The sequence below is a fragment of the Mesoplodon bidens genome (assembly GCF_964165515.1).
Source record: "Mesoplodon bidens genome assembly, chromosome: 19".
Taxonomy (NCBI): Eukaryota; Metazoa; Chordata; class Mammalia; order Artiodactyla; family Ziphiidae; genus Mesoplodon; species Mesoplodon bidens.
The window spans coordinates 31908068-31968683 of record NC_138179.1 but is presented as its reverse complement, the minus strand read 5'-3'; the positions used below and the strand labels follow the sequence as shown (position 1 = coordinate 31968683).

General features: G+C 50.0%; 2 protein-coding genes and 3 pseudogenes across 6 annotated transcripts; 2 read left to right on the top strand and 3 right to left on the bottom strand.

Moving 5' to 3' along the window:
* Nucleotides 1–27474: 27474 nt before the first annotated feature.
* Nucleotides 27475–29982, bottom strand: LOC308607042 (uncharacterized protein; the record flags this gene model as incomplete). The annotated part of the gene is given in 5 exon segments (XM_081218633.1): nt 27475–27828; nt 27832–28734; nt 28738–29295; nt 29299–29778; nt 29830–29982. Coding segments are annotated over 5 exon segments (2448 nt in total).
* Nucleotides 29983–30021: 39 nt separating this feature from the next.
* LOC308607041 (uncharacterized protein SPEM2-like) lies at nt 30022–33286 on the bottom strand (annotated as a pseudogene). Its single transcript has 6 exons — nt 33149–33286; nt 32934–32991; nt 31534–32802; nt 31047–31233; nt 30460–30517; nt 30022–30341 (listed from the first exon to the last, which is right to left on the bottom strand). The product of its transcript is annotated as an uncharacterized protein SPEM2-like (transcript).
* Nucleotides 33287–34298: 1012 nt separating this feature from the next.
* On the bottom strand, nt 34299–42679 carry LOC308607215 (acetylcholine receptor subunit beta-like; the record flags this gene model as incomplete). 2 transcript variants are annotated; one of them, XM_081218928.1, is made up of 12 exons in its annotated part: nt 34299–34678; nt 34771–34800; nt 35105–35252; nt 35607–35788; nt 36283–36506; nt 39724–39933; nt 40392–40539; nt 40905–41013; nt 41118–41227; nt 41771–41815; nt 42401–42540; nt 42622–42679. In XM_081218928.1, the coding sequence occupies 12 exons, from the start codon at nt 42677–42679 to the stop codon at nt 34595–34597; spliced, it is 1488 nt and encodes a 495-aa protein (XP_081075054.1). In that variant the 3' UTR covers nt 34299–34594. The 2 variants fall into 2 exon arrangements, with proteins under 2 accessions (XP_081075054.1, XP_081075055.1); XM_081218929.1 differs by lacking the exon at nt 41771–41815.
* A 2064-nt stretch (nt 42680–44743) lies between these two features.
* Nucleotides 44744–47554, top strand: LOC308607040 (annotated as a pseudogene). Its single transcript has one exon. The product of its transcript is annotated as an uncharacterized misc_RNA (transcript).
* Nucleotides 47555–51068: 3514 nt separating this feature from the next.
* LOC308607039 lies at nt 51069–52945 on the top strand (annotated as a pseudogene). Its single transcript has 3 exons — nt 51069–51146; nt 51264–51407; nt 51546–52945. The product of its transcript is annotated as an uncharacterized misc_RNA (transcript).
* The last annotated feature ends 7671 nt before the right edge of the window (nt 52946–60616 follow it).

The following is a 60616-nucleotide window of genomic DNA, read 5'->3' as shown; positions in this document are numbered from 1 at the left end:
TTACTACCAAATACTCACATCTAGCAGTTTTTATATTGTCTAACAGAAGATAAACATATACCCAAAAAATAGACCTGAATTCACCTAGATTTGAGATATAAATTCATCTTCTCTTTGCTAATTAAAGGGAAAGAACAAGGTATTTCTTACCTGCACATGATTTCGTGTGTGAGCAAGGCTTGGCACATTTCTGGGTTCTTGTCTTGGCCTTCGATATACTATGGCCTGTAAACAAAGGCACGATATGAGCTAAGAATGGAACCAAGTAGCAGAGGACTAACTACCACAATCGAGTTCTTGACCATTCACCACTGCTGCAAGGCCAACTAGCTTTCAGAGCCAAAGGCCTCACTGGGCTGATTGTTTTAAGACAGTTGTTAAGGATCAACCCAAATTGAGCGGAAGGGGATATGTTCCTCTCTGTCCCATCAACCACCTTATTATAACACACATCTTTGGATCCTTGTATGAGATGGGCTTCTGTCGTCAAGACAACCACAATTCTCTCTTCAATTCAGAATAAAAATAAATCTAACCAATGGGGAAGGAAAAACCCAGAAGGCTTAGCAGACTGAGATACTAGTGATTTAAAATATAGAAAAGCACATGGATTTTATTTTTAAATGATTCGTATTTGTTGCCTCATTTTACTACTTCCAACTCCAACATGTAATATTCTAGAGGTAAGTAGCAGAAAACAATTGAGGGTATGGTTATGAGTCCAATCACTGTCTTGCGATGATTCATCAATGGGGAAATCCTTCCTGCCTACAGGTTGAAAACATGTGCTCTCTGGGGTATATAACCACCCAAACAGTAATACTGGCCCGCATATGCTGGGGAAGGGCAGGGTTGGGCGGGGAGTTAAGCCATAGTTATCTCCCTCAACTAAGAAGAATCACATCTGACTCTCAAAATTTGGAGTCCCAAACCACCTCACCAGCCAAGATGTTTTTAGTAATATGTGTACAAACATGTTACATAAGGGGCTTCCCTGGTGGCGCAGTGGTTGAGAGTCTGCCTGCTAATGCAGGGGACACAGGTTCGTGCCCTGGTCTGGGAGGATCCTACATGCCGCAGAGCAACTGGGCCTGTGAGCCACAACTACTGAGCCTGCGCGTCTGGAGCCTGTGCTCTGCAACAAGAGAGGCCGCGATAGTGAGAGGCCTGCGCACCGCGATGAAGAGTGGCCCCCGCTTGCCACAACTAGAGAAAGCCCTCGCACAGAAACGAAGACCCAACACAGCAAAAATAAATTAATTAATTAAACTCCTACCCCCAACATTTAAAAAAAAAACATGTTACATAAGGTCACTGGAAGTTTCCTTGAGACCTCTGCTTACTGGAAGATCTACGTGTTAACACCTGGGCCAGAGAAAAGCTCACAGCTATGGGTAGAGCAGTGCTCTGCATGGGGATACATTTTAACTAACTTAACAATGTAGCACTGCATAATACTAATATAACACAGCTTCAAATTGTTAATAAAATTACTTTCACACATTCAGATAACTCTCAATTTCTTGGTGACGAAACTACTTAAATTAACCAGAGACTATCCTTTTTTTAGGACACACAAAAACTGCAGTAACTAACTTATAGTTGTCCAGAATGTGCTTGTTTATGAACCTGAGACTTTTAGAACTGTAAATGATGGAGGACAGCTTATGACACTCTGTGTGCAGACCCTCAGAGCAGGCTCTTGCTTTGTTACCTAACTCCATTACAAAACAAAAATTGCAACAAATTAAAAAATGAGAAAAAGTACCTGTATAAGGAGAAAACATTTCTCTACCACTGGCCCATCAAAAGCATTTTTTATGGTTAGCCTGTTATAACCCTATATTTTTTAATGTTTTATTTTGCCATAATTTTAGATGTATAGAAAAGTTGTAAGGATATATAAAGAATTCCAAGATACTCTTTACCCAGATGCCTCGTGTTTACATTTTAGTAAATTTGCTTTATTCTTCTTTCTTTCTCTATTTTCTTTTCCTGAGCCATTTATTAGTTAACTGCAGACATGCCCTAAATACTTCAGAATGTATTTCCTTTAAACAAGGAATTCTCTTACATAACCATAGCGCAATTATCTGAATCAGAAAATTAGCATTGATACAATACAATAATCAGCACCTGAGATTCACCAAATACCCAATAATGTCCTTTATAGCAAACAACAACAAAACCAATACCAATCACAGCATTCAGTTGTCATATCTCCTTAAAAAAGGAATATTCCTGGGGCTTCCCTGGTGGCGCAGTGGTTGGGAGTCCGCCTGCCGATGCAGGGGACGCGTGTTCGTGCCCCGGTCCGGGAGGATCCCACATGCCGCGGAGCGGCTGGGCCCGTGAGCCATGGCCGCTGGGACTGCGCGTCCGGAGCCTGTGCTCCGCGGCGGGAGAGGCCGCAGCAGTGAGAGGCCCGCGTACTGCAAAAAAAAAAAAAAAAAAAAAAAAAAGGAATATTCCTGAGTCTTTGTATTTCATGTTGACATTTTTGAAGAATACAGGCCATTTTGTAGAACATCCTCATTTTGGATTTGTCTAATGTTTCCTCAGGCTTAGACTAAAGTTACGTAATTCAGTGCCAGAATACCACAGACATGATGCTAAGTTCTTCTCCCTGTATGACATCACACTGTCAACTCGTTCCACGAATGCCAGTAAACTCTGACCATTTGGTTAAGGGGGTACCTGCCACCCATCAGCACAGCCAGATTTGTGTACTGTAAAGTTACTACTTGAAGTAATTCATAACTATCTTCTGGGGAAATCATCTAGATTATGTTAACATCATATTATGACTTAGATTTTCACCCATTAGTTTTAGCATGCACTGATGATACATTCCTGCAATCTTAAAAGACCTTTTAAATACCCAAGAGGTTGCTTTACTCAAGAAAATGCATTAAGTAAATTGAAAATGTTTTAAAAACCAAAACTTACATCTGCCTGCTTTATTTACTGCAATCACTGCTTTAAAAAATCAAAGAAACACTGTAAATAACTGATTAGATCTCATACATGGCGCTAAAAAATTCTATCATGCATTTCTGCAAAATCCTATTATCACTACATGTTTTGTATGTTCTCTTAATACCCCTGAAGACCTCTGGTTCAACTTTAGTTTTCTGTCATGCTAAACTAATACAAGTAACTTGGTAAATGAAATTCACAGGTATTAATGGGGTTTTCCTTCCTGTTTAAAAAAAATTGGTTTGGGGAGGAGAAAAGAGTATCAATTACATCAGACCTTCTCATTTTGAGTCTTTCTAGATAACACCAATATTATTTTTTACTGAGGCTGCTGGTTCCACTGAAATCAGTGGGCCCGTGATGATACTCAATTAAAGATATGCTGCAGGGGGCTTCCCTGGTGCCTCATTGGTTGAGAGTCCGCCTGACAATGCAGGGGACACGGGTTCGTGCCCCGGTCCAGGAAGATCCCACATGCCGTGGAGCGGCTAGGCCCGTGAGTCATGGCTGCTGAGCCTGCTCATCTGGAGCCTGTGCTCCGCAACGGAGAGGCCACAACAGTGAGAGGCCTGCGTATTCCCCCCCCCCACAAAAAAGATATGCTGCAGTGAAAATATGTTGACGACCCCCCCAAACAGTAGATGATCCATGGTCTCCCAGGTATTCCATGTTTTTGTCTTTGGTGACTGAACATCATTTGTTGAAGGCCCAGGGCCTCCATAATACATCTCTACCAAATGTCAACCTGCCACTTCGCTTCTGGCAGCAGAGTCAAAATGGAGAATCTTTCTCTACCTCAAGCATAGAAAAATGAAAGCATGAGTTTGGGTTTGCTCAGAAATAGTTAAACTCTGGGGACGGAAGGAAGCATGAAGTTTCTTCTGTTTTCTTGGGGCCTCAGCAGAACAATACTTTTCAGCACATAAACACAAAGAAGTGCTTGCTGCTTCTGTGACTTCTGAGATAAAAACAAGTGAAACAGAGAGTCTTTCCTCTCTCCTAAGGAGTAGAACTAAAATCCTGGAAACAGAGTAATAATCTAGAACCTCAGTGTGATAGAGTTAGCTATACAGTGAAACTCCGTCAAAGGCAGCTCCACCTCCAACCTCGCCTAAGGAGTTTTTGTTACAGAAAAAGCTTGTTAAAACACACAGACACACACACACACACCACACACACATACCACACTATCATATAAAAGTATGGTCCAAGAAATCGACATTCTGATGAGATCCAACATGGGACAACAGGATAAATCTATTTTGATGAATGTCTCCAATGTAGAGTGTCAACAATAAAACAGACTTTTAAAAAATGTCAACAAGTTCTCCCTCCAGCTTTCACACACATCAAATCTCTACCGTGTACATTTAGTACACACGTCGAGACTGGTTCACAGTTCAGCAGATGCAGACTCCGAGCCTAAAAGGAAAGGGGTCCTCTAACACCAGCTTAGGGAGAAGTTTCTGCTTGTTTTCCCAATTTAATATATGCCTCTGTGGGGTGTGAGTGAAGCTCGTTGAGGCCGGATCATTTGGGAGATCACAGAAGCATATAAACAGCATTGACTACTTTAAGTGAAACGATTTTAACAGACAGCTGGTTTAGGACCTAGACAATGGAACACCAAGAAGGCTTATCTTCATCCTCCATAGTAAGTCATACTTCTGCTCACTGGGAGGAAGGTAAGTCTGCCGTGAGAGCGACAAAAACAACAGTGGTTTAAAGAAATCAGCGTGTTCATCAGGAAGGAGTAAGGATGGGAGGCCTGTTACATAGATGGGCAGGAGGGGGAGAAGAAGCATATCAAATATATTATTTAAATAAATGAATTGATATTGAAGCAAGTTGAGGTTTTAACCTAAGAAACAACGACAACAACAACAAAATACAATATCAAATAGAAAACGATATTTACATTAATCCTGCCAATGCAAATAAATCCCTTAAGGTGGCAGGAATGCTTGTACAGGAAAAAAAGTAAAAAAATAAACAGCACGAACTTCATCTCAACTTTAAAAACCTAGTGAAATTGATAAACAAGTTGTCAAAACTTGACATATTTGGAGCAGATTTATTCTGATATACTAGCCTCAATGTTCTCCTCTAATGAGCATAATGAAAATATCACAATTATTTTTAATACTCTGTTGACTCTCTGATTGAGGGGTTTTTCAAGAATAATTTTTTATAATTAACAAAAATGAAGGAAAAAATAGGAATTGTTAAACTTTCACATTCTTACACAATAGTGCCAGAAGGTTTGCTGTGAGAGGATGAAATGCCATCAGTTTCAAATGCCCAATTACACACTAACCTATACCATCTTTGAAAAGAAATCAATCAATAGAAAAAATCTGCCTCTGTTGCCAGTGTTTTAGAAGGCATCTTGTGAAATGTGGTTCATCTCCACCTTTCTAAAATATCACTGGGTCTTAAAAGTTAATTGAAACTTACTATGGATAAAGGCCACATAGTAAAACAAAAAATACACGGTGAACTTACACAGGGATCACACTTCAATGGCACGCCGAAAGAAATACAGAGAATTGAACACAGTTTTCTTTGTTTACTTTTCAAATAATTTTAACTCTTTGTGTTCCATGCAAAAATAAAGTGGACAAAGAGAATACTTTTGACTTTGGTTCATTAAAATCTGAAAGGTTTTTAGGAACAAAATGTTTTCATTAGGAGTCTTCCTTGGTTTACAAACCAACAATCGGAGACTTGTCATCATTAATTTAGAAAGACAGAAAGAATGAAAGGAAAGAAAGGAAGAAAGGGAGGGAAGAAGGAAGGAAAGGAGGAAGGAAGACAGGTAGATATGTAACCTATAACTAACAAAAACTCCTAATTTTCCATTTAAATCAAAACAGTAACCTTGAAAATACATCACTCTTTTTTCCAAATACAGAATAAAATGCCAAACCTAAAAGAATACATTCATGAATGTACAAAGTATCTCCTTCAACCAGAAGTAAAGTGTCCTCTAAATACAGACTGTCAACGCGACTTTGGCAGCAAGTTACCAAGAATCAAAACTAATTAAAAAATATGAACACCTACATTATCAACATGCTGTAATATTAATCATTACTTTCAACCACCAAGTTCCACTGCTTGTCATTAAAAAAAAGTGTTAGCTAATGCAGTTCGAGAAATTTCCAATAGGTGAGGGAGCCTTAGTTAAAAATTAACCTGTGCCAAAGAAAACACTACAAATTTGACATTTCATAAACAACTGTGTGAAACAGCAATCCAAAATTAATAGTGAAATAAAAAATTATTTTGCTTCAATTAGCAGCTTGGCTACTAGTGAACAAATTACAAAGGTGTAATTTAAGCTCAGCAGCTAAGCAGGCCTGTTTGCAGAACTGAATTAGGAAAGTTGCATAGGAATATCATATTCAGTATGCTGTTCAGTTACTCACAGCCCTGAATAACAAGAGAATGTGTACCAAAAGCAGTTAGCTTCAGAACGCATCTTTTGTGTCTCAAATAAAATCTCTCATATTATTCAAACACCAAGATAAAAACCGAATCATTCTAACAATATCATACAATATTTCTTTCTATCAGTAATAAAAGATATTTCACTCATATGATAACTACATTTACATCTATATTAGTAGATACAACTGGCTTTGTCAACTCAATGGGGTAATAATAGTAATAATAAAAGCAGCTAATTTATTAAGCACTTAATGTATGCTAGTCACTGTTCTAAGCATTTTCCATGTATGAATTCATTTAATTTTCACAACTGAGCTTCCAGGTATGTGCTGCCATTACTTCAATTAGTTTCCAAATGCTTACATAGTTTAATAACTAAGACCAAATCATTCTTGCTCAACAACTATATAAACAATTCACCAACATCCAGACACTCCTTCATTCCTCTCAGCAATATAAGACACAAGAACAGATTATCTGTGTAGTCATACAAATTTGATAAATGCACCACTACTAATATGTTCGTTTTTAATGTTCAAACATTCACATGGAAACAGCTCTAGCGTAAATATCCCCAAACAAATGGCTATATATTATCCAGGAGGGAGCAGTTGGACCGCCAGACTGGGAAAGTACTAGGCCATCTGGCTCTGGCAATCTCTCCAAAACCATCAGCTTTGTTTTCACCCCCAGACTCCAAACAACACATTTTCCACTGTGATGAGTTTACATTTTCCCAAACACAGGTCCTGATCATGCAGAAAAATCCCAAACTTCTTCATTCTTCTATGTGCAAGGAAATTCAAATCACCTGCATATTTTTTTTTTTTTTTTGCGGTACGCGGGCCTCTCACTGTTGTGGCCTCTCCTGTTGCGGAGCACAGGCTCCAGATGCGCAGGCTCAGCGGCCATGGCTCACGGGCCCAGCCGCTCCAGGACATGTGGGATCTTCCCGGACCGGGGCACGAACCCGTGTCCCCTGCATCGGCAGGCAGACTCACAACCACTGCGCCACCAGGGAAGCCCTCACCTGCATTTTTGACATGTTACCAAAGAAGAGAGACAGATGCTAAAATATGGCTTCTAACTATAAACTTGCCATGTCATTTTTTGTTTGTTTGTTTCCCCAAATATACGAAAGAACCTCTCTGCTGGCCTAGGTGAATTCCTTAGGAACATACTGATACACTAAAAATGTGCTTATCTACCAATGAAGAACCATGAACAGAAAGGGCTGTTAATCAAATCTATGTAGCTGTGGCAGGATATGATGAAACAATCAATAGGAAAAAATGCACTTGCATCAATAACTTCAAGTACCAGGAACATCAAAACAAATATATAAAGATTAGCTGGAAAGAGAACTACAACAGCAGTTCTGATTATTGTACCTTAGACTTCCCACTGTGCTGGGACTCTTTAGGGGTCCCCTCACAATATCACCTACCTTCAAATCCATACACACAAGGATTATGTGACTTATTATTTTTCCCTTTCCAAAAAAGAGCTTTGGTTTGGGGGCAGGGAACGTTTTGTTTTTGATAACTTTATGGAATTTGGTACTCTCTCATTGAATTATAAAAATGTCCCTTTCTTCAAAGCAAGATGGTAAGAGGGCAGATAAGTTAAAGTTTTTTTTTAAAAAAAAAACTATTTAAAGATAACTCACTGAAGCAATCACAGAATGTAATTATATCTCAGATACTACAGGAAAATCTGAACTGAGGCACAGTAAAACTCAGACCTTTCCCACTAAGTTCATTTGAGCTTCTGCAGTAGATACTGTTTCCGGATGCAACAGCTATAAACTTCTGGATCCTACAGGCCTTTCTTCATGCTCACTAATGGAATACCAAAAACAGCAACGACAAAAAACAAAAAAACCCCTATTTTTAGTCCAGCTAAACTTGGTTTTAAACCCTTGGTTTTTTAAACCCTTCCCAAAAGCAAGCTTCTTATTTTCTAGTTGGTGGACAAATATTTTAAATATAATTATATCCTTAGTGTTTTATAAGAAAAGCATAGGGATAAGAGGGCTCAGATCCTTACACATTCACTTCTAATAAAGCTTTCCCTTTCCTGGTAGAGTCCAAAATTAAGAGTCATTACCCCAAATAGTGTAATGAGACACTTTGAAAAGGTGTGAAATACTGTGTCCTACCAATACATCTTGGTTGATTGAGTACATTTCTGTTTGATCTCAATGCTGCTAACTCCACACAAGATCACAAACATTCTATGAAACTATAAAGTGCACAGCTAGTTTTGAATTTTGCTTGCCAAAGATTCCCTTCAAGTTTTAACCCCAACTTGTGAGTCAAAGATATGACATCACATACATAAAGCTGCATCTCTGACATGAAAAATGTTATGATAAATAAGCAGCTAAGAGACACTTGAACTATGCTTAGCTATTCCCACTGAAATTTATGATGTTATTAGAACTCATCAATCACTGAAATTATTCCATTCTGCACTCTAAATATCAAAATCCTGAGTCAATCTACCTGGAAGAATTTCACAAGGGGAAAAAAAAGTAACTGTTTAATCAGTCACCTTCTGTCAAGACTTACTTTTGATTGAAGGGGTCACTGCACACTTAAATCAAAAATTTAAGAAATTTAAAAATCAGACTTGGCATTTAATTATCACAGAATAATTTCAAGCTAGATGAGAATCCACTGTTTTACTCATCAAAGCTAAAACGTAATAATTATGTCACAGCTAAGGAAAGTCATGCTCTTCACGCTGATCTGCTTTTTGAAGACTATTGTATTAGCTGTGTACACAAGAAGCTAACCTACTTCCCAAACTCTTACAGCACAGAATCAAGGAACAAGCAACTGGATAACAGGCAGGGATTGCCTTTCAAAGTAAAAGCTACAGAGAAGGCATTAGACAACTATTATGAAAGCAAACAGGTATGCCTGGAAAAATCTTTTTTCTTGATATGTTTAGACTAAATTCAGATAATTACTAAGCCTTTTTTTCAGGTCACTCCCCACCAAAATATATAATTGCCTACATTTATAATTTTAACTTTCAGTGAGATGTCACAGTATGGCAAGTAACTCTCTTATACCTGCTGCTACTACACTGTATCTTATTCTGGTCCCATCTCCACCACGATGGAATTTATGAAACCGTGCAGTCAAAGAATGCCTTAAGCTATAGTTTTCCTTAAGCTCTATGACCTTGTTAGTAAAATGATATTAGATGTATTGCTTTATAAGAATCAAGATTATTCTTCCTCCTTAGAAGAGTGTGTAAAGTCGGTTCATCTCATAATGGGAAGATCAATTCTTGTGGCACTTTTGGTTTACGGGGTCTAAAATAAAGTTTTGAGAGAAGGTATCACGTCAAACATGTCCTAATTTTGTGTTCCTTACAACTGTCCACTTGCATCAATAACTTAAAGTACCAGGAACATCAAAACAAATATATAAAGATTAGCTGGAAAGAGAACTACAACAGCAGTTCTGATTATCATACCTTAGACTTCCCATTGTGCTGGAAGTTTTTAGGGGTCCCCTCCTAAATAGGGGTCCCCTTCGTAGAGTTGCCGATAATTTAATATTTAAGTGGCCAATGTTTCACAAGCAGACAAGTCTTACATACTGGTTTGTGGGGACTTTTTATTCTTTAAAAAATAAACTCTAATCAGTACATAAGGAACATGTATTAGAAGCCATACCTTCCCTCTCCCCCTCCCAGCTTTTCTTTCCTCTGATGGGAATGGCAGGAAAAGGTATCCAGGGTATCAAAGACAATTTTTTAAAGACAAAACTCCACTTAAGACATTTTTGTTTTGATATCATTTGTTTTAAAAATTACTGAAATCAGGCTCTTGCATTTTTTTGCTTGGCAGGAAAAAAATTTAACAAAATACAGAGCGTCCAAATCAAAGGGAATTATCCTATGTAATGATCAAAACCAGTATAGTAATAATAATAAAAAACAATAATAATACCAAAAGTATAAATGTGCGTTTACTCTGAACAATCAACTAAGAAATAAAACAGATCTTCAAGAAAGTCAAATATTTTAGGCTAATAACTTGAAATAGATCTCAAGAGATATGTATTTATCATTTAAAAAAATACATGTCATACCCTCATGTTTTTCACTTGTTTCACAATGAAATATGAAGGTAATAATTACAATTAGCTGTTATTAAATTGGTTCCTGCTGAGTAGATTTAAAAACTCCCAACAGGTTATTAATGTGCATTTGGTACAACATATTTAAGCCATGGGTATCTAAAAATAATTTTTAAATATGCATGTATACTCTAATTTGAAACCTTCCAAGCCAGCATCTATGAAAACTACGCCCCTTATTTTAAAGGGAATCTTTTAAAACCTCCATCAAGCAAACCAGTCTTAACCCTCTCACTGAATTGGTGGTTAGTACACAATGGGTAACTTTTCTCTTTGTTCTGATTTCTATCCCCCACCCAATAAAACTGTCTTCTTTTTGTTTTTTGCGGTACGCGGGCCTCCCACTGCCGCGGCCTCTCCTGCCGCAGAGCACAGGCTCCGGACGCGCAGGCCCAGCGGCCATGGCTCACGGGCCCAGCCGCTCCACGGCACGTGGGATCCTCCCGGACCGGGGCACGAACCCGCGTCCCCCGCATCGGCAGGCGGACTCCGAACCACTGCGCCACTAGGGAAGCCCAAAACTGTCTTCTTTTTTGTCACGAAATCCTCCAACTACCTAACCAGATATTTAATTCCTAAACTTTTTCTTGAAAAGAAAAAATGTTCATGCGCCTCGTAAAAACGTCAGACCTCTTTTCTGACTCGGCTCATAACTGTGTCTTTTAAACCATATCTCACCTTTAATGTATACCGCTCGGCGCCCGCGTGTTGGAAGCGTAAGAAAATGCCGTCTATGTACCTTTAAGAGCACAAGCTCGCTCACGCTGCCTGGCTTCTTGCCAAACTTGGAGGCAAAAGCAGGGGGATATTTGCAAGATATCTTCTGACAATTGTCGCTCCGTCTTCCAGCACTACCACCACCACCATCTCTTCTTTAAAAAATGTGTAGAGTGGGTCAAGCACGCTCTCAGACCACCGCGCCGTTCCTGGGGAAGCTGCTTTTGTCCCTCACCCGCTTCCTCTACCTCTGCCCCTCGGGGGAGGCCCTGAGGGTTTGGGTTTCACAAGTTCAGCCCAGTCTGCACCAGGGTCTCTGGGCACCTTTGCGCCCCCTGGGGCCCCCCGGCCGGGTCAAAGGAAGTTCAGCCCGTACTCTCCCCGCGCAGCACCCCGTAGTCTCAAATCGCAAGGTCTGAAGTTCCCTTGAGAAGAAGGGGCCGCCCAGCCATCTCCCGCGCGGCGAGTCAACGTGCTTTGGGGCGCTTGCAAGGCTATGCTAAGAGCGCGGTCCGCCCTGGCATTGAGTGTTCGAGTCCCAGCCCTCCCGCTAAGGAGTAGCCGGCTTCTTGACTCTCCCAAATTTCGCGGCCGTAGTCACCCCCGCAGCGCGAATTTAAGAAACTCACTTGTTTTGTCACGGAGTCAATGAGGCGAACGTAGAAATCCCGTTTCGTCCTCATTCCTGGGGGAGGGGCGGGGGATAGGGGAACGAAGGAGAATTAAGTGAGAGAGGATCTGCAGGAAACAAAGAATGGGGCTCCGAGGCTGATGGAAGGCCGACTGTCCCAAAGAAGCACAGCCAGGACCCCCTTCCCCAGTTTCCGGACGAGGGCCTCTGGCCCAGCCCGAGCGCATTTGGAAGGCAGCTCCGCCCCCAAGCACAGCAGCTGGGAACCGGGCGGACCACCCCTCCGCCCGGGTTCTCTCCCTTCCCACGGCTGGAGTCCCTCTGCGTGCTCTCGGGAGCCACCAAGGCCCTGACCGCTCTCGCCCGCTGAACGCAAGGGACCTGGGCATGAAATCTATGCTAAGCCGAGGAACCCGGCCTTAGGACGGGGAAGAAGAAAGAAAGCGGCCCAGCGGGGCCGAGGCGCCACACCTGGGCCCAGGTACGCGCTCGCTAATGCGGCCGCCCTCGAGCCACTCAGGGCCTCCTCAGGTGAAGCCTCTTCGGGCGAAACTTAGGAGAGGCCGGTTTACCCCGAGGATGGCGGACAACTGGGCTTTGCTCCGGGTCCTCGTCCACCTGAAGCTTCCCGCGCCCCCCACCCTCACCCGGAGCCCCGGGGTGCCGGCGCAGCCCCGACGGGAGCCTCACCACTGCTGTGGGGGAGCTGGAGCCGGTGGTGAATCCCGTTATTGGTCTTTTAGCTGCTGGCGTCCTGGGTCGCAGCAGGAAGCAAAGACACTAGAGGCGCAGGAGGGAGGTCGGCGTGAGCTAGTGGACCGACTTCGAGGCAACTTTCCCCAAGCGGGGACCCCTGGCCTGGGAGCCAGACAGGCCCGGGAGCAGCAGAAATTGCGGCCAACTGGGATCCCTCTGCCGCCCTCCCGCCCCTTACTGCTCCAACTTTCCAAAAAATTCCGTGGGGCGCGCACGGGCGATCCCGTTCCTAGGGCCTGGGAGCTCGAGCCCGCGCCAGCAGAGGCAGGAGCTGCGCGTGGTCGCGCGGTCGAGGGCGGATTCGTCCCGGCGCCCTTGACTCTGGAGTGCGAAGCCGGCCTCGCCTCTCTCCATCTTTCGGGACTCAGCACGAACTTTTCTGGAGCAGAACCTCAGGAACGAGGAGCCCGCGTTCGCCCGGAACGGGAAGCGGCTTGGGGGACCGCGAGCGGGGCGTGTTACGGATGCTTCGCCTTCGCGGGGGAGCGCGCCTCCCGAGGCGCCTGGGCCTGCTCCCCGGCCGGGGGCGAGAGGCAGCGGCGCTGCGCCCACTTACTTTTTCCTTCTCCACGAACCCCGCAAAGGCTGCCCCCTCGATCTCCGCGGGCTGGCCCTGTCTGTCGTAGAGGGCCAGGACGAAGCGGAGGAAGTTGGATTTCTGCAGATTGGAAGGTGGCTGCTTCTGAAAGTGAGCCCGGGCCAGACCCACCCCGCTGCGGCCAAAGACGCAGTTAGACGGCTCAGCGGGACAACACCCGCGACCCCTTGTCACCCCTTACACACGCGCGAACCCTCAAATACCCGCCTCCTCTGCCCCCAAAACGCCCCGTGGGCCCCCTACACACCCCCTCAGGCGCCCCGGGCCCAGCCGGCGACGGGACATGCGTGCTGTCGCCTGGCCATTCCTCCCCGCCGAGGACGTGCGCGCCCCCCGAGCCCGACGAAGAGGTGTGAAAGTTTTGTTTGGGTTTTGAGCAAGAGACAAAACGCTGTACGCGTTTACTCCGACCTGACGCGCGCTGCGTGGGGAGGAAGAAAAGTAGCGGTGGATGAGGGGACGCGCGATCGTGGAACAAAGCCGGTCGTTTACAACTTAGGGGGAGGGTGGGCATGGGAGTTGGTTCTCGACACCCCCTTGAATCTCCCGTGCGCAGGTGCGAATGGATGGGGAACAAGCTCAGCTCCTCGCTGCAGCAGCCATCCTCCGGGAAACCTCATGCGCCCCCTGCCGCCCCTGCCCAGCCGCGGGTGCCCGGCCTCGGGGAGCCATCTGTCCCGCCCGCCACCCCCCCCGCCCAAATAAAGCATGTGGAGAAAAAGGATCTGCGGGTGGAACTCAGAGCAGTCAGGAGTGGTCGCTGTGGGAAAGGGAATTGGGGATTTTAAGAAAAGACCTGTCCTGACAAAGGTTCGCTGTTCCGCAGAAATCCTCACACCCTTTCCAGAAATCCTATGGATAAGGGCTGACGGTTGAGCGCGCCCTCCCGGGGGCTGGAGCCTGGGGCGCCGGGGGCGCAGGGCGGCCACTGACAGCCCACCCTGGCCAACACAAGGGCGCGCACACACACACACGCGCACACACCCTTTCGTTTCTAGCCCAGTTACCCAACTCACTCTCACTACCAACCACCCCCATCTTTATTATCATCGGGGATGGGAACAGTGTTGTGGACACTTGTCCCCAGCCCGGAGAAGATGAGGGTGATGTAATTAGTCATCTTCATTCTTCCCCTTCCGCCGTCTCTGGGCCGGAGAGAGCACGGAGCCACTAGATCTCCCATTCCCCCAAGCCCAGCAGGTGGCCTAAAAAAAGAGGGGGGGTGACCATATATCTCACTTGGGACCAGGAGTCCCCAGAAAGGGTACTGAGGGTGCCCAGGAAAGTTCCCCCAGGTCCATCTCCAAAAGCAGTGCCTCTAGGCCATACAGCCTAGCATCCAGGAGCTGAGAGTGGCAGAGGGGCTAGAAGGGGCCATGGTCCTAGACGGTGGGGAAGACTTTTAGGAGACATCAGAATTAAAGTTAGGAGTTGCTGTTCTTCGGGTGGACCAAGAAAAACTGAAAGCTAAAGGGAGAGGGAGGGAGAACCAGAGAGGAGAAATAAGAGATGATTCTAGGGGGACATGGAAAGAGAAAAGGGGAGAAAAAGGAGTTAAGAGAAGGAAAAAGAGGAAAGAGAAAGAGTGAAGAAAGAAGAGGAAGGAAAGAAGGGAGAGGGAAGGAGAAGAAAGGGGGAAAGAAAGGAAGTAAAGAAAGGAGGAAGAAAGGAAGGAAGGAAAAGGAGGAAGAAAAGAAGGGGGAATGAAAGGAAGTAAAGAAAGGAGGAAGAAAAGAAGGGGGAAGTAAGGGAGGAAAGGAAGGAGAAGGAAAGTTTTTAAAGAGGGGGAGAAGGAAAGAAAGAAAGGAGGAAGGAAAAGAAGAACGAAGAGAGAGGAAGGAGGAAGAAAGAAATAGAGAAGAAAAGGCAAGGAAAAGAAAGAAAGAAAGAAAAAAGAAAGAAAGAAAAAGAACAGAAAAAATAGGAAAGGAAAGGAAAAGGAAGGAAAGAAAGAAAAGACAGGGGCTTCCCTGGTGGCGCAGTGGTTGGGAGTCCGCCTGCCGCTTCAGGGGACGCGGGTTCGTGCCCCGGTCCGGGAAGATCCCACATGCCGCGGAGCGGCTGGGCCCGTGAGCCATGGCCGCTGAGCCTGCACGTCCGGAGACTGTGCTCCGCAACGGGAGAGGCCACCACAGTGAGAGGCCCGCGTACCGCAAAAAAAAAAAAAAAAAAAAAAAAAAAGAAAAGAAAAGACAGGTGGCCTGAAAAGAAACAGCAATCACACAAAAACACAGATATCCAACATCATAGTGGTGAGATGCCTCTTCAGGCTTAAAACAAAATGAAAACAGTCACAGACCAGGCAGGGAAAAGTGCCGGTAAAGCGCGGGCTCCTCGCAGGCAGTTCCTGGCTCTGCGGCCGCAGGCAACCAAGACAGAGCGGCCGGGGAGCGCGGAGCCCCGGAGACGAGCAGAGCCGATCGGCAGACTCACGAGCGCGGCCCGTCCCCGGGGCGGCGGCTTCCGCTACCACCTCCGGGCTCTGCTGCTCGCCGCTTGCCTCCCCGGCCGCGGTCCCCGAGCGGTACTCACCTTGCGCCGCTGTGTTGGCGTCCAGCACCCGGCGCCCTTCATCCACGTCCGCACCGCGTTCCTGTCGCTGCCCAGCAGCTCTTCCTTCATGCTGCTTCCACTCCGTTGGATGCTTTCCTGAATCCCAAACATGAAAACAACCTTTTCTTGTGGGAAATCTCCTCCCCCTTGAAAATTTGGGAAAAAAAAAAAGGAAAGAAAAACGCCAGCCAGAGATTTTTTTTTTTGAGTCGTTGAATTCGCGCTATAAGATCAAGGGGGGCTGGAAAGCAAATTTTAAAAAATGTAAACCTTCGGTCAAAACTGAGCGATAACCCGAAGGAGAAAAAAAAAAGGAGAGAAAAAAGGAAGGGAAAATCCAATAAAAAGACCAAAATTTAAAAAACAGAGATGTATGCTTGGCTGTTGGGGATTGTTTGGTTGGTTAATTTTTGGTTTGGGTGCTTTTCTTTTTCTTTTTCTTTTTGTAATGATCACAGGCCAGTGGAAGACAGGAGGGGCTGGAGTTTCCTCTTGTAGAGGTACCGTTCACTTGAAGAAGCAGGAAGAAAAAAAAAAAAAAAAAAACCCTGATGGCAATTTAAGAAACAATAGACTCAACTCGCGCTGCCGGCTTTGCTACTTCAAGTGTCATTTTCCACTACCAGGCAAGTTTTTCCTCTCTCTCCCTTTTTTTGTTTTTGTTTTTCCTCCTTCTCTCCCAACCAAAGATGTTTCTTTCCTTTCAGTGCGTATAGATGAGGAGGACGCTGGTTGCCCCAGACAGATAAACCAGAGAGGGAGAGTGGGGTGGGGAAAGGGGGGGTAGGGAAAGACAGAGAGGAAAGGAGAGGTGAGGGAGAGAGAGAGGTGGACCCTATTGAACGGAGATTCTGTTTTCTCTTTGCTAAAATAGAAGTGATTTGCAGGCTTTCCCTATGGAATCCAGTTTGACTCTCCGCGGAGCTAAACACAAGCACACTAACCCCAAGGGGAGGAGGCGGGGCCCGCGTGCAAGGGCCCGCCCCTTCATTTGCATTACGCCATCCTTCCGCCTCGCCTCAGCCAATCGCAGCGCAGGAGCCTGCCGGCTCTTAGCGCAGGGTCACGCTCCCTCGTTAACATCCCTCTATGGCTGGCGCAGGGAGCCGGCCAAAGTTCCTCTCAAAGTGGCGCGCGAAGGATCGCTTAGTACCCGTGTCCGAGCTGGAGAGGAGCGGGGCTGAGCTGGGCAGAGCCGGGCAGGAGAAGGGAGACAGAAGGAAGGGGAGGAGGATATTCTTCTCAGGGATTTGAGCTGGGGTCTGCATCCCGGCCACTACAGTCAGCTAAGCATCCTCGCCGAGCCCTGAGCACGCTCGAGGCGCACAGGCTGCGCCCTCCCAGGGTCGTGTCCTGCTCCACTGTCCTGGGACGTCGGGCGCAAAAGTGGAGGAGACGGGAGAGCCCGGGCGGAAGAAGCAGGACGCGCATGCCAGGCGTCCACCTCTTCACTTTGAGGAGGGGTGGTGGTTGGAAAAATGGGTGCGTGAGATCGGCGCTGGGAGCTCGCAGATGGCACTGCCGCCACGCTGGGAGGGTGGGGTGGACCCTGGGCCCCAGCAAGCAAGGTGCCGTGGATCCCCAGGGAGTGGGGGACCCGCGCTCTGCCCCTAGTCAAGCCACTGAAACACCTCGCGCTCCGCCGCTAGCCTGGAGACCGCCGGCATTAGGCGCTGTCCTCACGTGCTCACTTCTCTGGACCATTCCGCGGGATAGGTAAACCACCGTTTACCTAACGAATGCTCGCACTGCAGCTGTGCCAGGCTGCATTTTAAAATTTGCTCAGATTCAATCCCCACCCCCTCATCCCTGTCCCCCAAACAGTTTTTTCCTTAGAGTAACTACCAAAGCAAAAACAACGTCTCTGATTAGTTATCTGGTGTAGAGTTTCTCTCTTCCTCATTTTGTTAAAATGGGGGGCTTGAGCAAACCTTTCCCCCCAGCTTCGGCCTCTGACACCTGTCAAGAAAGAGAGAGATGGGGAAGGAGGGAATGAAGGGAGGGAGAGAGGGAAGAAGGGAGGGAGGAAGGGAAGACGAAATGATCTCCTCCCTCAGACCTTTCAACTTACATGCTTGTGGCTGGCAAAGGAAATAGCTAGATGTTTCTGGGTAACGTGCCCCATCATTGTTTAGCAGGCTGTAACCTCTAATAAGCACATGGTGAACTTCTGTTTCATTGCCCTCAAAGGAACTCCCTGAATGCAGCCAAGTCTGCTAAGGGCTCCTTTGGGGAAATTGTCTGCCAGAAATCCAGGTCCCCTTTCTGCCGGCCTTTCTTGGCCCTTTGATTTAGGGAGCTCATGGGATCAGTGACGGAAAAGTTCACATGCCGATGTTGAATGGAATGGAGACAGGCAGAAGTTAAACTTAGTACTCTTCACAGAGCAGGAAAGTGGGAGCCACTTCCAGATTCATAAACTAGTTGAAAGACTGTGTTTCAGGCCTGAGGATACATGGCTACTGTCTTCAACACTGCTTTATCTCTTGTGCACAAAGCCTGCCCAGTTTCATACCATTTAATTTGGACCACTTCATGTGCTGAGCTCTTCCTCCCTGGTACTGTAATTAATGCCATTTCCTCCAAGATGCTCTTGAAGAGATCTGTTGGTTCCATCAGGATCCCCACACCACCCACCAGAGTTCCTGGCACACAGTATGTGTTCATGAGAGGTATGTTGGTGGAAAAAGGATTATAGGTTTGTGAGGAGGGGAAAGGGGAAGCTGGACATGCTCCATCTCTACAGAATTTAAGTGCACAGTTGAATCTTGGCCTGCTGAAAATTTCCCAAAGCTCCAAGTTTAACCTCCAAGGCCCAAAGGGTCCCCAGAGCCCATCACTTCCCCTTCCTGGACCATCCCCTGCCTTCTCTGAGGGGATCCTTCAGAGAAGGGAGACCAGGAAGCAGAGGCCACTCTCCTATCAAAGAGTCCCAGGTAGCACTGGCATAAGACCGAGACCTCCCTCTCTTTAATTGCCTGAGCCTCCATTTCACTCTCCAGTAAACAGTGTTAAGACTCCCAAGTTGAGTCTGGTGAGGTACACATCCCAGTGATGGGGAACACACAATGGGGCATCAGATCACTGCCAAAGGTGACAGAGAAAGGAGAGACACAGCCACTCTGAGGACCAGGATCAGTGAGAGTAACACAACAGATGGATTTCTAGGGGGTCAAGCAAATCTAGAAGCACTCTGCAAATGATGTGTTTGTGGAGGGGCCTGAAGCTGCATGATCCAAAAGAGAAACTGACCCAGAGAAAGAAGCCTTCAGCAGCCCAATTCCTGCCCCAGAGCCAGTAATCTCCAGAAACTAAATAGGAGGAAGGTAACCTCCACATCCACCAGGCCATGGGAGGAAAAACAAACGGGGGCAGGTATCTTTTGCTACGGCCAAGTCCATTTGGCTAAGCAGAGGCAGCAGATACTTCACCTGGGATGCTGAGTGTACTTTATTTTAATCAAGCAGAGTGTATTTGTAGTTTTTCTTCTGGGCATCCTTGTGCTTTCAACCTTGCTCGCTTACCCAGTAAGAAATGTTTAAGTAGGAAGGAAGTTAAAGAGAAGGTGGAAAAGAGACGAAGAGGGTGACAGAAAACTGGGAACAACACCCAGGCCAGCAGAATGGTACCTTTTTGTGGATTTCCTCTGGTGAATAATGAACTAGTACTGGCAGTTTGAAACTTTGAAAAATCCCTTAAATGCTTTTCAGTCTTCCTTCATGTAAGGTTTGCACCACCTGCAGAAAGCAAAACGTGTGTGTACAGGGGTGACTATAAAGTATGTACTGAGACTGTCTTCATCCTTTTTACATTATAGTCACATCCTCTGTGGAGAGACAAACTTGTACATATAGCATTGCCCAGGCTTTATAGCATATCTGTGATATGACTTTAGGATAACTTATAACGGTAATCACTTATAAGGTAAACCCTGCTTATCAGCTTAATCAAATGGGGAAAGGAGGAATTTTGTTAGAAATGCAGATTTCCAGGCCTTGTCCAGACCTGCAGAATTAGGGAGGAAGAAAGTGAGGGGTAAAGAACATGTACATGAGGAAAATATACAGCAGAATGAGATTATATGTGGAAGGAGTAATTGGAAGGGCTTGATATTTCCCCTGGAGTGAAGACTCCCTCGGGGCTTCTCAGAGTTTCTTCCGCCTGGCGGTGGGCGCGGTTCAGCATCCACCCACTTCCTCTCCGTTGCTCCAGACAGCAGACAAGGCTGCCCAGCCCTCGGGGTCTCCCCGCGCTGGGAGCAACTCAGGCCCTGTGCGCAAGCCCTTCTCCCCACCCCGACCTTGGAAACCCTCTCACTCGTGGCTATCCCAACCCTCTTACGTCACAAAGAGATCAATTCCATTTCCTGAAGAGCATCAGTCGCCGCGGTAACTTCCGGGAAGTGCAAATGGAAACACACCCGCTCCCCAAAAGAGCGGAGCCAAGATAAACACCGCCCAGCTAAGACTAGGGGGACTTCCCAGGGAAAGAGGGAATCTTCTCCGCGAGTCCGCCCCCAGGAGGCCAGACTTGGGACCTGTCATTCAGAAAATTCCCTCGTTTCGGTCCCCCTTAGGGAGACACGCTCCCAGAAGGGCCGCCTGTCGGGGAAATGCCCCTTGCCTTTTGCCGCTAGCCAGAGACCAGAGTGAAACCGGAGGAAAGATGCCTCCTCCAAAGCTGGGAAGAAGGGAAAAGGGAAAGACGGGGCGATGAAGGCCAAAGGCGCGAAGTCCTGCCGCACGCGGCCGGCTCCGAAGGCGGCCCTCCGCGGCCTAGAGTCCCGGGCAGGGTTGGACAGAGGCCAAGGCACTGCCCCAGAGAGGAGAGAGATAGGTGGGTGGAGGGTGGTGGCCCGGGGCCCTGGGAAAGAGAGGACCTGAGCGGGACGCAGCTCCGCAGCGGCCCCTGAGCAGCACCCAGATGGCGGCGGGGGTGGTCAAACAACGGATCCCGGTCGCCCACGGCAAAAACCTGCCCCTGCCCTCCTAATGACTCTACCCGCTGCCCTGGCCACGGTTCCAGTGGAAATCGTCTGTCCTCCCTCCTTGCTCTCAGTCCTCTCCGGCAAGTGGCAAAGGGAAGGGGGCATTTCCCTGGACCATGAACCCTGATTCCGACCCCCAGCGCTGCAGAGAAGCCCCAGCTTGCTCGTCCAGTCTGGCTGATACTTCCAGACCCTGGGAGCGTGCCTCTTCCCACAGCACGGACAGGGAAACTGAGGCCTAGAGAGGGACAAAGTCACCCACAGAGAGCTAGGAGGTAGAAGTCAGGCAAATAACACCGCTGGGACTCTGGCTTGGGAGCGCTTAGTCTGCCTGGGACGAGGGCTTGAGGCCAGGGGTTCCAACGAACCTTTCCCGGATCGAGCCTGCAGACTCTCGGGTTTCCTCTGGGGTGGTCTCCAGATAAGAATAGATCCCATTTGTTGGAGGTTTTATGGGCATAAACTCACTGAATTCCCACAACAGACAAACAAGGTAGGTAAGATCACCCCTATTTTACAGGTGAGAAAATTGACGCTCTGTGATTAAAATGAAACTTGCCCACAGCTGCATTGCTAATAAACTCGCCGAGCCGAAATTTCTCCAGAGCCTATGTATGCTGTGAACCTTGGATCCAAACCACTCACCCAGCTTCGGTGCTCATCTCCAGCATTCGCCTTGGTGCTTGCCCCCCATGGCTCGAAGATCCCTTTAGCTCTCAGGCCTGTAGGTATCCTGGATGACAAAGGAGCGTGGGTGCAAGTAGTCCCCCCGAAGGCAGGCAGTAGAGAGTAGAGAGGAGGGTAAACGGTTCTGAAAAGCCATAATACGCGGACTGCATGCGCATTCCAGTGGTCGGATACAGATGCCCGCGTCTTTCGGGGCCGCCAGCGGCAGGGCGCGCTAGGGTCGTGCCAGCTCCAGCCCTGGCTCTGCCACATTTGTTATGTGACCTCCACTTAGCCGCTTCTCCCCAGCCCTAGCTGAAGTTTTAGAGCTCCAGGCGCACGCAAAGTCGCCTAATTGAAATAGACTAAATAAAAGACTGCGGGGAAGCCTGGGACGCCCATCAGAGGGCAAAAATCTGGACACCTGCGGATGTGCTTTAATGGAGGAAGGCCACATGGCCTTGGAATGACCATAGCTAAAAGCTGAAGTTACTCTGTGCAGAGACAACACAGTTAGGGGCACTGCCAGAAAGGTCCCAGTCCAAGGCTGCCCCAGGGCGCGACCTTACCCCTCCCCGGACCCTTCCACACAGTCCTCTAGCCGGTGGGATTGGAGTTGATCAGGCTGCTTGATTCTGGAGTCTGAATGGCCCTCTCTCCCCGCACGGAAGGAGACTCCAGGGTGGGAGAACAGGGTTGCCGGGCTGTTTGGAAATTAGCATCCCTTCAGTAGTGCAGATCCGAAAGAAGGAAATTGAGGCCTCCGAGGATTTGGAGCGGAAGGGAAGGAGGAGAAGGCCTGTTTGCTTAGAGGAAAGTAGAAGGGAGGAGGAGTTTAGCAGACAAGCCCGAGATGTCGCAGTCACAAAAAGTTCTCGAGTGTGTTTTCTTTAAGGTGCAATTCACTGGGTGTTTACGCACCGCTCCGCGCTTGGAGGTCTTTGCTGGATGTGTGTGATGTGAGTGTGCAAACATGTTTGTACAAACGAAGAGTGGTTGCATATTGTGGGTCTGTGGAATAAGAGTCTGTGGCAGTGAGTGACATCGCGCACTTGGGTGCATGTGTGCGCGTGTGCTTGAGGAGGATTGTTGCACACAAAAGTGAGTACACGAGTGCATGTGTATAGTGTGTGCATGTGTCACGTGTAGACATTCCTCCTTTATGTGAGCGGGTGTGCATGTAATGTGTGTGCAAAAGCATGGTACACGTGTCTGAGCCTGAGCTCATATGTGATTCGTGTGTCCATATGTGCATGTGAAATCCAGCGAAGTAGTTCCCCAAAGATCTCAGGTCCAGTCAGAGGAAAGGTGCAGACAGGCTGCGGACTGAGCGCCCCACGGCAGGCGTGGAAATTGTGGCTCCTTTGGCCTGCGGGTAGCAGGAGGTCGCCCACGGGGCGCAGGAGCCGCCCAGAGGCTACAGGTTAGCGCCCAGCTCGGCTCTAGGCGGGCGAGGCAGGTTCCACCGGGGTCCGCAAATTATGCGGAATGCGCGCGCACTGATCCCTGGTGGACAGTTCCGCGCTCTCAATTGTTCCTCGCGCACAGTTTCTGATTATTGATGCCGTGTGTCCTAGAAGAGACTGCTTCGGGTTATCTGCATATTTATTATCTTTATCACCGTCATATTTGGTGGCTGTATGAAGATGGTGCCAAGCCCACCAAGACCGCCGTACCCCGCCTCCCCGAGGCTGCCCTGGACGCGCAGTGACCCACGGGTGCCCGAATCTTCCCTTTACGTGGAGCCACAGCGCCACCTCGCGACCACCCTGCCTCCCTCCCGTCACTGCCGCCCAAGGCAGAGCCTTTCCTGGTCCAGACCACCCAAGTTCCCACTCCTGGCTTTCCATTCGCTTTTCATGGGAGAAGAGTAGATGTTAAGGAATTAAGTAATGGGGTAAAAAATGGAGAAGGAAAAAATAAGGGCAATTAAAAGTAAAAGACTGGAGGAGAGGAAAAATAGTAAGAAGGAGAATGAAGATAAGGAATCATTGACAAACAAAAGGTGGAAATAGAAAGTAAGTCAGTGTGGATCGGGGAGATAAGGAGGACCCAGGAAGACTTGAAGAAAGGCTGCCAGTTCAGGCAGGATGAAGAGAACAAATGAGGAAAGGCAATTCTTACATGACGTGAAGGTGCCGTTGTAGGCGTTAGGTTCTGGCTCAGGCACTCTGTGGAGCTTCTGCTTTGGGCTGAGACCAACACATGACAACGTCTCATTTTTGCAGGTACAGAGCTCACATATGCTGATGTTTGTGGTGGCATTCTGTTATGGCTGCTTCTTTTCTGGGGTATATTTTATACCAGGAAGACCTGTGGATAATGAATACTGAGTCGAAGGTAAAAGAACTGTCTCAGATGGCCTTGGTTGCTGAGATATGTTAACTCCAAGGTCCACAGGTGGAAGTGTGATTGTGTCAGGTTTGGTTGTGCAAGTGCCACCTCAGGGTGTTTTGGAGGGGGAGCTGTAGTCTGCTGTAGGGCTGTAGAATGTCCAGCCTCCACAGTGGGTTCTGGAGTTGTGGCTTGCTCTAGGTCCACATGATGAACTGTGACGCTGGATGATGTTGAATGCTGACCTTGATGCTTGCTTGGAGTTGGAACTGTCACCTCCTGCTGGAATGGAGATGGAACTACAACGTCCTGAGGTGCCTCTTGAGGCTGAGTTGGGGTCTTCTGCATGATTGGAGAAGGTAGAGTCTCCATATTGGATCCTGCAGTAACGGTAAGCTCCACATCCATAGGTTGAATTGTGACTTGAGTCAGGTTTGTCTGTGCAAGTGTCAACATTTCACCTGACTCAGCAGGTAGAAAGTAGCTGTTTGGCCCCTCCTAAGGAATGCAATAGCCTCCTTCGCTGCCCCTTGTCTACGTCCCCTTACCTCCTTTTCTGAAGAGGGTAGTGGTTTGCGGCTTCCCTCTTAAGGTTAGCTACAAAGGCTGGGAAGAGAATGAATAGGAAGATTCAACAGGTAACTTCTTCCTGCTGCCGGCAAGGCCACGCCCCTAAATTATAACCACGCCTCTTTTGGGAGACTGTCGGGGTGGTTCCGGACCAGCCCGGCCTCCAGTCAGAGTTCAGTCACTCCTTTCGCTCTGCGGAGATCTCGCGGCTATCCTGTGAGTTGTAGTTTGTCTTCAAAGCTACCAGGGCGTTGGGGCCACGCACCCACATCCTTTCCCGTTCCCTTGAAGTAGTGCCTGATGGAAGTTGTAGTTTCTATAGAGCTAAACTATTCTGTGTCTTTACAAGGTCAGGTCAACCGCACAGACACTCCTTGGGGTTAGAACAGAGGCCTAATAGGATGGATCTGAATAGCAAACAATAATGAGGGGCATACACTAGGGCATGCGGAGAAATAGGGGACTCTACATCTCACTTGGGAGTAGAGGCGCCCTGGTCATTTGAATCTAGAAGGGTTCTTGCGTGCAATTATAACTTCAGATAGAGATGAGACTGCAAGCCTAGAAAGGTTGCACATGACTTGCCCAAGGTCCGAGCTGAGCCAGAGAGGTGTTGGAAATGGGCTCTCCAGCTGGGACGTATCTCCTTGGAATCGGTGGTGGTAACGTTAGACAAGAACACGCCGATAGTGTGCATGTAGTGACCCAGGGATGGACATCTGACTCAGCGAAGGGACATATTAGTGTTGCCCACCTCAGACACACAAGTGGTGGCAGGGAAAACACTTTGGAATCTCGCAGCTTATGTGTGTATACAGAAGAGTTATCAGGACTGAAAATCAAGTCCAGAGGAAACCCCAGCTGGGCTAGGGCAAGGCGATGAAAAATTATCAGGGGAAGGAAATGGCTTTCAGCAAACAGTGCTATCATGGACACAGCTTAAGTCCAGGATGAAACTAGGAGCCAGAATAATAGGACAGAAAGATAGGACACCAGAGACACGCTCACAGATTAGACCAATGCACACTGGACCAGGAATTCTTACATTCCTTTTTCCCAGCGTTCTGTCTCCACAGTGAACTAGGCCTAAGTCCATGGGCAAGAAAATTAAGTGAAGACACCTCGAAAAATTAGAGGCCTATGAAGGAGGGGACCCTCAGAATCCAGGCCTCAATTTGGGGAGCCTAAAACACAAGGTTTCCTACTCACTGACAAAGAGAGGTCTTCTCCCTCAGTAACCAAGAGCCCCAAACAGCCCAGCATGTGGGGGCAAGTTTCCATACATGTGGTCATGACTCAAGAGACCAGATGAGGAAAACTGAAGCCTGGGCTCTTTCTCACAGTCTGGGGAAATCAGGCATTGGGCATCCATACCTACATGTTACCTCCTCCCCAGAGGGTGGCTTCTGAGCCACCCTAAAAAGAATTAAGTTCTCTGCCCTCTGGGGGAGCTTTAAGATGCTGGGGGTGGGTGACAAGGAAAGGAAAATTGCTCTAAACTCTAAAGCACTGCTCTCAATAGCATTTTCCATGATGATGGAAATGTTCTAAATCTGTGCCGTCCAATACAGTAGCCGCTAGCCCCATGTGGCTACTGAGCACTTAGAAGATCATGGCACTGAGGAACAGAATTTTTTTTTCTGGCCAATCCATGAAGCTTGCGGGGTCTGAGTTCCCTGACCAGGGATTGAAAACCAGCCACAGCAGTGAAAGCACCAAGTCCCAACAACTGGACTACCAGGGAACAGAATCGGATGTCAGGGAAATTCTGTTCCCTGAGGAAGAGAATTTTTAACTTTTTAACTTAATTTTTAATAGAATTAATTTTCCTTAATTTTAACTAATTTACATTCTAATAGGCATTTGGCTAGTGGCTACTGTAATTGACAGTGCAGCTCTAGGGCCTTGGGGATAACGGATTTAGCTAGAGAGCGATGGAGGGAAAGCAGGGATAGTTCAGGTCCTCATCAGGCCCTGTGGGATGGGGCTGGGTTGGATGTCCTCAAAAGTCCACAGAACACTTCTCTTGTCTCTTTATTCCTCATGCTTATCTGTCCCCTCTTTTTCTAAGTTTCTCATCACACACTGATATCCCCACTCCTTGATGGTCTCCGGTGAGTTGTTGGATGTTGGAAGCGATCCTGGAGCCATTGCACCATGACAAAGTCATGAAGCAACGGAAGGCGAAACTGCAAGGCAGCGCCGTGCCAGGAAGGTGGACTACAGCTCTGTTGTTATGTTTTATGATAATAAATTTAAATATAGGGGCAATTTTGGGGGGATGTTGCTCCACGTGAAAGAAAAATTCCTCTAGGACTCCCCCTCCTGAAACTACCACAGAATGGGAAGTACCCACTAAAGCCCCGGGGAAATGGGTAAAGAATTAAGAGCCTGGAACTAAGGGGATGTTTTCATGAAAAACACCCTCTAGTATGGAGTTATGGCCATGGGCCGAAGTTCCTGATGATATAGGAAATTTATGGTTCTATTATAAACGAAGATTAATTATAGAAAAGCAAATGCTTAGAGCAGAATTGGTTGCTAGGATAGGGAGAAAACACTGTCTCAGTTGAAGGAAACAACGAGAAAGGGCATGCAGGGTACATTGTAAATATTTTCGTGGAACCATTGTAAAAGGTTGAAATATTTTAATAGGACATCTAGAAACTAGGGGATATTTTAAAAAAAAATCTTTATAGAACATTTTGAGGTTTGATTGTGCTAAGATTGTTTGGTCACGTACCTGGTAAAGTAATCAACTACAATATATAAACCTGTGATTGTAAACAATAAAGAAGAGAGAGAAACATGCAATGCTGATACTTTAAGAAGTGTGATAAGATTTATTTCCTTCGCCGATGCTATCCATCCCTCGGTTATCCCTGGACTCGCTGGAGCTGGACTCCGGCAGTTGGATGTCTCTCGGTGAAGGCGCCTGGGAGACAGAGCTTTGCACTTGTCCCTGCCCGCTGTCTCCGGTGGGCGTCAAAGACCACATGCCCTAGCCGGGTGCCTGACAGTAGGGCTTCCAGCTGGTTTCTGGAGGCGTAGACATCTGGCGATAGTTCTGTCAGGCTGGAGGAACTGTATCAATGGGGTGGTACACCCAGTCTTGGCTGCCTGTCCGCTGCGAGGAGGTTAGCAGGTCATTGTAGGCCCCCTGAGCCTTGGCAGAGCAGGAGTTGTGACTGGGTGGGACAGAAGTCCATGGTATGTGCTGCCCTGCATCCTCCTTTTGAGGAACTGTCTCAGATATAAATGACTTTTGGGTCTGATGTGGGCCCCAAACTGGGACAGAGTCAGTTCCTAGAGGGTTCTTGTGGAGGCCAGGGTTTGGGATAAGGCATGAGTTGTTATGGAGGCTTGGTCTCTTGGATAAGCCAGAGTCTTGAGTAAGGGCTGGACCCTTATGGGGGCCAGGATCTCAATTAATTCCTGAGTACTTGTGGAACTTAGGGTCACGGGTATGATCTGAGCTACTGTAAATTCCAGCATCTTGGGTAAGGCCACATCTCCTTTTGACTTCAGTGGCTTGGGTAAGGCCTGGATTCTTATGGAGGTCAGAATCTTGAGTAAGGCCTTGGCTCCTGCAGACTCCAGAATCTTGGGTCAGACCTGGATTCTTGTAGTCTCCTGAGTCTTGGGTAAGGCTTGAGCCCTTATGGAGGCGAGGGGTTTGCACAAGGCCTGGGCTCTTATGGAGACCAGATTCCTGGCAAAGGACTGAGCTCTTGTTGACTGCAGAGTCTTGGGCAAGGTATGGACTCTTCTGTGGCCCAGAATCTTGGGTAAAGTCTGGACTCCCAGAGACTGCTGAATCTTGGGCATTACCTGTACTCTTGTCACATCCAGAATCTTGAAAAGGGTGTGGGCTATGATGGAAGAGAGTTTTTTCAGAAAGCCCTCGACTTTTATAGAGTACAGGCTCTTGGTTTTGTTCTAGATTCCTATAGACTCCAGAATCATGCATAAAGGCTGAGCTCCTCTGAATGTAAGAACTTTGGAGAAATGATGTGTTCTTGTGGAGGTCACAGGGTTGGGTGATGTATGGCCTTTTAAAGAAACGTCCATGTAGAGTAGAACCTAAGATCTTCTGGGAGCCAGAATCTTGCGTAATGACTGGATTCTTGTGAAGGTCAGAGTCTTGGGAAAGGCTTGGATTCTTGCAGAGGTAAAGATGTTCGGTAAGGCCTCGAAGATCCTGGAGGACTGGATCTTGAACAAGGCCTGGGTTCTTGGGGAGGCCTGTGTCTCCGGTAAGGCCTGGGGTCCTTTGGAGGACAGAGCCTTGGTTGAGACCTAGACTCTCATGAAGTTCAGGGGGTTGGGGCTAGTTTTGGGTTTGGGAAGTAGTGGATAACTGGGGAGGGATGGGGCCCTGGGGAGAGAGGACAGACTGAGGAGACTTGGAGGTTGGGGGAAAGGTGGGGGTTTGTATTAAGGCGGAGGGCTTCTGGTGGTTGCTGTGTTGATGAAGGACAAAGGATCTGGGAGAAACAAGAGGCAGAGAAAGAGTGCATGGGGGAGGCATGGTGCATGGTGAGCTCTGGGCACTGGTCACAGAATGGAAGCAAGGTTGAGAAGGTGCAGCATCCTTGGAGTACACCAGGAATTTGAGGTAGACTGGAGTCTGGGGATCCGTGTTTCTCTTCTCAGACCGGCAAGGGTGGAAGCTACAGTAAGCGAAGGTCTTGGATTGTACAAATTTGTCTTTGGCATCATTTGAGATCTTCCATTCCATATTCCCCAACTTCACGTAACCCAGTATGGATCCTGTGGAGGGCTTGGCACTGTCCCCAGTACATTGCTTCAGTGTTTGCTCAGCTGTACCAGAGCTCACCAGACCATGCCCCTCTTGGGGCCTGGAGAGGGTACCCAAGTCATTTCTGGACTACCCAGAGTTCTGAGTGGGACACACATGGAATAAGTTCTGCTTTACGCTGCGGGCATCGTAGACCACATGGCCAGAGGAGAGGCCTTGGCTGAAGGCAGACAAGGTAGAGGGAATAGAATCTAGAATGGGGGTAGGGGTGGTGGAAGGGACTGGAGTGGTCATCAGGGCCATGACCAGTGCTGGGACAGAGGTTGTGGCAGAGATCGGGACAGGTGCTGGTGTAGGGGCTAGGGCAGGAGTAGTAGCAGGGGCAGAAGTTGGGGGAGGGACCAGAATGTTGGCATGGGTATAGGTCAGATGAGCATGGGTCAGGGTGCAGAGAGAAGTATGGCCCAGGGACTGGGCTGAGGCATGTGAGGGGGCCTGGGCTTGGGCCTGGGCTGGGGTATGGGCTGAGGTGTGCTCAGGGCCATGGACCTGGGCTGGGCTGTGCTCAGGGGTGAGGGCTGGGGAGCGGGTCTTGGCTAGGGGGGTAGTGTGCTCAGGGGGGTGGAATGTGGATCAAGTCTGGGCCTGAGGTGGGGCATGCACAGAGGGGTGGTTGGAGGAGAAGGTCTGGGGCTTGGCAGGAGAATGTGCAAGGAGCTGAACTGGGGGGCAGTTCTGGGCCCTGGCTGGGGCCTGGGCTGGGTCATAGTCTGGGGTCTTAGTCTTGCTCTCTTGGGGCAGGCGGAGTGGAACCATGTCCACCTTGCTTCTCGTGCGGAGCTTGGAAGATGTCTCTTACCTGGAGTTAAAGGTGGCTTGGGACTTTAAGGCTGTGACCGGAGGGGCCTCCCCAGCTCCCACTACCCCCTCCTTCCACAGTCCCCGTGGAGCCTCCATGGAAGCCCGAGCCCGTCCACACTGAGATGACATCCAGCAGCACTTAGAAGCCGTCTCATCATCTGTTTCAGGTATCCAGGAGTCAAGGTGGTTTGGGCGCCTGAGCAGGAAGCTCGGGTGATGGCGGAAGCGGGGAGGAACTCTTGAGCGTATGTTCTTGGGACCCACGGAGCAGCGCATGCACATGCGATGGCTGCCTACACAGCTGGCTTGCTTGTCTGCAGGGAAAGGTGAGATAGGACAGGGCCTGGGTTCCTGAGGGGCTGAGAATCAATGCAGGGATAGAAGAAAGGGGACAGGCCCACATCCCCTGAGCCCACACTGGCGCCCACTTACCTTTGGGGAAAATACGGTTGAAACCTGCCCGCAAGAATCTCTTCAGATGCATCCAGAGCTGAGGGAAGCAAGGGAGGGGGGAGGCCAGGATCAGGGTGAGCCCTGAAATCCAACCCTTGTCCGGCCACACCACAGCAGCCCTCCCATTTCAGCCCCTTGAAGACCCCAGGGCTCCCCCAACCCCACTGCCCAGATCCTGCCCTCACCAGAGTCACCACGTTGATTCACACATTGAGCAAGATGAGGCTGACCAGGATCAGAAGAATTGAGTCTCGTAGGTCCTGCCATTTCCTGGGGGTGGTGCCAGAGCACGGCTGGGGTAGGTAATGGGTTTGCTCAGCCATGGCCTGGTGTCTCAGGACTGCCTGGGTCCCCTGGCCTCCATATATATACTGGGAGCCAGACTGGGTCATAATGGGGCAGGTGGTGGTGTCACAGTGAAGGAGGGGGACGAAAAGGAGGGCCAGGCGTGGCATTCCCTGGTTACCAGGGTCAGGTAAGGTGAGCCTGGACAGTCAAACAGGGCCCGGAGGCCGGCACACCTCCCCTCGAGCAGTCAGTCATTCGCTCACGGCCCGCTGACTCACTTGTTCAAATGACACATTCCATCTCTTGGCCCCTCCTGAGACTAGGAAGACCTTGGCCTCAGAGCCCTGCAGAAGGCCTGGCTGGAGTCCAGAGCCCCAGCCTTCTTCATGCCCTTCACTGGGTGTGGAGCTGGACCTGCCCAGATGTGGAACCTCCCAGTTTGGAAGCAGCTTCTTGTATGAGGCTCTTTGGGGACAGGGACAGCTGAGACACAGAGGAGGTGCCCAGAGACCAGTGGTTTGGAGTCTGCAGCTGCAGATCTACTTAGTACATGGTATTGGACCAGAAGGGGCCTGCTGGCAGGACTGTGGCCACTAAACCAAGGGGACCCTCAGGCCAAGAAGGGGACACTGGCTTCTTATTGCAGGAAGCCAAGGGCAGGGACCCAAGCTGGCAGAAGGAGTGGCGCTTCCAAGCCACAGACTGCCAATGTTTTCTGGACCATGGCGCTCTTTATTCTTCTCTCCATGCCCTGCCGCTCCCCACCCGCCCCCATTAGCTGCTGGCCAGTTCATTTTCCCAGTCTGGCTTCCGTGCAGGGAGGGCCTCGAGGCCGAGGTGGAAGGTAGCAGCGAGTTGGCCCGCGCTTGGCTTCCTGCACATGCCACTTCAGCTCCAGTCTGTCATACACCTGGTAGTTGGCATTTCCCCCTGGGTTCCGGCTGAGTGGCATGAAGGTGGGTGGGGGTGGAGGGTGTTCGGTAGCCTGGACGTCGGGCAGAGTCTGGGAGGGGCGGAGGAGCAGCGCTGAGCTGGGATCCGAGGCCCGCTGGTAGAGGCCTCGGCCAGCACCATGAGGGAGGCGGAGGCGGCCAGAGGGTGCCGCACAGGCAGCATCTCTGCCCATTCGGCTGGCGGCGCCGCATCTCGTTGGGATCCCGGGAGTAGTTCAAGTGTCCCGTGGAGGGACGCGGGCTGCGGTTGGGCTGGCTGTGAGCACAGCTGGGGAGGCTCCGTCCGTGGGCCGGGGGGGAGTTGCGCTGCCAGGCTTCGGGCTGGCAGCCCCGAGGCACCAGAGCGGATGGAGGCTCAGAGCCCTCCAGACCACGCCGCCGCTGATCCCAGGAGACATACGGGAGATGGCCCCTTGTGGGGTAAGTGCTGTGCCCCCCAGGGACCCATGAGGATTAGGGGGCAGCCATCAGGGAAGTGGTGGAGACGAGGTCCACTGGTCAGTGTCCACGTGGCCCTAGATGCGGGATGGTGAGCAGGGGGCCCCGAAGGACTGCAGCCTTAGCTCGGACTTGGCCTCCACATGCTTGGGCATGCGGTGCAGCTCGGGCAACAGGTAGAGACAGGGTGGTGGCAGGCTGGCCAGGATCCCACCCTGGCGGGCCCAGAGGCCCACGTTGGAGGGCAGGCCCATCTGCTGGTAGAGCCCTCCCCAGCACCCCCACGGGTACTTTGGCTGTGGGAAGGAAAGGTCGTCCTCCTCCTCCAGGTAGAAGTCCGGGTCCTCCCAATCAAAGGAGGGCATCGGCCGCAGCTGTGACATCCCGTGGCTGCGATGCGGCCTACGGAAACCTGAGCGGCTGTAGGGGAATTGTCTGCGGATCTTCGGCCTCCGCTGGTGGGTGCAGGGGCGGCGGCTGCAGCTGCAGCTACAGTTGAGGAGATGATGGTAGGAGGACGAGGAGTAGCAAGTGGGCCGGGCCATTCTCACTTCCACAGGGTCCAGGGTGCAGTGGACGTGGATGTCTTGGGGCTTGGCTGGAGGATGTTTGGGGGAACTTTCACAAGCCTGTGAGATTTCATCTGTGGGAAGCGAGTCCATGAGGGCAGGGCAACTGTCAGAAGAGTTCAGGGTTGGGAACCTGGGGACCTTGGTTTCTAGGGCCCTGGGAATGGCGGGGGTGGGGGGCCCCCTACCTGTCTTCTGTACTTACTTTTCTGATTAATCCAATACATGGCCTTGTCTAAGGCATTCTGGAGCCCATGCCATATCTGGGGTGGGGTGGGGTGGGTGAAAATGAAGGCCAGGCTCTCTACCCTCACCCCCATTCCCAGCCAAGACCGTTGCTGCAGACGGAGGTGCAGTCTGCAGCTGGTTCCCACCCTCTGCCCTCTTCACCCCTACTGGTGGTCCCCAACCATCGCTGACCATAGTTGCTATGCTGATCCCAATGCTGACAAGAATGACAAGGCCCAGCAGCAGGAGTAGTTAGTCCTCCGCATTCTGGGTACTTTCTTGGTATTGATGGCAGCACCCCAGGTTGTCATACCAGAGCCGGTTTTCCATGGTGGGGGGGCGTCCTAGGGCCACCTGGACCGTGGGATGCCCCCCGCCTACCAGCCCTGACCCACAGTGAACTCATGCCAGGACCTGGGGACACCCACCAACAGGTGAGGGAGCATGGTCATAATGAGGCAGGTTGCAGGGAGTCACAATGCAGAGGTGGCCAATCTTTCATCCACTCAGCTGGTCCTTTAGGTGGCCGTCTCTGCCCTCGGCTCCCACTACATGGAGCCTAGTCCCCAGAGTTCAGTCTCTCCTTCTGTCTCCATGGGGCCTTGCTTAACTTGATTTGCAAGCATGGTTGCTACAGATGAGAGACGGTCTTCATAGTGACTGGATCATGCATATAGGATTTCCTCCATTTCATTGTTCGAGACATTAGGGCAGCTTATGTAGCCTGTTGGGCTTCTTAGAACTAGCCTGTAGTTCTCTAAAAGTTTCAAGAGAAGCCAGAAATCCAAATTTCTCTGTGAAATATCCACATTTTAAAAGTAGCAAACCAATTCAAATTTTAAACTCTGCTGGCCAACAACATGGGCCAAACAAAACACACCAGTTTGTAACCTCTGATGTATACTGTATAATGCTTTTGTTCTCATCTTCTCATATGATCCTCAGACTGGGGAGCAGATACTATTATTCGCTTCATTTTACAGATGGAGAAACTGAGGCACAGAGCAGTTTAGTAGCTTGTCCAAAGTTTGAGCACCAAAGCTGGAACTTGAGGTTTTTACAGTGTGCTTTTTTATCCTCATTACAAATGCATCCTTTTAGAAAGAACCTTTTTTTATCCTAAAGATAATACATATTACAAAATACAATAAACTACAGAAAGGTCAAAACAAAGAAAAAACGACCACTAGTCCCAACATGCAAACATAAGCACTATTACTTAGTGTATTTCCTTACAGAAAAAAAAAATTTCCCTATTCATTCAATCAGAGGTACCGGCTGTATAGGTTAGGATCTGTGCTAGGTGCTGGGGGTATTACAGTGAACAGCCATAGTTCCTGCCCTCAGAAGGCTTACAATCTAGTTCTTGTTCTTTGTTCCATTCATTGCCAACCTAGATGTGAATATCCAATGGAGCTTCTTCAAGAAGCCAAAGAGTAAATAAGCAGATAGTGCATGTCAGGTGGGCCCAAGACCCCCAGCTGCCCAGTCCCACTTGGGCTTCCTCCCTAGAAACGAAATGAGGAGAGGATTGGACTCCTAGTGAAGCAGTTAAGATGCAGAAAGGGATAGGACTTGAGAGTACTATCAAACTCTCAATTCAGCTGGCCGAGGACCTCGGTCTCGGTCCTCTCGTCCTCAAGGAAAGGGGTCGGGAGGGGGCAAGTGGTACGTGGCATCCAGAAAGATGACGAGGGTCCACAGGAAGAGGCGGTCCACCACCATGGCCACAAACTGCCAGTCCTCCTTCAGCTGGGGGTAGGAACAGGAAACTGTTCCTGAGCTCCAGACCCCCAGGGAAGGCGGTCCACCACCATGGCCACAAACTGCCAGTCCTCCTTCAGCTGGGGGTAGGAACAGGAAACTGTTCCTGAGCTCCAGACCCCCAGGGAAGGCGGCCCAAAGGCCCTGTACCGCACCCAGGTCCTCCAACCACGGCTTTGAGACAAGGCCGGGCCCGTAGAATAGCAGAGAGCGAAACTGCGGGCGACGGATGTGAGTAACGAACAAGTCGGAAGCCAGGGGGCGGGACCAAGTGAGGCAAACTTCCAATCAGAAATAAAATCGAGTGCTGGGGGCGGAGCCTAAGTTTGCGGGTGGAGCCAAGGCCACCCAGGCCTTGCCTTAGCCCACCCTCTTTGGAGTCACCGCGTCGTGGTCCTCCTGTTCCCGCAGCTGTTGAGCGGTGTAGCTGATTGAGGAAACGACCTCCCGTAGCTCGGGAGGCAGGCACACAGCCCGGCTTGGACCATCGATAAATGGCCGCAGGTCCGGGGCAGACGGTTCAGGCTGGAACCTGGAAGAGGCGAGTCTGTTTGGCCACGACCGTGGCGCAAAGACGGCCTGTGCGGGTGCTCTAGGCCCCGCCCCAATTCCCTCCTCCAACGCCCATCCAGGTTTCAAAACGTGAGAGAGCCCTTTAGGTTCTCTCCGACAGCGGCGACCTCTCTAGCCTTCCGCAATTCCTCCTATTCCCTTACGCTTTAGTTCCCATCTCCCCGCAAAGTGGGCAACAGAAGGGGTACTACAACTCCCATGATGCTCAACCACGACATCCTCCGGGAGCTTAGGACGCCTGCCTCCGCACAGTCTTCTGGGAACTGTAGTTCTCCCTCTCCCTTCTACGTGGGGGATGGGGAGTAAATACTACCTGTTGGGTTTGGGGAAGAGAAAATCTTGTGATGGCTTGCGGATGAAATATTCATCTGTTCCCCGACCCCAGCCACTTCCTGGAGAATCCCTGAGAGGTATAGGAGGTGGCTCCGGTATCTGGTCTCCCTCAGGTTTGGGTCTCTTCAGACCCAGATACGGAGGGAGTTTGTGGATAAAGATCTGCAGAGTAGAAGAAGAGGCGTCTTGGAGGGGGCTCTTATGCTTTCAGACCAGAAGGGAAGCCGCCAACCACCCCCACGGCACGTGCCCATTCCTGCGCATGCGTGCATGCGTCCCACAGATGAAATGCAACTACACAGCCCAAGAGTTCTTAAGTGGGTTAGGAGGCATCCTGACTGGAAAGAAAAGTGCTGAGGGCTTCCACCCTGATAGTACCTAACCCTGAGAATGCTTCCTTGGGACCCACGATGGGCAGTATTGATGAAGAGAGTCTGGGATCTACGCAATGTTAATGATGGGAGGATAAATTTAATTGGGCAACATTTCAACACCCAAAGACCTTGGCACTTTGACACTCTACCAGGAGTTGTAGTTCTCCCTCAGGTCTGTGAAAGGGAAGGTTGAAAGTTGGTGGGAGGGAGGAGCGATACCTGGACAAAAAGCCAAATACTAGGATTGAGAGTTAACACAGGTTGGAGAGGAGATCTTCTTACCTGACGGACCCAAAGGGGCATTTGGTGGGTGTGGGGTGAGCGATGGTGCAGGTTGAGGACTACGATGCTAAGGATGACTGAGAAGGTGACGAGGACCATGGTAAACATGAGGTATTTGATAATGATGGGGACAGACAAGGAGGTCTCAGGCACTTTGTCTGCCAGCAGCAGCAGGAACACAGTAAGGGTCAGCAGGGCAAAGATCGAGAGCCCCATCTTCTCTCCTTGGGGGACAGAGGGGTAGGCAGAAGGATTAGGCTTTGCCAGAAAGCAATCTCCCTGGCATGATCAATGACGTGTTTCCAGCCCACTCAAGGACAGGCTTTTGGAAGGGCCAACTGCATGCAAATAACTCCTACATTTATACCTCCAACCTGGACTGATTCCCCTAAATTCCACACTTGTATCCACCTGCCTACTTAACCTCTCCATTTGGGTGTCCAATAGACATCTCGAACTTAACATGTCCAAAACTTAATTCCCTCACCACCGACTCCCCCCACAGTCTTCCTCAGTTCATAAATGACAACTCGATCTTTCCTGTGGCTCAGGCCAAATCCCTCGGAATCATTCTCAGCTCTCCTCTCTCTCATCCCATATGCAATCCATACCAAACCCTATTGGCTGTACCTTCAAAATATATCCTGAAACTGATGACTTATCCCATCTACCACTACCATCCTGGTACAAGCCACCATTACCTCAGATCTGAGTTATTATAAAGGCCTCCTCTTTGCTTCATCCTTTGCCCCCCTGCTGACTGTTCTCAACAGAGCAGCCGGATTGATCCCATTAAAATGTAAATCAGATCATATCACTCCAGTGGTTTCCCATAGCCTTTAGCATAAAAGTCCTTACTGAAGTCTACAAGGCCTTCCCATTTGCTCTCTGACTACATCTCATACTGTTTTCTCTCTTGCTTACTTCTTTCAGTTATTACTTCATTGGTTATTTCTTGAATATGCAAGGCACACGCCCACCTCAGAGCCTTTGCATTCACTGTTAACTCCTCCTGGTAATTTCTTCCCCCAGATATCTACCAGGGTCATTCTCTCACTTCCTTCAAGTCTTTGTTCAAATATTGATCAAACATTCCCTTTTTAGTGAGGTATTCACTGACCATCCTATTTTTTTTTTAACTTTTACTTATTTATTTATGGCTGTGTTGGGTCTTCGTTTCTGTGCGAGGGCTTTCTCTCGTTGCGGCAAGTGGGGTCCACTCCTCATCGCGGTGCGCGGGCCTCTCACTATCGCGGCCTCTCGTTGCGGAGCACAGGCTCCAGACGCGCAGGCTCAGTAATTGTGGCTCATGGGGCTAGTTGCTCCGCGGCATGTGGGATCTTCCCAGACCAGGGCTCGAACCCGTGTCCCCTGCATTGGCAGGCAGATTCTCAACCACTGCACCACCAGGGAAGCCCCTGACCATCCTATTTTTAAATTGCAACCCCTGTGATAAACCATAGCGGAAAAGAATATGAAAAAAATATATATATCTATAAATGAGTCACTTTGCTGTACAGCAGAAATGAAACACAACATTGTAAATCAACTATATTTCAATAAAATTGTTTAAGTAAATAAATGAATTGCAACCCCTACCCCCATTCTCATCCTCCCCAAACCCTTTTCCTGTTTTTCCTTCTTAGGAATTGACCTCTCCTAATATACTATCTAGGACTACCCTGGTGGCACAGTGGTTAGGAATCCGCCTGCCAATGCAGGAGACGCGGGTTTGAGTCCTGGTCCGGGAAGATCCCACATACTGCAGAGCAACTAAGCCCGTGCACCACAACTACTGAGCCTGTGCTCTAGAGCCCATGAGCTGCAACTACTGAGCCCAGGTGCCACAACTACTGAAGCCCGTGCACCTAGATTCCGTGTTCCACAACAAGAGGAGCCACCGCAATGAGAAGCCCATGCACTGCAACGAAAGTAGCCCCTGTTCACCACAACTAGAGAAAGCCCCCGCGCAGCAACAAAGACCCAATGCAGCCTAAATTAATTAATTAATTAATTAATTAATTAATTACAAAATAATAATATACTATCCAATGGGTTTATTTATTTTGTTTACTGACTGTCTCCCCCACTAGAATATAAACTCCACAAGAGCAGGGATTTTGTCTGTTTTATTCACTGATGCATTCCCAGTGCCTTGCACATTACAGATGTTTAACAAATATTGTTAAATGAATGAATGGACCAACCCCTGTAGCAGGAACTATATAGCAAATCGAAGGATCTGAAAATGAAACCTAGTATATAAGAATATACCAGGTGGCTGGTTATTACTGTGGCATACAACAGGCACTGAAAACTTCATGGAAGGTATTGAAATAAATAACTATTATGGTCTGTTCTACTTTAGTCCTGTAATATTGGGTCCCAAGATTCGCCTTGCTCCAGGAAGAAGGAGAAGTTACATGTGGAAGTGTGTTCTAGAGATGCATCACTCTCCTTCCCTAGACTGAGAGAGGGCTTGATTACACAGAGAAGGAAAGCGTGTGTTTTTTGTTTGTTTTGTTTTGTTTTTCAGGCCACAGCAGTAAAAGCCCAGAATCCTAACCACTAGGCTACCAGGGAACTCCCAGGAAAGCATGTTTTGAATATGAGTGTTTAGGATATCAGTCTCTGAATCAGACCAGTACTAAGCAGGGTTGGAATAGCAACACTGCCTCTCTCTGTGTAATGTCAGGTGAATGACTTCAACTCACTTAGCCTCTGTGAAACGGGAAGACAATTCAGTACTTACCTCACAGAGTTGTGAAGATTAGAACTGAGTTAATATATGTAACACATTGTTTGTATTATCTTATAGCAAGTACTCAAAATTAGAAAAGACTATACCTACACTTACACAAAGCTTAGAGTACCAGGCATAGTTCTATTAACTCAGTTAATCCTCAAAATAGTCCTATGGGGGAGGGACAACGACTGTCCTATTTCCAGATCAGGACACTAAGAGATTAAGGAATTTGCCCAAGGTTACTCTGTTAGCATATTGTGCTGTCTCCCAGAGAAATGTTGGCTATTATTTCCAAGGGAGATAGGAGGTAAAGGGACTAGTAAGCGGCATTTGACAAGTGGGGGAGGGAGGATGCCAGGAATGGGGAAAGGGAAAGGAAGCGTTAGCTAAGCCTGGGAGTTTGTTGGTCAGAGGAGTGGCAGTTCGAAGGATGAGATCCTAGGACTCTGAATGGAAGAGTTCAGAAGTTACTGGGTGCAGAGAAGTGAGCAGCAGAGGGGAGGTAGAGCTTGAGGTTGGCGGGGAAATCTGGATGCAGAGGCAAAGGCTCTTCCTGAAAGGAAAACCTGGGTCAGATTGCTGAAGCACAGTTCATGAAGGCTTCAGTTGGCACGAAAACCTTCCCTGTATTATAGGCGAAGAGGAAGAACCTGAGCAATTGGTAAGAAGGAGTGCTGGGCCCCTTCCCCTCTTACCTGCATCTGGTGGCAGGTAGAAGACGAAGATGGCCAGAAGAGTGATGAGGATGCGTGGGGCAATGACGTTGACCACGTAAAAGAGAGGCTTCTGGCGAATGATGAGGTAGAAGGTGACTTCTTCACGCCGTCTTTCCCCCCCTCCCCTAGGATCCACTGGAGGCTGGATTAGCTGAGAAGGCTTGTGAATAATCTCCCATTGACCATTCTCGTGGGGGGCGGGGGAGGGAGAAGAGAAGGTGACACAGATGTGGAACCTGTCTTTGTTGGTGCCAGATACGGCTTTCATTTTTTATTTTTTTTTGCCTCACTGCACCACTGCGCTGCTTGTGGGATCCTAGTTCCCCAACGAGGGATTAAACCCGGGCCCTCAGCAGTGAAAGTGTGGAGTCCTAACCACTGGACCGCCAGGCAATTCCCAGATATGGCTTTCTCTGCCACATCCTAGAGCAGGGGGCACTGATGTAATAAGGGGCTAGCTACGGTCCCTGGGCTGGGCAGCCCATCTCTAATAAATCTGAGCAAGTCTCAATTTCCATAACCATAAAATATAGACAGTTACACCTATCTTGCTGAACCCACAGGGACTCACTGATGGGGTATATTTATCAGCCTGTTAGAAACTGGAAATCATAAAGCCCATGGACATGGGAGCCATGCCCACTCACCAATAAAGGTGCCTTCATGAATGTGCACTTCCTGCCGCTCCTGCCCATCGGGACCCAAGCCGGTCTGCAGACTGACTTCTGAGCTGTCGTAGCTATAGGAACTGAACACCATGGTGCAGTTCTGCCAGTCAAAGGGGAAGTAGGTGACCGGGATGGAGTGGAGAGTCACTAGAGCTGCCAGAGAGCTGGTCAGGGCTGGGGGAGTTGGGGAGGTCACAGGGCAGACAGGGGTCAGAGGATATGGGGCACTAGGGAGATAGGGACCACCAGGGGAAGATCCCAGAGAAGTGGAGTCACAGAGGAATAAGAAGGTTATGCGGGGAGGTCATGGACAATGGAGGGGGGCGGTCACTGAGGAAGACTGGAAGTCAATGAAAGTGGACAGAGAAGATGAAACTCAACGGAAAATCAGAAGGGTAAGAGAGACGTGAGGGTCATGGGGATAATGGAGGAGGGATATCCGAGTGAGGCTTTCTAGGAGCGCCTTGAGCTTCCCAGGTGGGGCCCGGACACCTGGATGCTGCAGCTGCTGCGACAGGTGCCCGGGGGCTGCCAGCGCACGGAGCCGTCGGAGGACACCACGATGCTGATGTCCAGAGCAACGTCAACATTTCTGTCGTTGCTGCAGGGAAAGAATCTTCTCATCCGGGATCAGGCCCCTCCCTCCGGAGGCCGCGCCCCTCCAGAGGTCCTGCCCCACCTCCCAGACTTTGGGAACATCCTTACTTGTTTAGGAGCACCACGTCTGGTAGCCACACGGATTCGGCAGTGATGCGGAGTGAAGCGATGCCCTCGTGCTCCTCAGGGTCCCAGCTCAGCCTGTCGTCAGTCCACTCCTAGGGAAGCAGAGGCTGAGGGGCCGTCTGGGGCTGGGGGCTGGAAGAAGTCTTGGGATGTGCGAAGGAAGCCCAGGCAGGGAATGCAAGGGAGGAGAGCCGCGCAGGCATGGTCTGTGGTTCCGGAGGCCGGGGCTCTGTTTAAGACTCCAGCTACACTCTTTGGGACCCTATCAACTAATTTCCCCTTCTCTCTCATCGGGCCCCAATTTCTTTTTTCTGTAAAAACGAGGGGGTTGTACGCTAGCCTCTAAAACAGTGGTTTTCAAACTGCAGTTAACGACCCTTTTCATAGGTCCGGAATCAAATGAGTGGCCCCAAACCAGTGTTAAAATTTTTTTAGAATGAAAAATGCATGGAATACAGCTCCCATAGTAAAGACAGGTATTGTTTCCTGAAGCTTCTGTTTCAGTTATAAATGTGTTTTCTGAGGTCGTGATGCAAAAAAAAAAAAAAAAAAAAAATCTTACTGGGTGGGACATTCGAGGAAACTGTAAAGGCAGCGGGACGCCCGCCCTTTCCACCCTGCGGGGGTCCCCGTACCAGGTCTAAGGAGACCTTTGTGCTCATCTCCTCATCCTTCTCGTTCTAGAAGGGAAAAGTTTAAAGGGTAGATATGATGGCAGTGTAGAGAAATGAGGGGCTTGGTGGGTAAACTCTCCCTGGAAACTCCGCTCTTTTTCTGAGTCGCAGCCTCTTCGGTTCAAGCCCCACCTCCTATAAACTGCGTTGGCTTAAGCTCCGCCTCTATCTCGTAAACGTCCTGCTGGCCATACAGCCAGCCAGTTCATTTATCTGTCCCAGCCCCAGCCGGAGTGAATCTCTGCCCGCTGTTGTTTATTGACCCTGTCCGGCACCAAGGTCCGCCCCAGCCTGTGACCCCGCCTCAAGGTCCGCTCTCTGGCCTGTCCATCGGCCCCAGCTCCACTTTGAGATCCGCCCACAGGCCCGTTCATCATCCTGCCCGGCTCAATCCTGGCCCGTCCAGCAGCCACGCCCACAGCTTGTCCATTGGTCCGATTTCGACCCAATCTCTACTAACGGCCCGTCAGTCACCCAGCCTGGCCTCGCCCCGGACCCCGTCCCCAGTGGTCCCTTGGTACCGCCCTGCCTAAAGCCACGCACCCCAGCCGGCTCGTGGGCCAGACCTCAACTCCCCGCGTGCGCCCTCACCAGGCTGATTAATTGCGCTAGGCTGAGACCAATGCTGACCCCGATGTGGTCTCCCACCTCCCGCGCCGGCCTCACCGAGCTATCATAGCCCGAGAAAAGTTTCTCGCGGACTCGGCTGTCTGCCTCCGAGCCGCGGGCGCCTGGAGAGAGAACTGAGTGAAGCCCTGGTGCCCGGCCACGACCTCTGGCCCTGTCACTGTTCCTTTGAGGCCCAGACTTACCCGGGGCGAAAGGCGCCCCCAACGCCCCCAGCAGCAGCACCAGCGCCCCTGGGGTCATAGCCCGCAGCGTCGCTCAGTGAGTCCCCTTGGGTGAGCCGCCAGGACAGCAGCGCAGGGGATGTGACGAGGCGCCCAGGAATGTGCACCTGTTATTGGGGGGCAGCCGCTAGCCTACCCGCCCCGCCCCTGGGACTTCATCCCTCCCCGAGCAACTGCCAAAGCCTGCTACCCACAGATGGCAGACAACACTTCAATTGTATAAATCGTCTTTAACTGAGAAAGCATGGAATGGAGACTGGTCCCCCGGGAGCAGAGCCTTTTTGGGTACCTAAAGCCAGCTGAGGTAAAGCAAGTTCTATTCAGTGAGAAGCTGGAGGGGTGTATGTGGTCTAGAGACCAAGAGGCCCTCACCCTCCTTGGCCTGACCTGTAGGGGAGAAGGGTGGGACTTATTGCTGAATTGGTATCTCCTCATTTGAGGGGGCTCAAAGCTATGTCCCATTTGTCTTTTTTTATTCTAGACCCATTACCCTAAAGACCTCAGCTTTAAAGGGGACCTGGAAGGAATTCCTGCTGAGGTAGCTAAGTGTTCATGTCCCCCCCCACCCAGGCACAGGTCCAGCCATGCCATGGCTCTGGCCCCTTTCCCATCCTAGCTGCCCTTCTATGAGCCAGGGATTCCTTGCAAAACTCCTCTGCCCTTCCTCAGCCTCTGTTCCCTGGCAGGACCCCAGCTGAGTTGCAGGAGCTAGAAACTGCATGTAAAAAAATAAGGTTAGCATTCTATAGGAAGAATAAGATTTTTGGAAAATTGTCTAGAGAAAACAAGAAGTGGTTCTTGATCCATCCAGAACTTAGTTCTTTGTGAATCATAGCTGGCTCCTTTCCAGAGCTCCTGCTTAACAGGTATCAATAGAGAAGGTGGGAGCGTGGGTCTAGAACTCTTAATCTAGAGCAATAACATGCCTATATAGGCTCTAGTTCCATCCTAGAGGGAAGGGCTGAGAGTCGTGGTCTATGTCCTAGAGCTGAGATTCAGAAGGAAGTAATCCGCTCAACAGGAGGTGTGCCGGCCTTCGGGCCCTGTTTGACTGTCCAGGCTCAGCTTACCTGACCCTGGTAACCAGGGAATGCCACCCTGGGCCCTGCTTTTCGTCCCCCTACCTCACGGTGACCCCACCACCTGCCCTATTATGACCCAGTCTGGTTCCCAGTATACATATGGAGGCCAGGGGACCCAGGCAGTCCTGGGATGTCCGGCCAGGGGTGAGCAAACCCATTACTGAGCCCAGCCGTGCTCTGGCACCACCCCCAGGAAATGCCAAGACCTAGGAGACTCAATTCTTCTGATCCTGGTCAGCTTCATCTTGCTCAACATGGGGATCAACGTGGTGACTGGTCAGGGCAGGATCTGGGCAGCGGGGGTGGGGGAGCCCTGGGGTCTTGAAGGAGCTGAAATGGGAGGGCTGCTGGGGTGTAGCCGGACAAGGGTTGGATTTCAGGGCTCACCCTGATCCCGGCCTCCCCCCTCCCCTGCTGCCCTCAGCTCTGGATGCAACTGAAGTGATTCTTGCGGGCAGGTTTCAACCATATTTCCCCAAAGGTGAGTGGGCGCCAGCATGTGCACAGGGGATGTGGCCCTGTCCCCTTTCTTCTATCCCTGCCTTGATTCTCAGCCCCTCAGGAACCCAGGCCCTGTCCCATCTCGCCTTTCCCCACAGACAAGCAAGCCAGCTGTGTAGACAGCCATCGCATGCACTGCTCGGTGGATCCCAAGAACATGTGCTCAAGAGTTTCTCCCCACTTCCGCCGTTGCCCAAGCTTCCTGCTCGGGCACCCAAAACACCTTGACTCCTGGATACCAGAAACAGATGATGAGACGGCTTCTAAGTGCTGCTGGATGCCGCCTCAGTGTGGACGGGCTTGGGCTTCCACGGAGGCTCCACGGGGACTGTGGAAGGAAGGGGTAGTGGGAGCTGGGGACGCCCCTCCAGTCACAGCCTTAAAGTCCCAAGCCACCTTTAACTCCAGGTAAGAGACATCTTCCAAGCTCCGCAGAATGAGCAAGGTGGACGTGGTTCCACTCCGCCTGCCCCAAGAGAGCAAGACTAAGACCCCAGACTATGACCCAGTCCAGGCCCCAGCCTGGGCACAGACCTGCTCCCCAGTTCAGCTCCCTGCACATGCTCCTGCCGAGGCCCAGACCTTCTCCTCAGGCCATCCCACTGAGCACACGCCACCCCCAGGCCGAGACCTGCTCCCGAGGCCACGCCCATGAGCACACTTCCGCCAAGGCCCAGGCCTTCTCCCTAGTGCACCCCACTGGGAACACTCCTGCCAAAGCCCAGACCTTCTCCTCCGCCTACCCCTCTGAGCACGCCCAACCTCAGGCCCAGACTTGCTCCACATTCCAGCCCCCTGAGCACACCACCCCCCAGGCTCAGACCCCCTCCACAGCCCTCACCCCTGAGCACAGCCCTGCCCAGGTCCATGGCCCTGAGCATACCTTAGCCCATACCCCAGCCCAGGCCCAAGCCCAGGCCCCCTCACATGCCTCAGCCCAGTCCCTGGGCCACACTTCTCTCTGCACGCTGACCCATGCTCATCTGACCTATACCCATGCCAACACACTGGTCCATCCCCCAACCTGTGCCCCAATCCCTCCCCCAACTTCTGTCCCTGCTACTACTCCTGCCCTAGCCCCTACACCAGCACCTGTCCCGATCTCTGCCACAACCTCTGTCCCAGCACTGGTCATGGCCCTGACGACCACACTAGTCCCTTCGAACACCGCTACCCCCATCCTAGATTCTATTCCCTCTACCTTGTCTGCCTTCAGCCAAGGCCTCTCCTCTGGCCATGTGGTCTACTATGCCTGCAGCATAAAGCAGAACTTATTCCATGTGTGTCCCACTCAGAACTCTGGGTAGTCCAGAAATGACTTGGGTACCCTCTCCAGGCCCCAAGAGGGGCATGGTCTGGTGAGCTCTGGTACAGCTGAGCAAACACTGAAGCAATGTACTGGGGACAGTGCCAAGCCCTCCACAGGATCCATACTGGGTTACGTGGAGTTGGGGAATATGGAATGGAAGATCTCAAATGGTGCCAAAGACAAATTTGTACAGTCCAAGACCTTCCCTTACTGTAGCTTTCATCCTTGCCGGTCTGAGAAGAGAAACACGGATCCCCAGACTCCAGTCTACCTCAAATTCCTGGTGTACTCCAAGGATGCTGCACCTTCTCAACCTTGCTTCCATTCTCTGACCAGTGCCCAGAGCTCACCATGCACCATGCCTCCCCCATGCACTCTTTCTCTGCCTCTTGTTTCTCCCAGATCCTTTGTCCTTCATCAACACAGCAACCACCAGAAGCCCTCCGCCTTAATACAAACCTCCACCTTTCCCCCAACCTCCAAGTCTCCTCAGTCTGTCCTCAATCTGCAGGTTCCCATCCCTCCCCAGTTATCCACTACTTCCCAAACCCAAAACTAGCCCCAACCCCCTGAACTTCATGAGAGTCTAGGTCTCAACCAAGGCTCTGTCCTCCAAAGCACCCCAGGCCCTTCAAAAGGCTGTAGAGTTTCCAGAAACCCAAGCCTTACACCAAATCCAGTCCTCCACAAGAACCAAGGCCTTATCCAAAACCCAGGCCTCCACAAGAACCTAGGCCTTACCCGAGACCGAGGCAGCCCCAAGAACCCAGGCCTTGCTCAAGATCCAGGCCTCCACAAGCTTCGAGGCCTTACCCAAGACTCTTACCTCTGCAAGAATCCAAGCCTTTCCCAAGACTCTGACCTTCAGAAGAATCCAGTCATTACCCAAGATTCTGCCTCCCAGAAGATCTTAGGTTCTACTCTACATGGACGTTTGTTGAAAAGGCCGTATCACACCCAACCCTCTGGTCTCCACAAGAACACATCATTTTTCCAAATTCCTTATATTCAGAGGAGCTCAGGCTATATGCATGATTCTGGAGTCTATAGGAATCTAAAACAAAACCAAGAGACTGTACTCTATAAAAGTCAAGGCCTTTCCCAAAAAACTCGCTTCCATAATAGACCACACCCTTCTCAAGACTCTGGATGTGGCAAGAGTACAGGTAATGCCCAAGATTCAGGAGTCTCTATGAGTCCAGACTTTACCCAAGATTCTGGGCCATAGAGGAGTCCATACATTGCCCAAGACTCTGCAGTCAACAAGAGCTCAGGCCCATGCCAGGAGTCTGGTCTCCATAAGAACCCAGGCCTTGTGCAAACCCCTCGCATCTATAAGGGCTCAAGACTTACCCAAGACTCAGGAGACTACAAGAATCCAGGTCTGACCCAAGATTCTGGTGTCTGCAGAAGCCAAGGCCTTACTCAAGATTCTGACCTCCATAAGAATCCAGGCCTTACCTAAGCCACTGAAGTCAAAAGGAGATGTGGCCTTACCCAAGATGCTGGAATTTATAGGAGCTCAGAACATACACACGACCCTAAATTCCACAAGTACTCAGGAATTAATTGAGATCCTGGCCCCCATAAGGGTCCAGCCCTTACTCAAGACTCTGGCTTACCCAAGAGACCAGGCCTCCATAACAACTCATGCCTTATCCCAAACCCTGGCCTCCACAAGAACCCTCTAGGAACTGACTATGTCCAAGTTTTGGGCCCACATCAGACCCAAAAGTCATTCATATCTGAGGCAGTTCCTCGAAAGGAGGATGCAGGGCAGCACATACCATGGACTTCTGTCCCACCCAGTCACAACTCCTGCTCTCCCAAGGCTCAAGTGGCCTACAATGACCTGCTAACTCCTCGCAGCGGACAGGCAGCCAAGACTGGGTGTACCACCTCATGGATACAGTTTCTCCAGCCTGACAGAACTATCGCCAGATGTCTGCGCCTCCCAAAACCAGCTGGAAGCCTTACTGTCCTGGGTCAGGCAAGCGGCTAGGGCGTGTGGTCTTTGACGCCTGCCAGAGACAGTTCAGAGCAGGCAGGGACAAGTGCAAAGCTCTGTCTCCCAGGCGCCTTCACTGAGAGACATCCAACAACTCACCGGAGACTGTCAAGGAGTGGGGATATCAGTGTGTGATGAGAAACTTAGAAAAAGAGGGGACAGATAAGCATGAGGAATAAAGAGACAAGAGAATTGTTCTGTGGGTCTTTGAAGACATCCACCCCAGCCCCATTCCACAGGGCCTGATGAGGACCTAAACTATCCCTGCTTTCCCTCCATCGCTGTCTAGCTAAATCTGTTATACCCAAGGCCCTACAGCTGCTACTGTCAATTACAGTAGCCACTAGCCAAATGCCTATTAGAATGTAAATTAGTTAAAATTAAGGAAAATTAATTGTTAAAAATTAAGTTAAAAATTCTTTCTCAGGGAACAGAATTTCCCTGGCATCCAATTCTGTTCCCTGGTAGTCCAGTTGTTGGGACTTGGTGCTTTCACTGCTGTGGCTGGTTTTCAATCCCTGGTTGGGGAACTCAGACCCCGCAAGCTCCATGGATTGGCCAAAAAAAAAAAATTCTGTTCCTCAGTGCCATGATCTTCTATGTGCTCAGTAGCCACATGGAGCTAGTGGCTACTGTATTGGACGGCACAGATTTAGAACATTTCCATCATCATGGAAAATGCTATTGAGAGCAGTGCTTTAGAGTTTAGAGCAATTTTCCTTTCCCTGTCACCCACCCCCAGCATCTTAAAGCTCCCCCAGAGCGCAGAGAACTTAGTTCTTCTTAGGGTGGCTCAGAAGCCACCCTCTGGGGAGGAGGTAACATGTAGGGATGGATGTCCAATGCCTGATTTCCCCAGACTGTGAGAAAGAGCCCAGGCTTCAGTTTTCCTCATCTGGTCTCTTGAGTCACGACCACATGTATGGAAACTTGCCTCCACATGCTGGGCTGTGTTTGGGGCTCTTGGTTACTGAGGGAGAAGACCTCTCTTTGTCAGTGAGTAGGAAACCTTGTGTTTTAGGCTCCCCAAATTGAGGCCTGGATTCTGAGGGTCCCCTCCTTCATAGGCCTCTAATTTTTTCGAGGTGTCTGCACTTAATTTTCTTGCCCATGGACTTAGGCCTAGTTCACTGTGAAGACAGAACCCTGGGAAAAAGGAATGTAAGAATTCCTGGTCCAGTATGCATTGGTCTAATCTGTGAGCGTGTCTCTGGTGTCCTATCTTTCTGTCCTATTATTCTGGCTCCTAGTTTCATCCTGGACTTAAGCTGTGTCCATGATAGCACTGTTTGCTGAAAGCCATTTCCTTCCCCTGATAATTTTTCATCGCCCTGCCCTAGCCCAGCTGGGGTTTCCTCTGGACTTGATTTTCAGTCCTGATAACTCTTCTGTATACACACATAAGTTGCGAGATTCCAAAGTGTTTTCCCTGCCACCACTTGTGTGTCTGAGGTGGGCAACACTAATATGTCCCTTCGCTGAGTCAGATGTCCATCCCTGGGTCACTACATGCACACTATCGGCGTGTTCTTGTCTAACGTTACCACCACCGATTCCAAGGAGATACGTCCCAGCTGGAGAGCCCATTTCCAACACCTCTCTGGCTCAGCTCGGACCTTGGGCAAGTCATGTGCAACCTTTCTAGGCTTGCAGTCTCATCTCTATCTGAAGTTATAATTGCACGCAAGAACCCTTCTAGATTCAAATGACCAGGGCGCCTCTACTCCCAAGTGAGATGTAGAGTCCCCTATTTCTCCGCATGCCCTAGTGTATGCCCCTCATTATTGTTTGCTATTCAGATCCATCCTATTAGGCCTCTGTTCTAACCCCAAGGAGTGTCTGTGCGGTTGACCTGACCTTGTAAAGACACAGAATAGTTTAGCTCTATAGAAACTACCACTTCCATCAGGCACTACTTCAAGGGAACGGGAAAGGATGTGGGTGCGTGGCCCCAACGCCCTGGTAGCTTTGAAGACAAACTACAACTCACAGGATAGCCACGAGATCTCCGCAGAGCGAAAGGAGTGACTGAACTCTGACTGGAGGCCGGGCTGGTCCGGAACCACCCCGACAGTCTCCCAAAAGAGGCGTGGTTATAATTTAGGGGCGTGGCCTTGCCGGCAGCAGGAAGAAGTTACCTGTTGAATCTTCCTCTCCATTCACTTCCCAGCCTTTGTAGCTAACCCTAAGAGGGAAGCCGCAAACCACTACCCTCTTCAGAAAAGGAGGTAAGGGGACGTAGGCAAGGGGCAGTGAAGGAGGCTATTGCATTCCTTCAGAGGGGCCAAACAGCTACTTTCTACCTGCTGAGTCAGGTGAACCGTTCCATGGGGACGGGGACCAGCATATGAGGAAAGGGCAAGGACGGAGGAGGTATTTATTTGTTCGCTTTCAAGACTAAATATAGGGCCCTTCGTCTGCAGACCCATTGGTGCACTGTGTCTTGGGAACTCTCCTGGCCTCTGGAAGAGCAAAGAATGGGGGCCAGTTTTCCGCAGCAAAAGGAACGGCCCGTCTGGGCTTCCTCCCCTCTGTGTATTTCCTAGCTCCAAAACGACAGAGCCATATGGCTTCTGCGGTCTGGGGGAGTGCTCCCTGGTGGGGCCCACCGCGCCCAGCCCCTGCCCGGCCGCTCACGGACATCGACTTCTGCTCTGGGGCACAGCAGCAAGAACTAACCCAGCTGATCCAGGAGCTGGGTGTGCAGGCGAGCTGGAGTGAAGGTCCCAAGCCAGGACCAGATCTCCTCCAGGCCAAGGACTTTGCTTGGTAAGTAACCATCCCAGCCTTCGGGAACTTGCAGCTCTCAGCTCCGCCTCACCCTGCCCCAGCTCTGGATCACACCTTTTACGATCCCTTCTCTTTCCTTAGGTCAACGTGGTGACTCTGGTCAGGGCAGGATCTGGGCAGTGGGGTTGGGGGAGCCCCAGGGTCTTGAAGGGGCTGAGGTGGGAGGGCTGCTGGGGTGTGGCCGGGCAAGGGTTGGATTCCAGGGCTCACCCTGCTCCCGGCCTCCCCCGTCCCCTGCTTTCTTCAGCTATGGAGGCATCTGAAGGGACCCTTGCGGGCACTTTTCAATCATATTTTCCCCAAAGGTGAGTGGACACCAGCGTGTGCGAAGGGGATGTGGGCCTGTCTCGGTCCCATCTCGCCTTTCCCCGCAGACAAGCAAGCCAGCTGTGTAGGGAGCCATCGCATGTGCATGCGCTGCTCCGTGGATCCCAAGAACCTGTGCTCAAGAGTTCCTCCCCGCTTCCGCCATCACCCGAGCTTCCTGCTCGGGCACCCAAACCACCTTGAATCCTGGATACCAGAAACAGATGATGAGACGGCTTCTAAGTGCTGCTGGATGCCGCCTCAGTGTGGACGGGCTCGGGCTTCCACGGAGGCTCCACGGGGACTGTGGAAAGAGGGGGTAGTGGGAGCTGGGGAGGCCCCTCCGGTCACAGCCTTAAAGTCCCAAGCCACCTTTAACTCCAGGTGAGAGACATCTTCCAAGATCCGCAGGATGAGCAAGGTGGACGTGGTTCCACTCCGCCTGCCCCAAGAGAGCAAGACTAAGACCCCAGACTATGACCCAGCCCAGGCCCCAGCCCGGGCCAAGACCTGACCCCCATTTCAGCTCCCTGCGCATTCTCCTGCCAAGGCCCAAATTTTCTCCTCAGCCCATCCCCCTGAGCACAAGCCCCCCCACCCCCACCAGGCCGAGACTTGTTCCCGAGGCCACGCCCATGAGCACACTTCCTCCAAGGCCCAGGCCTTCTCCCTAGATCACCCCACTGGGAACACTCCTGCCAAAGCCCAGACCTTCTCCTCCACCCACCCCTCTGAGCACGCCCCACCTCAGGCCCAGACTTGATCCACATTCCAGCCCCTTGCGCACACCACCCACCAGGCTCAGACCCCCTCCCCAGCCCTCAGCCCTCAGCACAGCCCTGCCCATTTCCATGGCCCTGAGCATACCTCAGCCCATACCCCAACCCAGGCCCAAGCCCAGGCCCCCTCACATGCCTCAGCCGAGTCCCTGGGCCACACTTCTCTCTGCACCCTGACCTATGCTCGTCTGACCTATACCCATGCCAACACTCTGGTCCCTCCCCCAACTTCTGCCCCTGCTACTACTCCTGCCCTAGCCCCTACACCAGCACCTGTCCCGATCTCTGCCACAACCTCTGTCCCAGCGCGGGTCATGGCCCTGACGACCACTCCAGTCCCTTCCACCACCCCTACCCCCATCCTAGATTCTATTCCCTCTACCTTGCCTGCCTTCAGCCAAGGCCTCTCCTCCGGCCATGTGGTCTAAGACGCCCGCAGTGTAAAGCAGAACTTATTCCATGTGTGTCCCACTCAGAACTCTGGGTAGTCCAGAAATGACTTGGGTACCCTCTCCAGGCCCCAAGAGGGGCATGGTCTGGTGAGCTCTGGTACAGCTGAGCAAACACTGAAGCAATGTACTGGGGACAGTGCCAAGCCCTCCACAGGATCCATACTGGGTTACGTGGAGTTGGGGAATATGGAATGGAAGATCTCAAATGGTGCCAAAGACAAATTTCTACAGTCCAAGACCTTCCCTTACTGTAGCTTCCATCCTTGCCGGTCTGAGAAGAGAAACACGGATCCCCAGACTCCAGTCTACCCCAAATTCCTGGTGTACTCCAAGGATGCTGCACCTTCTCAACCTTGCTTCCATTCTCTGACCAGTGCCCAGAGCTCACCATGCACCATGCCTCCCCCATGCACTCTTTCTCTGCCTCTTGTTTCTCCCAGATCCTTTGTCCTTCATCAACACAGCAACCACCAGAAGCCCTCCGCCTTAATACAAACCTCCACCTTTCCCCCAACCTCCAAGTCTCCTCAGTCTGTCCTCTCTCCCCAGGTTCCCATCCCTCCCCAGTTATCCACTACTTCCCAAACCCAAAACCAGCCCCTGAACTTCATGAGAGTCTAGTCCTCAACCAGGGCTCTATCCTCCAAAGGACCCCAGGCCGTTCAAAAGACTGTAGAGTTTCCAGAAACCCAGGACTTACCCCAAATCCAGTCCTCTACAAGAACCCAGGCCTTACCCGAGATGAAGGCCTCCCCAAGAACCAAGGCATTGCTCAAGATCCAGGCCTCCACAAGCTTCGAGGCCTTACCCAAGACCCTTACCTCTGCAAGAATCGAAGCCTTTCCCAAGACTCTGAACTTCAGAAGAATCCAGTCATTACCCAAGATTTTGGCTCCCAGAAGATCTTAGGTTCTACTCTACATGGACGTTTCTTTAAAAGCCCATATCTCACCCAACCCTCTGGTCTCTGCAAGAACACATCATTTCTCCAAACTTCTTACATTAATAGGAGCTCAGGCTTTATGCACGATTCTGGACTCTATAGGAATCTAGAGTGAAACCAAGAGACTGTACTCTATAAAAGTCAAGAGCTCTCCCAAAAAACAGGCTTCCATAATAGCCCACACCCTTCTCAAGATTCTGGATGTGACAAGAGTACAGGTAATGCCCAAGATTCAGGAGTCTCTGGGAGTCCAGACTTTACCCAAGACTCTGGGCCACAGAAGAGTCCATACATTGCCCAAGACTCTGCAATCAACAAGAGCTCAGTCCTTTGCCAGGAATCTGGGCTCCATAAGAACCCAGGCCTTGTGCAAACCCCTTGCATCTATAAGGGCTCAAGGCTTACCCAAGACTCAGGAGACTACAAGAATACAGGTCTGACCCAAGATTCTGGTGTCTGCAGAAGCCAAGGCCTTACTCAAGATTCTGACCTCCTTAAGAATCCAGGCCTTACCCAAGCCACTGAAGTCAAAAGGAGATGTGGCCTTACCCAAGATGCTGGAATTTACAGGAGCTCAGAATATACCCATGACCCTAACTTCCACAAGTACTCAGGAATTAATTGAGATCCTGGCCTCCATAAGGGTCCAGCCCTTACTCAAGACTCTGGCTTACCCAAGAGACCAGGCCTCCATAACAACTCATGCCTTATCCCAAACCCTGGCCTCCACAAGAACCCTCTAGGAACTGACTATGTCCAAGTTTTGGGCCCACATCAGACCCAAAAGTCATTCATATCTGAGACAGTTCCTCGAAAGGAGGATGCAGGGCAGCACATACCATGGACTTCTGTCCCACCCAGTCACAACTCCTGCTCTGCCAAGGCTCAGGGGGCCTACAATGACCTGCTAACCTCCTCGCAGCGGACAGGCAGCCAAGACTGGGTGTACCACCGCATGGATACAGTTCCTCCAGCCTGACAGAACTATCGCCAGATGTCTACGCCTCCCAAAACCAGCTGGAAGCCCTACTGTCCTGGGTCAGGCAAGCGGCTAGGGCGTGTGGTCTTTGACGCCCGCCAGAAACAGCAGGCAGGGACAAGTGCGAAGCTCTGTCTAGGGCGTGTGGTCTTTGACGCCCGCCAGAGACAGTTCAGAGCAGGCAGGGACAAGTGCAAAGCTCTGTCTCCCAGGCGCCTTCACCGAGAGACATCCAACAACTCACCGGAGACCGTCAAGGAGTGGGGATATCAGTGTGTGATGAGAAACCTAGAAAAAGAGGGGACAGATATGCATGAGGAATAAAGAGACAAGAGAAGTGTTCTGTGGATTTTTGAGGACATCTACCCCAGCCCCATCCCACAGGGCCTGATGAGGACCTAAACTATCCCTGCTTTCCCTCCATTGCTGTCTAGCTAAATCCGTTATCCCCAAGGCCCTAGAGCTGCATTGTCAATTACAGTAGCCACTAGCCAAATGCCTATTAGAATGTCAATTAGTTAAAATCAAGGAAAATTAATTCTGTTAAAAATTAAGTTAAAAAGTTAAAAATTCTCTTTCTCAGGGAACAGAATTTCCCTGGCATCCAATTCTGTTGAGGAGTCATAAGAGTCATCCTATGAGATGAGATGATAACTACCATAATCCCCATTTTACAGATAGGAAATTGTGTCATAAAGCTAACAAATGACTGACCTGGGTTCAAACCCAGGTAATCTGGCTCCGGAATCTCTACTATTAACCACTTTGTTGTATTACCACCAATGAGATGGGGAGAAGGACATGTTGCTATAAAGAGGATGGAGTAAAGATGGGAGAAGAGTAGATGTTAAGGAATTGTATAATGGGGGAAAAATAAGGGCAATTAAAGACTGGAGGAGAGGGAAAAATAGTAAGAAGGAGAATGAAGATAAGGAATCATAGACAAACAAAAGGTGGAAACAGAAAGTCAGTCAATGTGGATTGGGGAGATAAGGAGGACCCAGGAAGACCTGAAGAAAGGCTGCCATGTCAGGCAGGATGCAGAGAACAAATGAGGAAAGGCGATTCTTACATGATGGTGAAGGTGCCGTTGTAGGCGTTAGGCTCTGGCTCAGGCACTCTGTGGAGCTTCTGCTTTGGGCTGAGACCAACACACGACAGCGTCTCATTTTTGCAGGTACAGAGCTCACATATGCTGATGTTTTTGGTGGCATTCTGTTCTGGCTGTTTCTTTTCTGGGGTATATTTTACAGCAGGAAGACCTGTGGATACTGAATACTGAGTCAAAGGAAAAAGAACTGTCTCAGATGGCTTTGGTTGCTGAGATATGTTAACTCCCAGGTCCACAGGTGGAACTGTGACTTGAGTCAGGTTTGGTTGTGCAAGTGTCACCTCAGGGTGTTTTGGAGGGGGAGCTGTAGTCTTCTGCCAGGCTGTAGAATGTTCAGACTCTTTAGTAGGTTCTGGAGTTGTGGTAAGCTCCAGGTCCAAAGGTTTAACTGTGATACTGGCTGATGTTGGATGCTCAGTATGATCCTGATCTGGTGCTGGAACTGTCACCTCGGGATACAATGGAGACTGAGCTACAACTTCCGTAAGGAGCTCTGGAGGCTGAGCTTGGGTCTGCTGCATGGTTGGAGAAGGTTCAACCTCCGTACTGGATTCCAGAGTTAACGTAAGTTCCAGGTCCAAAGGTTGAACTGTGGCCTCACTCCAGGTTGGATGCTGAGCCTGAACTTGCTCTGGATTTGGAAATGTCACCTCAGGGTAAGTTGGAGGAACTGCAGTCTGCTGTAGGGCTGCGGAATGTTCAGCCTACGTTGTAGGTTCTGGAGCTGTGGGAAGCCCCTGGTCCAAAGGTTTAACTGTGACACTGGGCAAGTTTGAATGCTGAGCTTGATCCTGTCCTAGTGTGGAACTGTCATCCCATAATGCACTGGAGTTTGTGCTACAACCTCCTTAGGTGGCTCTGTAGACTGAGATGGGGCCTCCTGCTGGGCTGGAGAAGGTTCTGTCTCTTTAAGGGGTTCCAGAGGTAGGTCTGGGAACTCCTGTTGGACTGGAGAAGATTCCATATTCTCAGGGGGCTGTAGAAGTTGAGGAAAGGTCCCTTGAGGGACTGGAAATGGTTCCACCTTTGCAAGGAGCTCTGATGACTGAGCATGAAACTCCTGCTGTGTGGGAGAAGGTATCACCTCCTTAGGGGGCTCAGTAAATGGAGCTGAGCCCCCCTGGGGAACGGGAGACTGAGCTGGTTCCTCCTCCTGGACTAAAGAAAGCTCTACCCCTCCAGGGGGATCTGGAGTCTGCATAGGGTCCTCCTGCTGCACTGGAGGATGTTCAAACTCTTTAGTGGGCTCTAGAGTTAAGAGAACCGCCAGATCCACGGGTTGAACTGTGATGTTAGGCAACACTGGATGTTCAACTCCACCTGGACCTAGAGGTGAGAATGTCACTTCATTATGCGCTGAAGATTCAGCTGCACCATCCATAGAGGCCCCTGGAGGCTGACTTGGGTGCTGATGCTGGACTGGAGAAGGTGCAACCCACTCAGTGGGCTTTGGATGCTGAGCTAAGCTCTCCTGCTGGCTTGGAGAAGGTTCAGTTTCCTCAGGAAGCCCTTGAGGTTGAGTTGGGGCTCCCTGCTGGACCGGAGAAGGTTGAACATTTTCACAGGGGGTTGCATGCTGATCTGAAACCTCTTGCTGAACTGACAAAGGTACCAACTGCTCAGGGGACATTGTAGACTGAGCCGAGGTTTCTTGTTGGGGTGGAGAAGTTTCAACCCCATTAGTGAACGCTGGAGTTACGATAAGTGCAAGATCCACACGTTTAACAGTGACATTGGGCCGCTGCAGAAGCTGAGCTTGATCCTGACCTAGAGGAGAAACTGTTGTCACATGACGCTCTGGAGAGAAAACTACAGTCACATTAGAGAGCTCTGGAGACTGAGTTGGAGCAGATTCAACCTCACCAGGACACTCTGGATGCTGAGCTGTGTCTTCCTGCTGAGATGGAGAAGGTACAACCTCAGGAGCCTGTGGATGCTGATGTGGAGCCTCCTGCTGGCTTGTGGCAGGAATAACTTCTTCTCCGGGATGCTCTGGATACTGAGCTGGGGTCTCCTCTTGTACTGAAGGTTTATTATGTGTACCGGCTTCTGGAGATTGGGCTGGAGCCTCCTGTTGAACTGGCAAAAGTTCAAACTCCTCAGGTGGCTGTGAAGGCAGCGTGGGGGCCTCATGCTGGGTTGTAGAAAATTCTGCATTAGTAAGGGGCACTGAGGGCTGAGCTGAAGGCTTGTGCTGATTTGGACAAGGTCCCACCTCTGGAGTGGGTTCTTCTGTGATGGTAAGCTCCACATCTGCAGGTTTGACAGCGACACTGGATAACTTTGAATGCTGAGCATGAGGGTGACTTGGAGGTGAAACTGTCATTTCCTGATGCTCTGGAGCTTGAGCTGGCTGTTCCTGTTGAGTTGGAGAAGGTTCCACCTCCCCTGAAGAAGGCTCTGGAGGCTGAGCTGGTTGCTCCTGCAGGGTTGCAGAAGGTCCTATCTCCAGAGGAGACAGAGCTGGGATCTCCTGCTGGGTTGGAGAAGATTCTGCCTCATTAGGAGGCTCTAGAGACGGAGCTGAGGCTTCCTCCTGGGTTGCAGAAGTGTCAGCTTCTCCAAAAGACTCTGAAAGCTGAGCTGGGGTCTCCTGCTGGGTTGCTGCTTTCACCTCCTCAGGAGGCTCTGTAGGTTCCGAAGGCTGAGTCGGTTGTTCCTGTTCCCTTGGAGAAGGCTCAGCTTCCACAAGAGGCTCTGGAGGCTGACCTGTGGGCTCCTGCTGGGTTGGAGAAGGTTCAACTTCCCCAGGAGGCTCAGAAGGCTGAGCTGGCTGCTACTGCTCCCTTGAAGTCTCATCCTCTCCAGGAGGCTCTGGAGGCCTAGGTGTGGTCTCTTGTTGGGTTGTAGAAGATTCTGTCTCCTCAGGATGCTCAAGAGGTGGAGCCAGGGCCTCCTGCTGAGCTGTAGGAAACTCAGCTTCCGTAGTGGCCTCTGGATTCATGGTAAATTCCAAATCCAGAGGTTGCAGTGGAACACTGGGCAAGTTTGAAGGAGCGTGACGCTGAACGCCAGGTACAGACGCTACCTCATCAGTCACTGGAATTTGAAGTACATACTCAGTAGGGAAAGCTGGAGCCGCACTTGGGGCCTCTTGATGGAGTAGAGAAGGATCAATCTCCTCAGGGTGCTCTGGAGGCTGAGATGGGGCCTCCTGCTGGACGGGAGAAGGTTCAACCTCCTCGGGGCTCTCTGGAGCCTGAGTTGGGGCCTCTTGATGGAGTAGAGAAAGTTCAATCTCCTCAGGGCTCTCTGGAGGCTGACAAGGGGTCTCCTCCTGGACTGGAGAAGGTTCAACCTCTTTAGTGACCTGCGGATTTATGGGAAGTGCCAGATCCAGAGATTTAACAGTGCCATTGTACAAGTTTGACTGCTGAGCTTCATTTACCCCGTGATGTGCTTCTAGTCGAACTACAACATCCTTAAGTGTCTCCAAAGGCCGGGCAAGGGCCTCCTGAGGACTTGAAGTTTCTAGTTCCTCAGGGGCCTCTGAAGGCTGAGATGGAGCCTCCTGCGGAAGTGGAGGTGGTTCTACCTCTTGAGTGGGCTCTGCATGCTGAGCCTGGGCCTCTGCCTGGGGTGAAAAAGATTCAACGTCCTCAGGGGTCTGTGGATGCTGAGCAGGGCCCTCCTGCTGGGTAAAGATTCAGCCTCCTCAGTGAGCTCTGGATGATGAGTTTGAGCCTCCTGCTGGGATGCAGAAATATCTCATCCTCATCAGAAGACTCCCTGTCGTGTAGCTTTTGGGCCATGTTTTCCTTGCGTGTGGCGCTGAGAGGCCTATACATATCCCTAAGCCAAAGTGGCCGCCTTCTCCCGAAAAAGCCCTCCTAGAACACAGAAAGGGAAATATTAATTCTGCATCTCCCCTGCTTTCTCTGGCCACAGTACTTTACCCTCCTCACATCTACCTGACTCTCACTTTCCCCTGAGCTTCTCTTATGCAGCAGAAATAAAAAAAAGGCCCCTTGGAGGAAAACACACACAGTTAGTGTTACATGTCACTTTTCATCTCTCTCACAATGTGCTATCTCTGCTTTCATTAGGACTAAATGGGGACCTCAGTCCATAATCACAATGAGCAAAATCACCACAGACCCAGGATCATGAAAATCATTGCATGCATGCTGGCCTTCCAGAAGTTCTCTGTGTCTGTCCAAAATGGACCCCAAGTGTCTCTGGAGAGACATTTGTATGTGGCTTAGCATGGAGCATAGGCAGGATTTTCAGCCCCGTTCACCTTTCTTTGCCCTTGGCCAACTGCCCTCGTGCAGTGAAAACACTGCACAACGGCACTGGGCAGAAACTTGTTACTCCCTTAGACACGCTTCACACCAGTCCGCTTCGGACTTAGTCGCACATGCAGCATTTGCTGGGGGTGTGGGTGTGGGGAGAAGGTGATTTTATTTTCCTGGCTGCTCTATCCTATAAGTTGAATCTCACCAAGTAAACACCTGAACCCAACGAGCAAAGTCATCTATAGCTCTCTGACTTTCACTCTGCAGGCTGTCACTCAGGTGTCAGTGAATTGTGGAATCCGTTTAAAGGCCATGGCCAGCAGGGAAGCACAAAATACTCTTTTTGAATACAAATGGAATAGAAAAAAATCAGAGTGCACAATAAGTTTGTTTCAGAAACTACTTATGTCCATATATATGTGTCTACTGAACTATGACATAAAACGTAGCTCACAGCCCAAGCACAATGTGATCAGCAGAGAAGTCCTCAGTGGAAAGAGCCCATCTTCTTCTTGGTAATCACTAGCAGTATGACCATGGGGCAAGATAGTTTCCCTTTCTCTTTCTCCATTTATTTATTACAAAAGGAAGAGACAAACTACTGTCTAAAGTTTCTCCCGGTTAAAATTCTATGAGGTTTGGATAAAGGGAATAGAGAGTAGGGGCCTGAAAAACAGTAGGATGAGGAGGGAAGTTTTCTTGCCACTTTCCAGAAGGGACTCATATGTTCTACCTTTCATCAGCTTTGAGTGAGGCCAGCCCCTAAATCCCCAACCATGTGGCCCTCCCTACCCCAGAGCCTCCTAGAAGGCCTCTGGCCTGGCCTCATGCCTAGGAACCAGGCATCAGCCCAGCAGGAACAGGTACAACCAAAACCTCTCCCCGTCCACCCTCTTTCCTTAAAGGACTAGTGAAAGCAGATGAATGTGTGCCAGTCCTGTTCTAACTCAGCTTGGGCTGGGGAGCTAATTCTGCTGATAAATAAATTAGGGTAAACCTTTAGGGTAATTAAACATTCCTCCTGCCTTTGGTGAGGAAATTGAAATAGATGAGTTCTAAGTTCTCCTCTAGTTGTAAAATTCTGCTTTCAAAGACCAATATTTACCTTCTGCTTCTTTTTCTATCTTCCTCTTCTGCAATTCTATGAGAAGAAATCTGTTTTGAAAGAAAACATGATCATGATTATCCATTACAACTATTTCCAAATCCTTATTCATTCCTTTTTACTTTAAATCTTATCTATCCAGTAAGATGATAACTCTTTCAAGGAAAGGAATTCTACCCTGTTTAAGAATCCTTTGACTCTTCCACAGTACCTAACTTAGGGTCTTGCATGCAGCTGGCGATATATTTTATTGACTGTTTTAGATAATGTTCAACAGATAATTCCTAATAAAAACTCTTAGAAGTAGGAAAAGAAAATAAATGTATCTGGCAGAAACCTAAGCATTCTTTTAA